Below are 72,089 nucleotides of genomic sequence, written 5' to 3' on the forward strand. Positions count from 1 at the left end.
TCTTACCATTAGAACACTGAAATTTATCAGAGATGTTGGGTGTAGATAATGAAACAGTTCCTAATTAGTGAGGAGCAAGGATTCATATCAGTGATCTAAACAGAAAACATGATAATATCCCAAAGATGGGAAAAGTTCCACATGGGCTGGTTTTACCAAAAAAATAATTACTAAAGTGGAACTAGACAGGATTTGGGTAGGAAAAGAATAAGGAAAAAGTCATTCTAGGATGATAAGCTCCAATAAAATTGATTATTTCCTGAGAAGTTTTCATTGAATTTTTGACACAAAGTTAAACAGTAGTGTATTCTTATAGTATTTGGTATATAACTTGGCTGTAGTACTTATTATATTGATATAAAATAAGATAGGTCAGTAACTCTGATCTACATAAGAAAATAAGATTACCAGAGAAGGAATAAAGGGGAAAATTAAAGCTTTATTGTTCTTATTCCTATCTGATCTAATATATGACTATTTATTCAAAATGATAGCAACAGTAATGTATTAAGGGATTATAGTTCATAGGAAAGTAAAATGAAAGCCAGCAATGTTATAAAGAATGTGAAGGAGCAAATAAGAATACTCTAAGTTACCTACTCAACTATGAAATGGTATTGTTTATATAAAGGCGAACTTGGATTAATTGTATATGTATAGTGCACATTGTAGGGAAACCACCTAAAAATTTAAAGATAGAGTGTAATTGATATACTAAGAGTGGAGAGAAAATGAACTCGTATGAAATGCTCAAGTAAAACCAGAAAAAGAGGGTAAAAATAATAATAACCAAGAAACAAAGAACAAATGTAATGAATAGAAAACACTTACAAATATAGTGTTTGTTAATTTAACTAACTCAATAACCAGTTTAAGAGTTATTGGTAAAAAATACACTAATTAAAAGACAGAGTGGACAAAGGAAACAAATAAGAACAAATTATATTTACTTAAAACACACCCACTTTAAATATTAAACTCATATAGATTAAAAGGAAAGGAATGAAAAAAAAATAAACTATGCTATCTCTAGTCAAAAAAAAAAAAAAAAGCTGAATTAGCTACATCAATTCCAGACAAAGCACACTTCAGAACAAGAAAGATTATGAGGGAAAAGGGGGAAATTACGTAATGATAGGAGTCATTTCTCCAAGAAAAATAAAGATGTTAAATGAGTATATACCTAGTCAGAATGTGTCAAAATATATGAGTTAAAACTGAAAGAATGACAAAAAGTAGACAAATCCACTATTATAGTTGAAGACCTCAAAGCCTGTCTGTCAGTTAAAATATAGACATGAGCAGCACAATCAATCAACTTGATCTAGTAACATTATAGATGATGTCATCGAACAACAGCATAATACACATTCTTCCGAAACTCACATGCAGTGTTCACCAAACTAAAACATATTATGGGCCATAATACACACCTTGGAAATTTTTATTGTTTTATGTTATGAATTTATAAATTAAGTATCAGTGAGCATAATGGTATTTTACACCTCTGTAAATTTTACACTCATGTATATGGATATATGTAAATTTATTTAGTCACAAAATATACTTAAGATATATTGTGTTCCCTAGATATATTACCATTTATCCTATATTTATAACATATCATTAGCTAGCGAAAAATTATTTTTAATTTTATCACAGAGTGATTACAAAAATCCCACAAAATATGCAGACATTTAAACTGTTGCTTATTTTTTATGATATGCCTTGTCTTTCAAGCTTATTTCCTGCTATTTGAGAATTTTTCTCAATTACTAATGAGAAAGAAGAAAAATGAAAGGATACACTGAAACTGCTGTAGCAGACCATTCAGTCTTTTAACTATTAATATTTTTTTGAAAAGTCTCATCAATTTACTGAGATGAATACATATTCTACATTCTTCACCTATTTATGTTGTGATAAAGAAAATTAATCTTTGAAAATAGATCAATCACTTCTTAGAAAATAACTTAAATGTTGAATTCATTTTAGGCATTAGCCCAATTTTTCTTAATTTCATTTAATTAATATCTTTAATTTTTTAATTATATTTGAATAATCAGATATAATCATTTCACATCTTACCCATGGACTATGAAAAAATTAACTAGGAGTCATTATTGTGACATGGTTCATTAAATATATTTAAACTCAACATTTTTCACTGAAATCCTTACTTATAGTCATAAAAGTTGACTTTGGAGTCATTTCACTTCCTGTGAAATGTTTTAGATAAGTAAGATGTTTTAGTATTTTTTACCATATTTTACCATAGTGTCTCATTTTTATAATGCGGAAAATATACTTAGTTATGATTGAATATACTATGGAATCCACATAATACTTTAATTTTTGAAATTTTGGGAAGTATCACTACAGTTTTTACTTCCAACTTAGAAGGTGTTTCATATAAAAACCACAAAATGTATTAAAAACAGCAAGAAAATCATGCTTGCAAGTGGACCCCACTGTAGAAATGAGTATCCAGAAAAATGTTAAGGATTACTGTTTTTTTCTTTCTTTGCTAGTAATTAGCCTTTTATATTCAGCAGGTCCAATCCTCAATCATCAATTTATTTAGGTCACTTGATTTGTTCTAAAAGTCATGTTAATTGAATCTGCATAGTATGTGGCTTTGCTATGCATGTTTGTGTTTGTGTAAAAAGCATATTGCTGTATGTACCTGCATATATCCAGAATGGGAGAGGATTCAAATTCGTCTCTAGTTTGGGCTTAAGTTCCCTTCGTCGATAGCATGTACAAATAGAGGGAAACCAGAAGTTTATTAGGCAAACAAGCCTGTACAACAGGGTCTGTGGCTCCCAGCACTGTTGACAGTGTGAGGCCATCATTTGTTGTTGTGGGGGCTGTCCTGTGCATTGTTAGGTGCTCAGCAGCATCCCCAAACTCTACCCACTAGAAAAGTGTGGCATCTGTCTCCCAGCTGTGGCAACCACTAGCGTTTCCAGATTATTTCAAACATCTGCTAGCCAAAAAGCATAGCTGCGTAGGTTTCAAAGAACAAGGGGGATTACTCAGTCAGCATGCTGTTTGTGTTCATGTTTACCCTGGAGTTCAATCTCTTTAAACCTTTCTGATTATAAAAACTTTAAAAAGATGTCTAGCAACGATATTGGGTAGGCTGCCAGAATATGAATAGCACTGCTGTAAAACCCAGGTGGAGGTATGAAAAGTCTGCATTGTTGGAAAGAGGACATGGGAAATCAACAAACAGTTTATCCCCAGTGGACCCAGTGAGATGTGAAAGGCCATAGGAGCGCACGGTGTCCCCTGAAGACAGGTGAAGATGCCCAGGTAAAGGTGACTGGTGGACATCCATCAGACATCACCAGGAGACAGCCATTGCTACATTTGAACCAGCAACTCCCTAGAGTGTGCAGTAGTGGCGAGAAACAGAGAAAAGAAGCAAGTCTTTAGGACACCAAAATGTATACTCTTAACTACCATTCTAAAGAGAGGTTTTATTCTCAGAAAGTCTAAAGGAGACTGAACCAAAGCATAAACAGCAGCTCAATCGCTTCTCAGTTTGCCTCAGTTTATTTGCATCCACAACCTGGGCCTGATCCTCTGAGACAGGCTCACTCTTGGTTATTTGACCCAGCTGTCTGCATCCTTCCTCTGACCCCAGGCGGCCGCAGCCAGGCACCTACACATCTCAGGCCAGTGAGGAATGGCATTCATCCATTGATTTAGTGCATCATATTCATTCAAAAATGTTTTATTAAAAGGTTGTAGTAAACACTGGGACATCCTTAGTAAAATCACCTGAAAACAGGGTTAAAACTAAGTCCATAATTAATCTGTTTGCTTATATGTCTTAGACACATGAAGCTTATTCTTATTCTATACCTGAACAAGATAATAGGGAAATTACTTTTTTTCCACTTTCTGATTGTTGATTATCATATTTTTTAAAGAAAAAAAACTCAAATGAAATATGATACCATATTAAAACCCTTTATAGTAAAAGGAACATTCCAAATGGTCCTTCTAAAATTTTTAGTTTTCTGTATTACCTCAGACTTTAAAACAGGCTAGTGAAACTCAAGAAACTGTTAAGTAACAGCTTGAAAATTCACAGGAGAAAGATAAAATAAAATGATGAAAATACATTTAAGTTTATCTCAAATTCTGGTTTGAATTGGCACTTACACTCCCTCTAAAATGGCTTTAATTTGTTTAGTGAATGAGCCAGAGGCTTCTCTCAATCTATGGTGAAGGCAAGAATAGAAAGAAAAAACATCAAAGAACCTTGGACAAGTCTTTCTACTAGTCTTTATTATGCTAACCCTAAAATAATAGTATTCACTCTACTTTTAATTGTGCATATCAACTCACTTTTATTAAAGACAAATAAGAAAAAAATAATTGAATCATATTTTTTCCAAAGAAAAAGCATCTTAAATTTCAATTTTATGTGAGACACTTGATATGTAGAATTTTATTTTTCCAAGGGAACGGTCTTTTAGTTTTACTAATTAGCCTCTGCTAGAATGCATTCTACTATGTGTTGGTCAAATAATTACTGAATCTGTGATTGACTAGATCTAGTAACAGAAATTTCTGATGTACTATCAGTAGAATAAACTTGAATTGTTAGTCTGAAATTGAAAAGACAGATATTTAGTAGGAACTTGTATGGGAATGTCTTTCCCTTCTATACAAAGTACACAAGTGGCCTGATCCTTAGATATGAATGTGGCTACAGCTTTAGGAATCTGACCAGGTTGAAGGTACTATACCTTTTGGCCGGGGGAGTCAGCACTATCAGGCATGAGGAGATGGACTGAGAAGGGGATATGCCAGCCCAGGACCCCTACCTTTTCCCCTCTTTTAATGGTGCATGTTCCCATTCCCCAGGTATAGTGTGTTTCAGCAGGAACTGGCTTGCATCAGGAAAACAGGATCCCAGTGGAGACTGAGTAGTTCCCCCTCACCCAGGGTTTCAAAGTAACTCGCCATCCCAGAGGGCCTTCCCATTGCAGATTCTGGTGCATAACTCCTCCCAGGCATGATGGGCTTGGTGTTCTCAGCAGCATAGCGCATTGACCCTCGGTGAGAGTCGGGGCAATGACGGTCTCCTGTGACTTCCATACCTTCACAGTGTTGGGTGTCTCAGCAGGAGTCCCCAGACTGGACTATGGGACAATATGCCCTACTGGTTGATCATTCAAATGTATTAAAGCCTGGGACAGAATTTTAGTCCACAGGCCAAGATAGTTTTACTTGTTAGTAAATTAATCTGCAGCTTTAATATTCCATTCTTTCTTTATACCAACCCTACTGCCTGTTGGTTTTAGAGGAGATGGAACCTCAATTCAGTCATGTTCTTCTGCCCAGTCTTGCATATCATTACCTATGAAATGTACCCCCATATCCATACAAGTACTCAGTGTCTCTAATTCCCTAATGGTGACAGCTTGTGGTTTGCACAGTGGCGGGAGAGCTTGGGTGAAGCCGAACATGGTATCTGCACAAACCGAGCATATTTGGAATCCTCACTTGCAGGGAGGGGCCAGTAATCAACTTGCCAGTCCCTCAACTGTTGGGAACTCTGGTCCCAAGCTCCTTTGGCAGTTGCCTTGGGCATTGTTCAGCACACACAGGACATGCTGTTCTGCATTAAAAAGTCACTGCATGCATATAAGCCTAACCAAGGGCCACAGACACCAGGGGGATGAGAGCAAGAGTGGGTTGGGGGGGCAAGGATACATATGTAATACCTTAATCAATAAAGGGAAAAAAGGCACTGTATTTCAAGGGCAATCCAGCATCTTTGGCAGCACGCAATTCCATCCAGGCACCATGGTGGCCACTCCTTTTGTGCACCCGACCTACTATATCTACTCAAGGGTCAGCTGCTAGATCGCATACAGGGGCTAGGGCACCAGCATCCTGATCATGAGGGGCTGTCAGTGCTTTATGAGCCCGGATGTAGAAAATGGTGAGAACTATCTTGAGTACTTGCACCTGGACCCACATTTCTTTCCACATATCCTGACCCCCATGCAAGGGCTTATTCATGGTCATTCATTTCTTGGCTTCCCATTGTTCAAACTATAGGGTCAATCCCTTTAGGACAGTCCAGCTGTCAGTGTAAAGAGTTCATGGTCAGGGCTCATTGAGTAGATCACTAGCCAAACTGCAGAATTCAGCCCACTGGCTGCTACGGTTCCTTCCTGTTTCCATCCAGATGGTGTCAGTGTTGGGCTGAATAGTGACTGTAGTCCATGTGGATGGATTGCAGGACTAGACCCATTTATATACCAGGCATCAGTAGGAATTTCCCCTGCTCCCTTTCTACAGGCCTCAGGGGCTACCACAGGATAAGGGGTGTAGGCATTTGGAGGATCCACATAGACTATAGGACCTGGTAGTGCCCCCATTTCTAGAGACAATGGGATGGTGGACAGAGTGCTCCTCTGCAGCTGATAGGCACGCCACTTGGTCACAATGGGAGACCGAGTCTGGTAGAAGTGATCGATGAACATATTCTCAATCCACCTGGTGATGCAGGCATATGCTGTTCCTTTGTGAGAGGCTCTACCTAGAGATGCTGTGTGCACTGCTAGGAGCTGTTGCTTTATGGGGGTATATAGAGTTTTTGCCCCCTTCCAAAGCTGGAACCAAAATCCTTGGGGTACTCTCTCCCTCGGTTATCTCTACCAAGTGCCCAGCTTATACCTTCCAGAGTCACAGACACATCTAACTCAAATGGCAGCTCTTCATGGGAGATGCCCAGAGCTTTAGTCTGCTTCATAGCACTTTTGCCTTTTCAAAGGTAGCTTCCTGCTCTGATCCCCAGTCCCACATACATATTTTTTTTTACCAGGTGGTTTAAGGGACAGAGGCACTGTGCCAGGAGGAAAATAAAAGTCTTCCCAAACCCTCACATCCCTATAAAGCAGTGGTTCTCAACCTTTTTAATGCCGTGACCCTTTAATACATTTCCCCATGTTGTGGTGACCCCCAACCATAAAATTATTTTCGTTGCTACTTCATAACTGTAATGTTGCTAGTTATGAATTATAATATAAATATCTGTGTTTTCCGATGGTCTTAGGCAACCCTGCTAGCGGTTCTCAACCTGTGGGTCGCGACCCACAGGTTGAGAACCGCTGCTGTAGAGCCTAAGACCATCAGAAAACACAGATATTTACGTTATGATTCATAACAGTAGCAAAATTACAGTTATGAAGTAGCAACGAAAATAATTTTATGGTTGTGGGTCACCACAACATGGGGAAATGTATTAAAGGGTCGCGGCATTAGAAAGGTTGAGAACCACTGCTATAAAGGCTTGTACATCCTTCATGTTCTTGCAGGTAAGATAGGCTTACACCTTATCAATCCCAGCTTCTGGGACAACATGCGTCTTACCCCACCAAAGGACTCCCCAAAACTTGACAGCAGTGCCTGGGCCTTGAATTTGCTGTGGGTTTAGCACCCATCCTCTCTCTTGCAGATCTTCAGCAAAGCCTGTATAGAGTGTCCTATAGCAGAGGCAAGTCTTCATATGTGAACATTATATCATCGATGTGGGGAAGAAAAGCAGGAGCAGGGCTACATCCCATGACATAGGGTGGGGCTGTGCAGGTAGCCTTGCGGAAGCACATGAGAGGTCTTTTGTTGCCCACCCCCAAGGTGAAGGCAACTTGATCTTGTGACTCAGTGGCCAGGAGTATACCGTTTTCTAAGTCCATTAATAAAATTAATCAATTCAGTTTGGGGCTTGTTCAATTTAAGGTGCCTATACGATACAGAGGTGAAGATATTTAGTTGCCACAGGTGTAGCTCAGGGTGGAAGTTCACAATTGGAAAATAAATGTAGAAGTCATTGACACACCAGCAGTGATGAGATTAGGAGGCCAAGATAAAAATGCAGAGGCAACATGTTTTAGAACAATAATTCATCATCTTTGAGTCACAGTCTGATTTGAAAACCCTGGATCTCCTCTCCAGAAGTAGGTAGTACATAGATACAATATTAAATATACAGCTTCAGAAATTGTATTGCTTCCTTAAAGCCCATTTCGGGACAATAGTTTAACATGTCTTATCTGTTGTGGCAGAATGCATGGGAGAATGATCAGCCAGCACTCTGAGGGAGGAAAGTTTAACCTTTACTTCGCAGATCTGCTAGTCCAGGGGAATTCTGGATCCAAAGCCTGAACTGAACTGGTGGGGAGGTTCTGACCTATATATCTCCTCCTGTGGCGGCCCCTGAGGGTCCCTGCAGCACCACCCGTCAGTCTTGGCGGGGCCTTGGGGGCATGCTCCCAAGTTCCGCCCAAGTCAGCTGTGGTGGGCCCTGGGGTTAGGCTCTGCAGCTCTGCCCAAGCCAGTCAGAGCGGGGAAGTAAGACTACAGTTTTAACCAGATACTGAACTAGGTTGCAAGGCCCCCCCTCCATTTTCCTTTTCAATTTAGAGCAAAAAGACTTGAGGCTTAAATTCAGATTCATGAGGAAGACATGAAGTTTTAGTCCTGAGGAGCTTCATCATTTGAGAAAAGGAAGCATTGACAAAAGAAGCTGAGAAGTGGCTGGAAAGACTAGAAAGGAATTTGGAAATAAAGGGATGGAAGCCTTTTTACAAGGTGGCTGAAGTTCACTGTGTCAAAAGTTGAACATACATACATATATGTATGCACATACGTGAATATGTAAAAATGTATTCATATATGTATATGTGTATGAATTTTTCAACTTTTTATATGTTTGTATGGATGTAGGTGTGCTTGAGTGGAATATGTGTGCTTAGCAAAACTTAAAAATAGAGCACAGAATGGGAGTAATTGATAGAGTGAGGTGGACAAGGAAGAAGGGCCGGAATAATTGCTGAGGGGAATGGGAACTAGGGCAGATAAGAAAAAGGTAACAGGATTGCCAAGCAGTTGCGGTTACCGCTGAGTTTGGCCGCTGTAAACTTACTGTGATTCCAATGTGTGAGATTACCTGGTTCCCTCTAGTGGAGCCCAACAACATGGGGGCAGGACCAGGAGCAGAGGAGCCAGGTGGTTGAATTAATCCAGTGCTTCTCAAAAGGTAAAGAGGCGGAAAATGTCAGAATCAAGGGGGACGTTATAAACGACCCTTGTCTGTAATTCAAGACTGGGAAAATATCTTTTGCAATCAGTACCAGTGAGTGTTGAGTGGATAGCGAAGGGAGAAAAGCTAAAAAAAGACTTGTACTTATCACCATGAGTCACAAAGTGGTTAAAATAGAAGAGGGAAAATGAGTGAAATCAGGGAACTGTGTATTACTGAGCTTGTAGTAATAAAATGATTACATTACATTAAACTATATCTTTAACATTATAAGATTGAAATCCAGATGCTTTTGGATGATAAAAATGGATGTGGAAGCCCTTCTGGCATGGCTCAGTGATTGAACATTGACCTATGAGCCAGGAGGTCATGGTTTGATTCCTGGTCAGGGCATATACCTGGGTTGCATGCTCCATTCCCAATGGGGAGAGTGCAGGAGGCAGCCGATCAATGATTCTTTCTCATCGTTGATGTTTCTGTCTCTCTCTCCTTCTCTCTTCCTCTCTGAAATTAATAAAAATAAGTGGATGTGGAAAATAAATTGGTTATTTACAAAAATGAGATTAATCAAATAGAAGCAACATCAGTCAATGTCTAACCATACACTGGGGCCATTCTGGCTACTCCATTCTCAACACTGGGTCTTTCTAATTGTGTGATTCAGGTGTGTTACTTTGTCTTGCTCTGTCTGGTTTCCTTATCCTAAAATGCATATGTTTGTCATGAGAATTAAATGAGTTAATACATTTAAAACACTTAGAACCATTCCTGGTACCTGGTGCACACTTGATAGATAGCAGCTATTATTTACCAAATCTTATTTTTACCTGAATTGGTACAGATGTGACTTCAACTAACTAAGAATCTTAACTGAATGTAAAATGTGTTTTAAAAGTAGTTAAAATCTACACCTTAGTACTTATAGAGACTATTGTTTCCTAAAATTTGAAAGTTCCAGTCAACTTGTAAAACAGATTATTAAGAGTTATCTCCTGGCCCCCACTTCCTTAGAAGTTGTTAACTGTACTTATTATTTAGTATTAAATAAGTCGGTTCCTGCAAACTTCATTCTGCATGACATTGTCATCTTTGTCTATTGTGACCTATGTCAACCATGGTTCTCCTTGACTGCATTTTCTCCTCCTACACATAAATCCCATGATAATTAGGGTCTAAAAACTCTTTTCTGAATGAAATAGAGGCCCAGTGCATGAAATTTGTGCACTCAGGGGGTCCCTCAGCCCAGCCTGTGCCCTCTCGCAGTCCAGGAGCCCGCGGGCCTAAGCCATCAGTTGGACATCCCTAGCACTGCGGCTGAGGTGGGAGAGGCTCCCTCCCACCACCACTGCTGTGCTCGCCAGCCGTGAACCCAGCTTCTGGCTGAGTGGCGCTCCCCCTGTGGAAGTGCACTGACCACCAGGACGCAGCTCCTGCATTGAGCATCTGCCCCCTGGTGGTCAGTGTGCATCATAGCGACCGGTCATTCTGCCATTCAGTTGATTTGCATATTAGCCTTTTATTATATACAATAGGTTTTCTATGTGGAGATTAAGAAGCAAAGAAATCACCACTAAAATCAGTTACAGAGAATAAGATACATGAAGGATAAATTTCTAACTTCATTTGGGTCTGACTTATTCCCTTACACCCTCTTCTTCTATAAAACCATAAATCTCAATTTCTTAGTCCTATATTCATCCATCTCATGAATTTGAATTTATCAACTAACTGGTTATTATCTGCAGTGTTTATTCTCCAATATTCTTGAGATGTTTCTGACTATTGCACCTTGCATGAGGGAAACAACACTGGAAGGAGGCAGCTATATTAAGGCACAAGCATACATGCAAAAAGACTGATATTTTTTATCTTTTTCATTTTATTTTCTTTGTTTTCACCTTGTACCATTGTTGCATATGCTCCTGAAAAGCAAAACAAAATTGGATGCCTCTGGAGCCTCTTGGATAAATGTAAATAAGGAAAACTTACCTTACTTTACTTTACACTTCTAGGACTTCATGAGGCCCATGATGAAAAAACCTGCCCCCCCCACCCCCACCCAACCACCCACCCCCCTTGGCAAAACAGTCTTTGTGATCTAGGCAAGTGGGAGAATGGCGCCTGCTTTGACTCACACTGCACTGATTGTGTCTCTCTGTGTCTCCTGTTCTCATCTTTACATTGATCTTTTCTCTTGTGTTCTGGAGAAGTAGTGCCCTATAATATTTTAAAAGTATATTTTACTTATCTTTTTTTCTGAAAGCTTTCACAATATGGTTTTTTTCTGAGTGTTTGCTTGTGTGTTTTCCCATCCCCTCCTCCTCCCCTTGGTTGAGGCCATGAAGTCCTCTCACCAAAGACCTGAGAGTCCCATGTTGACCTGAGACCAAATTTGCCTCATTCACCGCAGCCAATAACCCGAAGATCCCAGGAGGGTCTCCTGAATTGCCCCTTTTACCTCATCACTACTGAATTTCCTCAAATGAATTGAGAGTAGCAAGTAACTACTGCCTCTAAGAATGGTTTTATCTAATCAATCTTTTGCAAATAAATCTCCTATGAATAAATTTAGTCTGGGTGATGTAATGAAATTAAAACATGTCATTTAACCTGAAGAAATTCTCCTGGACCCTTTAAATTAGGCAATTTCTAAACAACAGTACATTTTCAAATATAATTTTAGACAAAGGATTTCCTGCTTTTTCTTTTATGTTTCAAGGCCTCAGAGTCAGCAATTAACTGATCCTGAGATACTATTCAATATTAATTAAATTCCGTCAAGTAGATATGTGCTATTAAGAAATGGTCTTTTCTAGATTAATGTGGTTTTTAAATTTAATTTGAAAATTATTTAGTCAATAAGTTTTAAAACCTTATAAAGATTAGCATTCCCTTATTTCTTTGTTTTTTAATGCACAGTTAACCTGAGGACAAATGCTAATTAAGAGATGACATTATAATGTGACTCCATTTATTATGTGAGCTATTTATTTCAGTTCAGAGGAGGTGAAGAGATGGATGGAGGAGTTTTCTGGTTTTGAAATTTAAAGACCCAAACAGTTGTGTTTTGTGTTTAGATTTCATTACCATTATACTTGACCTACTTTGTCCTTTATACTATTTAGTATCAGTTTTCCTTTTGATGAAGCAATAAAAAGTCATGTAATTGGGTAATAGTAATTTGATGCACTAACTAAAAGCTCTTAAAATCCCAGGAAATTTGTCTGACAGGTTTTAGTTGCTCCATTACTGGAGACTAAATTTCTTCCTGTGTGCAGTTCTGTAGTAACAAAAACAGGTTCCCTTCAACATCACCATTCCTAACAACCAAAGAAAATTAGTTACATATTTGTCTTTAGAATATATTTTATTATATTTTCTAATCACATCAACACAAACTTAAACACTTTTTTCCCCTTAAACCACATCTCATTCCCCCACACCACCCCCAGATGATGTCATTTCCCTCTTCTGGGGATATCCTGTGTAAACGCCTTTCTGCAGCATGTTGATTGGAGGGGATACTGAGGCACAGGAATGCCCCTGCACCAACCCTGGCAGAGAAGAATGGGAAACCCCAACAGCACCAGAGAAACCAAGCAGATCAACATAATATTGCAAAATTTCCAAAAATTTAGCTGTCATTTAAAACAGCCCACAAAAGAAGGCCAGGATCTGAAAATTAAATCTAAAGAGAATGATGGCCTGATAAAACAAAATATTTTAAAAGGACTTTCTGAGTGTTCATTCAGAATTGACAAAATGTCCAGGAAACAAAACTCTTACCAGGTTCTTACAAAACTAAACATACTCTTCCCTTATGATTCAGCAATTGCAATCCTTGCTCTTTACCCAAAGGGGTTGAAAACATGTCCAAACAAAAATCTGCACATTAAAGTTTATAGAAATTTTATTCACAATTGCATAAACTTAGAAGCAATTAAGATGTCCTTCAGTAAGTGAATGAATAAATAAATTGGGGCACATCAGAAGTGGGATATTATTCAGCGCTAAAAAGAAATAAGCTGTCAAGCCATGAAAAGACATGGAGGAACCTTAAATGCATATTGCTAAGTGAAAGGAGCCAATCTGAAAAGGCTACATCATGTAAGATTCCAACTATATGACATTCCTGAAAAGGAAAAATTATGAAGGTAGTAAAAAGATCAGGATTGCCAGGGGTTGGGAGTTAGAGGAGTTAGAGCACAGAGGATGTTTAGGGCAGTGAAAATACTCTGCATGATATCATAATGATGGATATATGTCATTATAAATGTTTCAAACACCGAATGAAACTTCATGTGTATTATTGACTTTGGGTGACAATGATGTGGCAATGTAGGTTCATCAGTTTTAACAAAAGTGCTCTGGTGGGGGATGTTGATAATGGGGACAGCTATATATGTTTGAGGGCAGGGCATATGTGAGAAATCTCTGTATCTTTTCTCAGTTTTGTTTTGAATTGTAAAATGTTTAAAAAATTAAGTCATTTAAAAAAATGAATTGCATTTATGTAGTGTGATTATGGTGGTTAGAAATGGCGTACACCTAACACATAATGAGCCCTGAATAAATAGGAATAAGTAGAGTTGTTATTGTCAGCATTAGTAATGATTAAATAAATGGTCAAAATGTTGTTAGGGCTCCTTTGGCAATGTTGTGCTCTACTCCTGACCCCACCAGGCAATATTTGCCTTTTTTTAGAGGCGTCTCTGACTGTTACAACTTGGAGAATGCTATTGACTTCTAGGGATGCCCCTAAATATCCTATATAGTATAACCACCCGCTACACCCCCAAATGTCACAAGTACCAAGTTTGTGAAACCCTGCTTTAAGCCATGTGTAAATGAAGTAGCAACCCCGCCCCCAATCTTGTCTCTTTCTGAGTGTGTGTGTGTGTGTGTGTGTGTGGTTCATTAGCCTTAGAAGGCATTTAGACATTTGAAGAAAAACTTTAATTTGTAATTTTTTAAGGCTTTAAGATGCATTAAATACTTATTCTAGAGCGGTTGCCTAATGCAAATTAAGCAATATATCTAAATTAAAAAAATATATAGCCAATTTTCTGTATATCTTTCTGAGTACAGTGGCTTCAGATTACAACAAAATGGATATAACTATTTCTTTTTGAGCATTAGCAAATAAACATAGCAGCTATATTTTTGTTTTTTATTTAAATATTCATAATTGCTTATGAACTCTGTCATCGATTTCAGAATCTTTGGCATCTGCATTTATAAACAACAATTCAATTCATATTTCCAAATGCCATAATCAATAAAAAAAATGGTCTGTGGATATGTAAAGAATATTTGAATGTAAAAGAGACTCCTATGGTTTGTAAGCAAATGACTTCTCTAGAAACCAACTTCTTAGTAAAAACCCCATCTGTACTTTACCAATCAATTATCCCTGTTACATCATAGTTAAAATGGTTGATAATTAAAATGCTTGTCATAGTGAAATATTCAGGCACTATATAAATCTTTCTATATAAAGGAATTTCATGATAGTCTCTTGGTGATGTAAAAATATAACCAACTCTCACTTGTTTTTCTGCTTTGAAAACAGTTTTCTTTTTTCTATTTACTTCTTTATTTTTTTGTTAATTCTCACCCAAGGACTTTTTTCCATTGATTTTTAAAGAGAGTGGAATGGAGAGAGGGAGGAGAAGAGAAAGAGAGAGAAACATTGATGTGAAAGAGCCACAAGGGTTGGTTGCCTCCCGAATGTGCCTCCATCAGGGCTGGGGATTGAACCTGCAACCCAGGTATTTGCCCTTCACCAGAATCTAACGAGACCCTTCTGTGTACAGGCTGATGCTCTCACCATTTAGCAACACTGGCCAGGCCCAAGTTTCTTTTTAAAATAACAGTGTGAATTTAAGTGATTGCATTTGAATTGCCCACATATTTTATGCATCCTGTATTTCTTAATTTATTAAACATTTTTAACTTTAATTTTTATTTTTTCTAAATTTTTTTTTGAGAATGAATGCCCAATTTAGCAAATAAAAATACAGAATGCCTAGTTAAATTTGTATTTCAGAAAAAAAGAAAACACAACAAAATGTTTTTCCAGTATAAGGGTGTCACAAATACTACACGGGACATTCTTATAATGAAAAGTATTTTTTGTTTATTTGAAATTCAAATAGAACTGGGCGTCTATTATTTTATCGGGCAGTTCTATTTTAAATTCTCCTGGAATATGCTCTCTTGTGTCTTCTTATTGTTCCCCCCCCCCTTTTTTTTTTTACCTTACATTTCCTCTACAGAGCTTTCTCCTTGTCATTCCTTGATAAGTACTACAATAATTTTTCCTGCTATATTTTAAATACTTAGCACAGAGATACACTTAATAGTTAAAATGCAAAATTTTTTTCTCGTATAAATTATATAACAACTATTTATTTGGATATATTTTATAATTTTAGTTACTCACTAGGAAATTATAGTTGTCTATATATGAGATCATAATAGATTGTGGGAGATAATATTGACCCTGAATTTAGACAGACTTTGACCAAGCATATATGAATGATTCTTTCACATCTTCCAACATTATATCTATGATTTGCACACTATGTCTTGATCCTTTGAGTTTACACTAGGATGGAAATAATCGGAGGGTTGTAATATATTCTTTTATGTTATAATTAAATCTAAATTTCTTTCAGTGGGTTATGCAACCTAATCAGCACATTGTCTTTTCCCCTAGAAGACACATGATCTGGACTTCCCCAGTCTCTTCTCCCTAATGCTCACCCTTTGAGATGCTGTAACCACTGCTCTGGGAGAAAGAGAAACTGGCAGCAATCAACATTCTATCAATTAATTCAACCTGACAATATATATATTTTTGGTCTTTTTGTTTTCCACGTGCTCACTAAAAAGAACAATTCTCCAATTAGTATGTATTTTCATTTTGCTTTGTTTTGGTTTGGGTTGGAATGTAAAGTGTGAAATCTTGCCATGAAAAACAGTTGAGGATGAGAGAAATCTTTGAGCCTCTTTGAAAACCCTCTAACCTTATTCCTACTTTCTTCACTTGACCCATACTTCACTTGACCCATACTTCACTTGACCCATACTTCACATTGACCATGTCTATAACAAAACTATAAGTTAATTTGTAAAACAAATGTTTCATCTTATATGTTTGTGTGTGTGTGTGTTTGTGTTTTACTATCTGATAGTATCGCCTCTGTCACTATCTGATAGTATTGCCTCTGTCTACCCACTGATAATCGACATGATTCAATATCATCAAAGCCTTTTGATGAATAGGAATTCCTTAAGTGGCTGACCTTGTTACACATAATCCATAAAATCTTTCTGCTGCTATTGGACACTACTAATCCTACAATTTAGTATACTGAAGCATCCAACTTGTAATATTTGAACAAATTAGAAATCAAATTTTTGGACCTTTGAATTACAACACATTTTGCTATATTTATGTTATCACATTGAATCTGTGCTCTTATAATACATGACATTAACTACAAAGTTGATAAAATAATATTCCTTATATTTGGGAACTTTAATAAGATTTCAGTCTCAATGTTTTTTAAGAATTGAAAATACATTAAAATCTTAGCATCACCCTAGTCTTTTTACTTATATAAGATATATATTTGACTTATATAAGACATATGCTTACTTATACATATAAGACATATATATTACATTTAATTCAAATAGGTAAGCTAATTGCTCACATTTTAAATGTGTTTTTAAGGACTTCACACTTCTGACAAAGGAATACTTTTACACATGTATGTTTAAAGACTATCCTCTTGAATTAAATTTCAGTGAGTAGGAGGTTGGAGGCAGACGGCTATAAAACTGCACTTGTCTGATTATCTTACTCTTTGTGCCAACTCGGTCAATCCCAAATGTGGTTATAACGTTTCTGAGCATTTGCTAACATGCCCCTTGAAACTACACGACATCAAGGAAAATTGGATGAGAGTTAAAAGTGCTCCTGGGAAGCAACATGAGGAATAACAGACAGGACATTATTTTAAACAGAGCAAGAATTATGAGTTTCAGGGCAAACCACTGACCTCGGCATTAGAAAATAGTTCTGAAAGTACTTTCCAAATTGACTGTTATTATTATTATTATTTTTAGCTTTAGTCACTTTCTGTGGGAGGGTCCATTCTTCCTGACACACACCACCACCCAGTCTGAAATCACAGGCTAAATGGGTGGTCCAGACCAATATGAATAGGACTCAGCACCTTTTACCTCCATACCACGCCATTTCCCCCTTTATACCTGATTTCATTGCCCCAAGAACATTGTGAACAAATATATGTGTGTGAGGACCCGTGGATAAAATAACTTGCCCGGTGCAACTTCTTGAAAAGTCTTGAATTTACATTTGTTTTATTTGCCACTGAATCTGTCTTTATAGTTGAGCTTAATGTCTGGCATCAAAAAGAATTAAGTAAATATTTTTCAGTGAATGCTGAATAAACTCTTGTTTCCTTGTATTTAAAAATACATCAAAGATCGTATTTCTGTATAATGGGAAATTAAATAGTTGACTGTAATTGCCATATTATTTAGGATATTCCGCTCTCTCATAATATTCTGAACAAAACAAGCAAATGATGCACATTTTGAAAAGTCACTGCTTGCTTTTATTGCTGTTTGTTTATAAGTAGACTAGGAAAAAAAGGAAGGAATTATATAATATTCACAGGTAAAATAATAATATTCACAGCTTCAGTACAGAATCAACTTTTTAAATTTCCATGTTAATGTGAGATGTAATAGAAATGTAGACTCTGACAACAGATGACAGAAATGATTTCTATCACTCTTCAGAAAGCAGGAATATACACAAAGGCGTATAAACAAGCAAATGTTTAGACAAAAAATTACTGTACTTCATGATTTACTAGCTTGATTCTACAGGCTTCCTCTTAATGTCTGAAAAGAAAAATATTTAAAGCACTGGAGCTAGTCCATTGGCAAAGAGTCAGAAGTAGATCGTATTTCATCGATTAAACAAACTGAACAAGCAGGGATGTCCCAGCAGCAGGGACCACCAATTACTTCCTCTCCTCCGCCCCACTGACACCGAGGTACCCCTCTTCTTGGCAGGTAGGTCATATGAAGGGGAGTGGTTGGATGCCATCCCTGGAAACAACTTTTGAAATATTGACAGGACTGGCTTGCCCAGTATGCTTCCTCTTTTTTTCCTTCCTCCTGCCCAGAATTGGGATGAGAAAGCTGGGGCACTGGAAGCCACTATAAAAGCCTGAGGTTGGGAATCAGAGACTGAGATGCTGAACCAAGGACTGGAGGAGGCAGGATGACTCAGCCTTTACCCTCTGCAGGCAGCCTGGGACTGCCAACTCCTGTGCCACTCCCACCTCTGCTTTTCAGGTCTGGGCAACTGCTTTCGGAATCCAATATCCAGTTGGTACACCCAGCTTAATCTTAAGTCCTCTACATCAAAAAATTAATGTTTTATTTTCTCCACTGTATCTCATCCAAATAAGCTCCTTACACATGGCGATAGTACATTGTTAGCCAAGCTGTCTTGTCTCACTCAAATTTGGCGTACCCCAAATTTGGTCAACTTTACCCCTTCTATTTCCTAGATGATTGTAAATATGTATGTTTTGTGATCAAATTTTGTCAATTATTTTACATTTTTTCTCAAATCAATTTTATGCCATTCTTATTTCTAATTTCATCATCATTATTGCTTTATATTTTATTGCTATTTGTTTGGGAAACTATTTCTTCATTTTATTGTCATTTATATCTTCCTTCCTTTCTCTCTCCTTCCCTTCATTTTTTTCACAATGCATCTGCTATTACTTAAATAATCCATTTTTAAAGTACGATCAGTTTCAAACATGTATATCTAAAACCATGATTTTATCATGACAACGCTCATTTGAAAACACTCAGGGGCTTCTTGTACCTATCTTATATTAGGGCTTCACAGTTCTAGTACCACTTTTTTTTTTTTACATTTCTATTTGGAAATAATTTATTTGGGAAAGAAAAGAGAAGGTAGGAGATGGCAGTCAGAACTATGGGAATTTTTTTAAGAATAATTTATTCACTTTCTGGGACTGCTATAACAAACTGGATGGCTTAAAACAACACATGTTTATTGTCTGTCTCAGTGGGGAATAGAGAGAGAGAGAGGAAGTGAACTCCTCATGACTCTTGTAAGGGCACTAATCCCATTCATGAGGGCTCCACTCTCATGATTTCAACCAACATTAATTACTTGCCAAAAGAAATAATACCATCACATTGGGTGCTAGGGTTTGAACATATGAATTTTGGGGTAGGGGGGGCGGGGAACACTGATCCATAACACCTGAATTATGGACTTCTATCCACCAAAACTGAAAGAATAAATTTCTGTTGTTTAAGGCACCTTTGTTCTGTTCTACCTTGTTCTGTTTTCCTAGTTTGTGGTACTTTGTTACAGCAGGCCTAGGGTACAAATATAGACTCCAACTACCTTTCCAGAATGGCTTAGAACTCCAGTGATTAGTGGATTAGTGGGTAAAAGAAGTCTTCTCAGGTCTCTTGAATAATATAAAGTTAACTGAAATGACAAGCATTACTGAAATTCTTATGTAATAGATATTAATTCAAATGCAAAGTAAGCTTCAACTACAAGTCATATAGATAGATAGATAGATAGATAGATAGATAGATAGATAGATAGATAGATAGATAGATATGTGTATAATGTGTGTATATATGCTGGAAGCCAAGATCAACAGTAATTAACATAAATGAGAGAAGTGCCATCAGAAGGCTGAATGGGGCTTTTGATATTCAGAAGGCTGAATGTCTGCATTGTTATCACCTGCTCCTGACTCAATAGCCAAAGGCAACTCCCCAAACCTGGTGATCTCTTTACTGTTTACTAAACATCACCTTTGATATGTCTGTTTGCATTCCTAAAAGGCAATTGTATATTCTAGTAAATAAAAGGCAGATGGGAACAGAGACTCAGTGGAACTTGGTCCCTTGTACCAAGCTCATAATAACTTTTCTTAATCTTTAGAAGCTGAAAGAATTGCTTATTATCTTTATAAATGAAAATTTCTCATCCAGACCCCACAATTTAACTGGCAGCTTGGGGCTGGTAGGGTAGAATCTGCATATTTTCAGCCACCTCAAGGAGTTGTGCGGTGGATAGGTGATCCTCAAATCATCAGAGACAAAGACCCTGAAGAGCCCCAAATAAGGTCAGTCATTTTATTTTTTTTAAACATTTTTATTGATTTCAGATAGGAAGGGAGAGAGAGAAACATCAATGATGAGAGAGAATCATCGATAGGCTGCCTCCTGCAGGCCACCTATTGGGGATCGAGCCCACAACCCGAGCATGTGCCCTTGACTGGAATTGAACCTGGGACCCTTCAGTCTGCAAGCAGACACTCTATCCATTGAGCCAAACCAGCTAGGGCAAGGTCAGTCATTTTAAAAATATGAATAAAATGTATTGCATATACCACAAATGAAAAAATGATGCAATTAATCAAATAGGAGTTCATTTTCTACAGATCTTACCACAAGGGAAAAATGGGTGAGAGGAAAAACTAGGAACTCAAGCTTAAGCTCCAGATAACTGAAAATTCCAATTCCTTTTTTGTTGGCTGGGAAAGTCCACATCATAGTATAAGTATTGTTGTTCTGACTAATTACTGCTGTCTGTGTCAGTGGGAATGCTCACTAGCCATAAAACAGCAGGAAAGAGCACCCCCCTCCCATTCCACTGGAGTATAACAAAACCATTTAAGGCAGAGACTTTAAAAAATCAACTGAAAACAGTGAACAAATGCGAAAATCAAGTGGTTTGTTTTTGGGGAAAATAAAGCAATAAAAAAAATCATTTTTGTTATTTGTTTGCTCTTATACATTTATTAAAGAACTAATGATGTCACAGTAATAAACCAACTCATGGACACAAATGCGATTGAAACAAACTCTAAATTTCTTTGAATTTCAGTCCATTCAAAGAGAACACGATTCTTAGCCACCTTATTTTATTTTTGAAAAAAGTCTTTTTGCATTTTTCCAATTGAGTTCTAATAAGCCAGCCAACATCTTACTGATATCTCATGTATATTTTGGAATTTAAAGCATAAAGTCAGCAGTGACTTGCCTGGGGTTAAGGGAAAAAAGTTATTTCAGATTAAGACTCTAATTAGATAAAAATCATTAAGAAAATAAGTAATGTCAGCTAAATTTACAAAAGCTCATATTCATCTTTAAGTCAAAGGTTGAGTGTACAATGGCAAGCTAAAATGAAAAATTGCGTCAATTATTTAGATAATTTAGGTCTAAAATTGCTGTTATTTAGGAAGAGAATATTTAGTTAATGGGGTCATGATTTATGAAAATAAACTATCAACATTGACCAATTAACAACCTTTGCTATTTCACTCCAAATATACAGCATTATCTTAATGATTTCTATGGGAATATGTAACCAGAAATCCTCCATGTTAAATGAAAATCACAAAAAAATTCATAAATCAAGCAAAGTAAAACTAAATAGCTCAGTATATACCTTCTCTTTGTCCCTAACAAGAATAAAAAACAAACAACAAAAACCAACAACAACAATGAAAACCCAGGACCCAACAAGAATTATGTTGAATTCTGAATATCTACCTCTCCCATACATTTTTTAATCTTGAAAGTACTTCTCCTTTTTCTACTAATTTCTTAAAGTAAATTGTAAAGCCTCAAACAAAGGGTAGTTTTTTCCACACAATTTCTTTTTAAAAGCCATCTTAACATAATAGAACTGAGCTTCTAAAATAAATAATACTATGTTTGCTCATTTGGTTTCTCTCAGTATTAGCCTCTTTTTTCACTGATCAGCTTTTTTCAAAATTGGAGCAGGACTAATAAACTGAATTATTGGAGCAGGACTAATACACTGAAATTTACTGAAGAGACTTTTATTGTAATGTTTTGAGACTGAAATCACCATAACCAGGTATTTGCCTTCATTAGTTTTAACATGTAGTAACCAGAATGGCTGATATGTTTCTAAAACCATGATAAGAAAATGTCCTTGACATATCTTCAAAACTGTGTAGCTTCAGTTAGCTTCATACCTAGCCTATGACATAAATACTTACTTCCACTTTTGGGATTAGATTACTGCAGTTTAGAAAGGTTAGACAAGTCTCTCATTGGACAGATAGGTAGTGATGCTAGAGCTTGGATTTCAATGCTCACATGCTTGTTCTTGTGTCTGTTATCTCTAATTGTTGAATGAACACTTTAAATAATCCTATCTAATAAAAGAGTAATATGCATAATTGACCATCACTCAAACACACAAGATGGTTTCCCCCATGTGGTCAAAGATGGCTGCCCCCATGTGGACACAAGATGGCCACCACAAGATGGCCAGCAGGGGAGGGCAGTTGAGAGGGACCAGGCCTGCAAGGGAGGGCAGTTGGGGGTGATCAAGCCTGCAGGGAAGGGCAGTTAGGGGTGACCAGGCTGGCAGAAGAGGGAAGTTGGGGGCAACTGAGCCTGCAAGGAAGGGCAATTGGGGGGGACCCAGGCCTGCAGGGGAGAGCAGTTGGGGGCAAGAACCAGGCCTGCAGGGGAAGGCAGTTGGGGGCAATCAGGCTGGCCGGGGAGCAGTTAGGCAGCAATCAGGCTGGCAGGGGAGTGGTTAGGGGGTGATCAGGTTGGCAGGCAGAAGCGGTTAGGGGCAATCAGGAAGGCAGGCAGGTGAGCAGTTGGGAGCCAGCAGTCCTGGATTGTGAGAGGAATGTCTGACTGCCTGTTTAGGCCCGATTCCAGTAGGTACTTTTGTTGGCTAAATGGGCAGTCAGACATCCCTCGAGGGGTCCCAGATTGGAGAGGGTGCAGGCTGGGCTGAGGGACACCTCCCCGCCCCATGCACAAATTTTGTGCACTGGGCCTCTAGTAAGGTAATAAGGAGCTATAGGGGAAAAGTATGTGTGTGTGTGTGTGTGAGAGAGAGAGAGAGAGAGAGAGAGAGAGAGAGAGAGAGAGATCAAGAACAGATATAAATTATCATTAATATTTTAGTTGCAAATTCTCTCCCTAGTCCTATTTGCACAGAAATACAGAAAGACACATCCCTTCCATGCATTACTGAGAATGGAGACTGTACAGAAAAGGAAAATTTACCTTTTAGCAAATATCACAGCATGCTTTGAGAGCTTTCCTCATTCTGTGCTGCCTGAAGTCTGGCATGATCTTAATTACCACAAAAGTGTTTTGATCATTGAAAGAATAAAAACATATGCATTAAATAAGCATAAAGGAAATTTATAAAAAGCAAATGCATAATGCAAAGCATTATGCTGCTCCGTTACTGCCTTAATAAGCACACACACACATATGTGAACATACTCAGAGCACAGGCTTAGTAGTTCTTAACAGTTTCCCAATAGAGAACAGATGGAAACAAATGTCATTTTCATATAAGTTTATATGTTTTCTCATTTTATTTGCCTGGTTTTTAAGTCTTCCACTTATTTCTTAATCATTGCCTTAACCATTGCATTGAAATGAATTAAGCAAACTCTTTTATAGCTAACATGAAATCTAAAATGTGACTTTCTTCCAAAAGTTAATTGTTGAGCTAGCTTTTCAAAGAGAACCAATCAAATCAGAATTCATCACTAATCCATCATTTGCTTCCACATCTAGCTCTTTTTCTGATTCTCTTAGTTCTGGTAACATTATACATGTCTTGTCAAGTTCAGCTTCTGAGGGTCAATATTCCCTGAATTATCAAATACTGCAATTTTTTCAAATGCTACACCTCTGACATCCATTTTGTCTCCATCTGCATTTCTGAACACTTGTTCATTTCTGTTCAAATATCACTCCAAATAATCAGATTCTACATTATTTAATTTATTCCAAAACATTCAATCTAACAAATATGTATTAAGTACCTATATTCTATGTAGTGTACTACTAGTATACACAAGGCAATTGCAGTCTTTGGAGTGAAACACATGTCAACAATGCCCCAGAGTTTATTACAATGAAACAGTAGAATCATGTGCATATGGAAGTGTGGGGAGTGATGCAGAGGAGGGAGACAAAGACAATTTCACAGGACAAGTGACAACTTCTTAAACATGTGAAGCATAGTTATAATTATTTTAATGTGCTTGTCTAACAATTCTATCAATTTTGTTATTTCTCAATTGATGGATTTTTATTCTTATTCAGTGCTGTATTTCCCTGCTTCTTTGTATGCCTGATAATGGCTTGTTGGGTATCTGACACTGTGAATTTTACTTTGGCAGATGCTGTCTTTTTTTGTATTCCCATAAACATTATTGCACATTGTACTTGGATGCAATTTGTTATTTGGAAACAGTCTGTACCTCATGGGTCTTGCTTTCAAGCTTTGTCGGGCAGTATCCGAGCAGGGTTTCATCTCAGGTAAATGTTTTCCTACCACTAAAGCCAAGCCCTTCTTAATAGACTACTTGATGCCTTGTAATTACAAAGTCTTCACTCTGACTCTTAGGAACAGTCACTCAAGGAATTTCCTCACATGTATATGCTTATCAGACTCAGCTGAATACTGAAGAGGATCCTCTATAGATCTCTAGAGTTTTCTCTGCTCGATTCTCTTCTGTCTGATAATCTGTATAGAGCCGCCCTGGCCTCCCCTGTTAATAATTTATTCCTTTGTATTGTTGACTACTATTGCAACATATGGCTATAACACAATTGTTATTTCCAGTTTAGGGCACAATGCTATTATGAGTAGTCAACATAGATCTTTGTATGATTATTTTATGTTGATATTACCCCTCCCAGTTATAGTGTTTGTTCAGGAACAAATTCCCCTCTGCTCTGAGTCTGACTTCGAACACTTTCTAATACCTTTCAATGTGTTTTCTCTTGGTACACATTTTACCATGATCCCTGGTAGGGTTTCTGTAAACATGTCACTCCATTGTCATTAATAGAAGCTCTTCAGGTATAATTCCTGCATGTAATTTAAACAGATTAAATTGTAACATCTAATTGCAACACTTTTCTTTCATTTTAGGCACTAGGGAGCAGTTTATTTAGTTGTGTATTTATTTATTTTCTGAATTATTAATCAAAACATAGAAAATAAGCAAACAAGATCTACAAACAAAGATTTTCTACAAATGCTACCTTTTCTTTTTTTTTCTCTTATGAAAAAAAAAATTGCATAGAATTTAGGGCAATTTATAGACAATAGTCATTGATCATGCCCTGTTAATTGCATCAACTTTCCCACTAATATATAGGGTGCCCCTCAAAAATGCATACACACTTTAACAGCTGATAACTCACTTAATTTTTACTCCTTATCAGCATTAGCTGATTTGAAATAATGGGTGAAGCCAGGCTAAGCTTTGAACAAAGAACATTTATCCTAAAGGGCCACTAGGCTTTTTTTATGGGGATACATAAAAGATAAAGTTTATGGTACAAAACCACAACAGTTGAAGAAATGAGAGCACACAAATATTAAATAAAATGATTCTTGATGCTTGTGATTCCATTGCTTCATGTTGTCAGCAGTGCCTGGACCAGAATGGTCATCAGTTTGAAAACAGGCATTGACAAAAAACTTTTTTAATTTCTGTAGATTCTTTTCAATTTTGAAAATAAACTGTATGTTAATAAGCACTGCCTTTATAATCATTCAAAGCCTGTACACATTTTAGGGGACATCTCTATATAATTACATAGTAATGTCAAGTCCTTTATCATCTGTTCTGGCATATGGTCTCTTAGCTTCTTGCACGTTTCCTTCCATACAGGTATCACAATTATAGTATGTCCTTAAGATGACTTCCTTTACAATGTATCTGTTTCTCACAGAAAGACTTTAAAGTTCACGCATTTTATTCACAACTACAGTCCTCATTGCCTAACACAAAGGCTAGCACATACAGCTCAATGTATAATTGGTGAATAGTTAAATGAAATAGAGAACTATCTAAATGCCTTGTTAAAAAATTTTAACTGCCATACCATGTTACATTTTATCTGCCAAACCATGTCTCCTTGGTAATATCCATGGCCTATTGAAGTAAACGTGTGTTGTCTATCCCTATACTAACTTAAATATTGTGTTTCACTAGTTAATATTGTATACCAATTCTCCCTCACCTTCCCAGGGTCCAGCACACTATAAATTTTCCCCAAAATCTTCCATAAGAGAGGTAGGATTGTATCTTGGTGTTGATGGGAAACATGGGGTATGTACCACCAACAGGGACATGGTCAAAAGAAAAATAAGAGAAAATATGGACAGGGCCAACATATTAGTGACTGTAACCTCCGCTGCTTTTTCTTATATGTCATCATTCCAGTCTTTGTAAAAGCAACACGACCTGACTGGCTTATAATACTCAAGGGCATGGTGGTGACTGCAGTTGAGTTTTCTTCTTTAAACTGTGGAACTGAAGATGGCCTTTTGCTGTACTTGTTGGTGAGCTTGGGAGAGGAGATTAGAAAGAGGAGACAGTCTGAGGAGGACTGCTGGTACCCTGCAACGTGCAGGTAAGAAATATCTACAAATAATTGATCATGCATTTTAAAGAAACACGCAATAAGTTGTTTAAGAGAACACATTTCTTGTAAAGATCATGCATGAATTCAGTAGGAATGGTGTGAGTCTTAGTTTGCTTTTATTACAAGTTGATATTAAATTATATGTTCTGGCTTTCAAAAATCCCTACAGTCAACCATTTATATGGGATTCTATCATATAATCCTATTTGTAAAGAACATAAATATATCACATTTCACATATTATGAAAATATTATGAAATAATCTTAGTCCTCCTCTTACCCCCAATTAACAGTGTAAATACATAAGAGGGAAGCCGTGTGTGCCTTACATTCTCCACCTAATTTATAACTACTTTACATTAGACTGAGTGTTTAATGTTCTCTTCATGTCATGGACTCCGGATGCAAATCTTGAAGTCTTTGATGTTTTAGGGCAGTTTGAAGTGAAATCAACTCCCACTGTGACTAACTTTAAAAACAAAACCAAAAGAAAGTGTTCACTTATTTTTTGTGAAAAATCACTTTGGCAATTCTATGAAGCAAGTTATAAGTGTTGTGTGTAATAACAAAATCCTGCCAAATGGGAGAGGTGCAAACAGTTACTTTCAGCTGAAGATGGCTGTAAGAATTACCACTGGTTCAGTCCAGATCCTTTCACAGTGTAGTGTTCAAAACAATGAGTGTGCAAGGAATACACTTATGGACATATTAATTATTAATTCAGAACTCAGGATCTAAGCGAAAGAAGGAAGCTGAAGATAATACAATGAAAATTAATTATTCTAATTTATAAGTAGGGCAACTGTGTTTCTATTCAATGGCTTCTTGACTACACAATGCTGGGTTTAATGACATGTGGAGGGGGCAATTTTAAGCTAAAATAATAAATTGTCATATGTTTATGGAGAACATTGGGGTTTTACAAGATTTTTAGAAGACATATGTTGTTGTGGGATACTTCTGAATTTCTTCAGGTTAATACCAGTGAAAAGTTTGCCCCTCTCCAAATATATTCCTTGGGTCATAGTCTATGCTTATTTATAGTAATCAATTAGCTGCCTAATCATGGAAGTTATGTTTATATCAAAGTTATTTTCAAAGTAAGTTAGGTTAAACTGTCATTTATTCACTTAATGCCTTTTGAAATAATGTATAAATGTTTTGTTATTTACGCTTACTTTACAAAGTATTTCAACTGAGCTTCCAAATAGGCCTGTGGGCTTTACAGGGAACATAATTATTCACAGTCTATGAAGGAGAAAACAGTGATAGAATAATTAAATGGCATTTAAAGTGAAACTCAGGGTAGTATTGTTAAATAGATATACAATGCAAATCAAAAGGTAAGTCACACATGCAATCTTAAATTTCTCGTGTGTGTGACATGAGTCAGCTCTGACTCCTGATGACCCTCTGAGTGAGGTCTCCCAATGTCCTGTACTCAACAGCTCTTCTCAGACCCTGTAGACTCATGCCCATGGCTTCTTTTATGGAGTCCATCCATCTCATATTAGGTCTTCCTCTTTCCCTGCTGCCTTCTATTTCTCTCAGCATTACTGTCTCCCCCAAAGAATCTTGCCTTCTCATGCTGTGCTCTAAGTAGGAGAGCTTCTATTTTGTCATTTTATTTATTTATTTATTTATCTATCTATCTATCTATCTATCTATCTATCTATCTATCTATCTATCTATCTATCTCCAGTGATGTTTTCAGGATTGATCTGATCTAGGACCAGCTGGTTCATCTTTCTGGCAATTGGTGCATCTGTAGAGCTCTCCTCCAACACCATATCCCAAATGATTCTATTTTTCTTTTGTTGTCACTCTTCTTTATTATCCAACTTAGTACATATCTGTAAGAAACAAGTGAAATTTCTTTTAATAGTATTATCCACACATGTCCAAAATTTTGTTGTTTAAATATATAATCATGCCCTGGCCGGTTTGGTTCAGTGGATAGAGCATCGGCCTGCGGACTGAAGGGTCCCTGGTTTGATTCCAGTTAAGGGCATGTACCTTGGTTACGGGTACATCCCCAGTAGGAGGTGTGCAGGAGGCAGCTGATTGATGTTTCTCTCTCATCGATGTTTCTAACTCTCTATCCCTCTAACTTCCTCTCTGTAAAAAAATCAATAAAATATATTAAAAAATAAACATATAATCATTACAAACCACTAATATTATATTTTCTATTCTTTTTTTCTTATGAAATCTTCAAAATCTACAGTGTACTTTACATATGAAATGCATCTCAGTTCAGACTAGTCGCATCTCATGTGCTCAGTTAACTACTTGTGACTAAATGGCTACCATATTGAACAGTACATGTCTAATGTTTCAGATTCTTAAACAATTTTTTCCTCACCATAGTGAAATCTTTCCCTTCTTTTTAGACTATATTTTCATGCAATCCTCTGAACTGTCTTTAATTCTTTCTTTTGATCTCTATATCCACAACCTTAATTCATGCTCCATCGTCCTCACCCAAATTCCTACGGGAATTTCCCCAATAGTATACTTTCTTCTTGTATCACCCATCCACTCACATCCTGATGCCCCATTGACCTTTTTTATTTCCTATATTTGATCATATCACTCTCTGATTTAGGGAACAGACTCCCCCCATTTTGTCTCAATATGAGGCAGGGCCAAGGCTTATGCAGTTTTTAAATGTTCCTTAGGTAATTTTCATATGTTGACAGCTATGGGAGGTCCTAGCCCTGAGTGTAGGCTTGGCTCATGGTGGTATATGTTTATTAACAAATAAAATATATATTTACAAATCTAATAATGTACTTTATCTACCAAAATTATTTAAGTCAGTTCAAGTGAAGGAGCTGTTAAATGCATTCATGTTAGTTTCTTAGTTGATTTTTAAAAAAATAAATATTTTTATTCATTGAAAGGGATATTATGATATTAGACTAAGAAAATTTGAATTGCCCAACTCTGACCTTGAATTCATAATTTCTGCTACATTTAGGTAAAATGAGTGAATGTACCTGTTTTTATATTAAAAATGAGATTGCTAGAAAAAGGCAATTATTTCTTAATAAATTTCTGTTTACATATTGTGAAATTCTTTATGATGCAGCTAACAACTTGTATTATAAAACAGAAATACATTCTATAGGACATATTTTTAGGTGATAAAGGGATTTCTAACTCTTATTGGAGGAAACATGCATTTATACAAGTAGCATCAAAATTAGATTATTCTTTGGTAAAAAAAAATTAAAAATGTATTACCTAAGGGGAAAATATGTTTTAAAAATACTATTAAGTTCTCAGCTATGATCAAAGTTAAAATAAATAAGCGTGTCTTTTCAGGCATTAAACTGTATCTTCAAACTGCATGCAAGATGAGAGCCACCTCGGGGATTTTTTTCCAATGAGAAAGACCCCAGTAATAGGATAAAAAATGGAAATGGGTTTATAACACTTCCCAAGGCTTATATTTGATAAGACTTTATAAAGAATTTAGTAAGATGAAATAAAATGGCAACATCAAAGTACAGATAAAGACAAAAAAGGATTTTCTGCTATGAAGCATGTAAATTGGGATGACGTAGCTAATGAAAATCTTATTTCTTAGGTTTCTTAAATCGTGCCAGAGGGGGGAAAAATTTGATTTGATTAATGCGATCGAATAATTCAAACCTTTTGTTTAAACAAGTCAGGCATTTATTTTAAGAGCTTTCCCAAATATTCGGTCTTTTGCAGAGAATGAATTGGAATTATATAGACATGTCACTGTGTATTAGAAACTGCAGACATTGGTTATACTGCCCTGTGACAAATTCTTTCTCTCTCTCAGGACACTATGTTAAGTTCTAGGTTTACCTTAAACATAAAACTAAACTAAGAGATGCTGGGACAGGGTTTGAGAGGAAGGAGTTTATGAGGAATCCTTTAGGTCTCAGTGTTATGGAGTAAAGGAACAAACTGAAAAGACAAAGCTTGTGAATACATCATCAAAATAGATATATTACAGTGGGATTATTTTTAGATGTTGCATAGTATACACCGTTTTTGCCATATAAGAAATATATTTCAAGCAATCTTACATGGCTTGTTAACATTTCATTAGTCTATCATTTGTGAATGAGGAGGAGATAGATAATCTGCTGTCATAAAGATGAAAATGCTCCAGAATTTCTTGTGAAATAAATAAGTAAATAAATAGCAATCCAAAGTAGGAAAATAGTCCCCAAATAAATAAAAGCACATATGTTATTTTTGATCCATGAGATTAGAGGAAGAAAATGCAAGTAGACACAGAAATCATGCTTGAAAGACAAATATTGCCTAAGATTTCATGAGGATTAAAAATAAAAACAAAAAAAAAATTAAAAAAAGGCCAGACAGGAAAGGGAGTGGGTTGTCTGAAATGACATAGCTGTCTGCAAAGAAGGTGCAAGTTTTTCATTATCACAGACTCTTCAGCAGCCAAAATATGCATCTCAACACGAAAATCGCACAGCCCTCTGCATACAGGATGGGAAACAATTTCTCACTCCAACCTGTGCCTTTGAAAAGATACCTCTCAAACTGTTTGAGTTCTGGAACCTAGAGAATGTGTGTTTATTGTTGATTAAGGCTCTGCTTTATTCTGCCATGGTGAGACGATTTAAAAAAAAAAGACATAAAACATCAACATTGGAAATCATGGAACTTGATCATTTGTAACTTTGAGGAAATCAGTGCATGAAAGAGAATCCTCCTGTATAAATGGATAGCAATTCTATTAAAATGTGTATTGAGCAAGTATATATTATATAATTTTAGAATCTATTTTATTTCTTTTTCTGGTAATTAATTCCTCGGAAGAACTATAGCCTGGGTTTTCCCTCAGAAAATAAAGGTTTATAGGTACATACCCACTACTTTTCCCTTCTGATGGCCCCAGTTCTGTGACTATAAAAATCATATTTTGCTACTAATATAGGATTAGAGATAAAGAGGTAGATAAAATTTGCTCAGCTGTATCATTAATGAAAAAGTCTTTCTGAAATTGAAATTATACTACCCTTCCCCCAATCTTAAAGTATTTGTGCATTCAGTTCATGTAACTGGTTGTCAGCCACTAAAAGCCTGCCTCAGTATGCCCTGATGATGTGGACAGACAGGACTGGAGGCAAACAGGAGTGGAAGAGTGAGGAGATTTGAAGAGAAAGGATAAAGGAAACAGGAGAAGTAAAAAAAGGAAGGGGACTAATCGCCTGCATCTAGCAAACTGCACTGACAGGAGACTCTTTCCCTCTAGGATGACCAACAACTCATCTTTTTGTTTTAGATGCTGGTTATCTGGGTAACCCAGTAATCCTGAAACTTCAAGAAATATTCTTAAAAATGCTGAGTGGGTCTTGAATTACTGAGTCAAACCAAATGCTATGAGTGGATAGTTCATTATCATATAATCAGGATAATATTGAAGATCAAATTTGATGGCATTTGTCCACATAGCATTAAAATCTCATGAATAGCCTAAATATTGCTAGTTTTAGTCTCATTTCATGACCATAGGACTATAGAGATGACCCTACCACATATATATACTCCATTCATTCTTTTAATGATTTAATTATAATAATATAAACCACCCAAACTCCATAAATTTACATCGGGTAATAAGAGAGAACATTGGAAACTCTCAGGCAATACCAGTGTGTCTTATAACATTTTATTGAGATACTAGAGGCCCGGTGCACGAAATTCGTGCACGGGGAGGGGTGTCCCTCAGCCCAGCCTGCATCCTCTCCAATCTGGGACCTCTCAAGGGATGTCCAACTGCTGGTTTAGGCCCGATCCCACACCGGCAGTCGGACATCCCTCTCACAATCCAGGACTGCTGGCTCCCAACTGCTCGCCTGCCTGCCTTCCTGATTGCCCCTAATTGCTTCTGCCTGCCAGCCTGATCACCCCCTAACCACTCCCCTGCCAGCCTGATTGATGCCTAACTGCTCCTCTGTCAGCCTGATTGCCCCTAACTGCCTTCCCCTGCAGGCCTGGTCACCCCTAACTGCCCTCCCCTGCAGGCCTGGTCACCCCTAACTGCCCTCCCCTGCAGGCCTGGTCCTCCCCAACTGCCCTCCCCTGAAGGCCTGGTCCCCCCCAACTGCTCTCCCCTGCAGGCCTGGGTCTCCCCCAACTGCCCTTCCCTGCAGGCCCGGTCACCCCCAACTTCCCTCCTCTGCAGGCCTGGTCACCCCTAACTGCCCTCCCCTGCAGGCCTGGTCACCCCTAACTGCCCTCCCCTGCAGGCCTGGTCCTCCCCAACTGCCCTCCCCTGAAGGCCTGGTCCCCCCAATTGCTCTCCCCTGCAGGCCTGGGTCTCCCCCAACTGCCCTTCCCTGCAGGCCTGGTCACCCCTAACTTCCCTCCTCTGCAGGCCTGGTCACCCCTAACTGCCCTCCCCTGCAGGATTGATTGCCCACAACTGCCCTCCCTTGCAGGCCTGGTCCCTCCCAACTGCCCTCCCCTGCTGGCCTGATTTCCCGCAACTGCCCTCCCTTGTAGGCCTGGTCCCTCCCAACTGCCCTCTCCTACTGGCCATCTTGTGGTGGCCATTTTGTGTCTACATGGGGGCAGCCATCTTATGTGTTGGAGTGATGGTAAATTTGCATATTACTCTTTTATTAGATAGGATAATTGACATACCATAATATTCACCATTTAGCTGCACAATGGCTCTTAGTATATTTACTGAAGTATACAACCATAATCTAACATTAGAACATTGTCTTTACCACACAAAGAAGCCTCAGACCTATTAGCTATCACTTCCATTCCTATCCCGCTGGCACCCCCAGCAAGCACTGATCTACTTTCTGTCTGTATATATGTCTGTTCTGGACATTTCTCATAAATGGGATCTTCTACTAATAAGCAGTCTTCTGTTACTTGGTTCTTTCAATTAGCATAGATTGGTTGGGTTTTTTTTGAGATTTAATTCATGTTGTAGAATGTACCTTCAATACATTTCTTATTATTACTAAATAATATTCCACACATTTGGTATATTTATTTAGAGTAGTGCTCCTTTGGGGCTCTCATGCATAATGCTGCACAGCAGTGTATTCTGAAGAATGAAACAATGGCCCACAGACAAACTGGCCGTGCGCTGCTTCCCCTCGGGCGGAGCCTCGCTTCCCCCTGTGAAGCTGCTGCAAACATATAAATCATGGCTTTATTAAGATATGGTTTCACTTCTACTTGATATGATCCATCTGGTTTCTCTTGGTGTAGCGTATGGGACCTAATGCCATTCTTCAAAGAATTTTTATTTTTGACTAAGTATTTTATGATATACTAGGTGTCTGACATTTTTAGGCTAGTATCTAATATTTTTCTATAAGAGAAATCTTAGATTTGTTGATAGTGTCGAGCCGTAATTTTCCAAAAGTTAAAAACAATAATCTCACACAGATGTAAAACCAGCATGGGCCAAAATTAGGCTTAACTCATGAACGAGGGAACAGGGTAGAAGGAGCTTCCAGGGCATTTTAGAAACAAAGTTCATGGGGGTTTTAAAAAGAGAAAATGTTAGAATAAGATTCCAAGTGCATGATAGAATGTGAGAGTTTATAGACATGAAATAAAAGAGAATGTTGGAATAAGATTCTGTCAGATACTAAACCAGTTATGCACAATAAAAGTGTCATCTTTGGAATTATCTTTTGTTCTAAACAAAAGTCTTCAGGTGAATATATGACTATATAATATCTTGACTAATTAACATATGGATACAGAGTCAAACACATGTAAATGTTCCTAGAGAATAAAATAATTCAGAGAATGCCCTTTGCAAGCCACTGAAAAACATCCTGACACTTTCCTCTTATTTTTTTTTCTGACTTGTGGGTAATTTTCCTTAATAATATAATGCTGCAGGAAGTAGACATATGTAACAAATGTTAAAAGCTTTGTTATTATTGATTTTTTTTCATTTTTATGTTGTACGTTTATGTGTTTAGGTAATCATTGAAACAGAGATATCATATTGCCTTGAGGAAAGCTACTTTATTTTAGTTGCTAAGTTTGCATGACTTTTTCTATATTCTCATTGTGTCTGCTTGAAAGTTTTTGTTTTAACCTTCAAATTTACTTAATATGAATAAAGGTTTGTCTTGTATATAGCTAAGCTTAACATATAAAAAAATGCATGAGACCATTATGAGTAAATTGGACCATGACCTGGGGAAACCTCAATATATGTATTTTAATTGATTTCTCCATTATCTGGGTTATTATTAAAGGTCTATCCTACCATGTCTAATAAGTAGGAAAATGAGACAAAAAAATTAATAATAACCTGTAAAGGGTAAAACCCGGTGGCTTAGTAAAACAATGTGTTATGTGGGGTTACTTTATATTCTTGCCCTAAAGAATTACTTGGAGGAGATTTTTGAAATGTAAATCTATAGAATGATTGATTTGGGAAATTTACAGAGACAAACTTGTCTATGCAGGCCGTGCTCTAAAACTGATAGGAAATCCAAATACTGGCCTGATGTGTTCTTCTCATACCCTCAAAGGAACAAGAACACAGTGGGAGCACTGATAACCATCGATTTAGCTAGTCTTCTTTTTCTTTTTTTTCAAATTGACAAAGAAATACCCAACTACATTTGGAAGAGGAAGTAAACTTAATTGAGCCTCCTTAAACCCATCAGCTATTTTGACAATGAGTTATGGGACCTCATTAATTTGTCTACAACCTGGCTATAAGTAAACCTGGAGAAAAAGTCAAATTCATCCATGAACAAGACTGCAAAAGAAGGGCTTTGAGCAAAGCATGTAACCTATGTTCCCAGCAGCCAGACAAGTAGACACAACCCAATTGGTCCCCAAGGAAATAAGACATTATTTATATAGGGGCTGCTGAAGTACCATTAGGAATAGACAGGAGGAGCCTGTGCCTACATTTACATGGTATTTCATGAAAAGTCATATATTTCACAGGGAGACACACTGTGTCTGAGAATTAAATAGAAGCTATAATTTTATTACTCCACTTGTTTCCCCTTTTACAGTGGATTTTGGGAATTATAATTTCCTCAACTCCTTTTTTTTTTCTTCTCAAAAAGTAATCCATCTATATTAAAAATGAAAAAAAAGGGTGTGAAAGGTTACATTTTTCTCCCGTTCGTGCCACCACTTTGTGGCTGCTGAGGGACTATAGACGACGTGGCTACTACTGTTTCATTAAAGCAGATCTGTGAGGCTCAGCTGCAGAACACGTGTTCTTTTTGAAAACGTACTCCATTAAATCCCCCTTCGTCTGCCAGCCCAGGTCCAGGAGGGTCTACATGTCCCTGCTCGAACGATCTGAATTCTGCCTCTGAGGCCAGGGACATAAAGCAAAAAATAATGAAGCTGCAGCACAGCAATCTTAAAGGATGCCAATTGCCTCATGACTGATAGGATTCAGTAGTTGACACTGATAGTGACAAGACCGAGCCGAGGAGAATGCTCAGAACCCAGCTGCATTGGCGACAGCTCTGATAGGCTAGTTCCTGTGAAAGGCTGGAAAGAGTATATATATTTTAGTAACAAAAATTGGAAGTGGCATCTTTTATTTCTCAATTTATTCAGGGACTGAGGTCTGATTAAAGGATTACGAAAAACAGTTTAAATTATCTATAGATAATCTGTATAATTTCCCAGAATGAATGGGAAGAGAAAAACCTCTCACCTCAAATCAGAAATCATTTACAATTTAGAAGAATATGTATGATTCCAAGATACTGGAAACTCATAGAGGATGGATTAAAGGGCATCTGGGCTACTTTCTGAGAGAGGTTACACAGGAAGAATGAAATCGAAAATTTTTTTTCAATTATGTAAAATATGTTTGGTAGGGAGTGTGTGGTGGTGGTGGTGGTGGAAATATCTGACAGGAAATGAAAGAGAAAAGACTGATTGCTGCCAGATCACAGCCTATCTTTTTGCTTTCCTGAAAATTTTGGAATTATTTCTGGGAATTCAGAAGAGGAGAAATTACATTATCTAAATTATATTTCAGAAGCATAACTGTTTGTTGTCAAGAAAGAATAAAACCCTAGCAATACTTTAGTCAAATGGGGTACTCATTCTTAGGAGGAGGATTATAAATTGCTAAGAAGACCCAGCTGCTAAACCTTTGCATTACTGAAAATAATGAAAAAGTTAGGTGTAGATGCCATTTGAAGAAAGGATTAGACTATCAAAGGAAAAAAACAAGGTTCTCAAAGCTCTAATCTAAAAAAAAAAATGATTTTTGCATTTGTCACCTCACAATGAACCAGAAATTAAGGCAATCTTTGAAGAGCTCTAGGCTTTCACTCTTTTGGATGGAATGCATCCTATGAAGACTGGTCAGGTTAGAATCTATATGATCCTATTAACCAATGTCACCCCAATAAATTTAATTTAAAAAAATAATCTATAGCCATACATAGGGCATGAGTGATACCAAATTCACACAATCAGCTTAACCATAGATTTTCACATTCTACAAGCTTAGCAACTAGTACAAATACAAAGCTTAAAGACAATGCCTCCTCGAAGTCACACTGAACTGTTAGACATTTCTGTAAGCTGGGAATTGAATAAGGCCACCTGGCAATTTTACAAGGTGAAAAAATGCTTTACTCAAGATGACAGTTTTTGCTTCTATTTCCCTGGTGTGAAATTTCACTAATTATTTGCTGCTGTAAGAGAATTTCACAGCATTAAGAAACTGAACTTAGATGATTATTGTCATGTTAGGACTTTCAGATTTATCCCTGCAGTGTTCTTAATTTCAAACACATTGATTATACCAGAAAGAAATATTAAATTCATTCATGGGACTCTATTTTTAAATAGTGGATTAGAAATATCTTATAATTGGGGGCCCAAGTCCTTATGATCAAGGACCCCCATAAAACGAAATATCATTGTTATATTATGTCTAATTCTAAGATACATCTCCCATAACCACACTTACGAATGACTTATTTTATCCCAAGCATTGTTCTATGCATTTTACAAATACTATCTTTATTAATCCTCATACTTCCTAGGAGATAATTACTATTTCCTTATTTTCAGAAAAGCGAAGGCACAAAGAGTTACTTGCTGATAGCATGACACATAATCAATGAAAAAGTCACAATTTGATCGTTGGCAGCCTGGCTCCAGAAATAGATATTATGTAGCTTTGCTCGTTTTACTTTCAAAGCAGATAGCATTAGATACCATATGGTAATGACTGATTCCATGTCTCTGTATGGTTATGAATGAGCTGTTTTCCTTTTTCGTTTTTTTCCTCTCCAAATGGCCTTTCTTCATTATCAAATGCTTAGCTATGCAATTGATTTATAGACCTTTGAAGATTGCTGCTTTTGTATCTGATGTGGTATATTTAATGATATATATCATTAAACATACTGGTTACAGATGACTATGTTAATATGTACATAATGCATGATGTATTTTAATTCCTGATATATTTTGGAGAATAATGTCAATGCATGAAAAGCCACCAATCTGTTTCTAGTATAATTTTGAGTGCAGATTGCTGTAAATAAACAGATCCGAAATGGTGACAAAGATGACATAAATCCACTGAGGGTTTCAAAACTAAAATGAAATTATTACCAGCATTATCTCTAACATTCAAAAAAGGAAGAAATAACAAAACCAATTTAGCCTCCAGAGCCCAGCAAACTTGGGCCAGTATAAGTCATTTTAGCTCTGCTATAGCAAAGAAAAAATTTAATAACAAGACCTTAGTATTTTACCAGATGGTTCAAATATTGCATTCATGTTCACTGTCCTCCTTAATGACTATGAGGAGGATATTCAAGATCTCATTTCACTTTCAGAGCCTTTGCTTCCTTTGTTCTTAATGAACTTTAGTTAGGCCATGCTATATAAATAACTCAGTAACCAATCCATTTATTACCTATAGAAGTTGAGTGTTAAACTATATAGTAGCAATTCTTGTTTAGGAAAGGGAAGTTATGTTTGTAAATTGCAACAAAGGACTTCTAATTCAGAAGAAACAAAATAAGATGTGTGTGTGTGTGTATGTGTGTGTGTGTGTGTTTGGGTGTGTGTGCATATATATGAGACAAGGTCATAACTTTAGAACATGTGATATTGAAAAAAATCAGTTTTTCCTTAAAACAATATTAGATTTCTAGATGAGCCTAATACATACCTCCTGGGTTGTAGAAATATGTAATCTAGGTAAGTGAATCTAGGATTTTAGAAACAAGTGGAAGGAAGAAGAGGAAAGAGTCAAGTACATACTAGTTAAAATATTTGGACAGGTGTAATTTTCCTATAGGCTGACATCTTTGTTTTCTGTATCCTTTTCAACCTTCTGGTGTACATCTCTTCCCATGCATAGAAATGGTCCTTTGAGTGTGGGAAAACCCTTTGGATAGAATAAAGTATGAATATGTAAACATCCTTTCCTTTTATGCAAATGATCAGAATTCTAAAGCCCAAAACTTGGTTCTGCCACTAATGAGTTTTGTGACCTTAAGCAATTTGCTAAATCACACTATGTCTTCGTATACTTAGCTTCAAAATGAAGACAATACTAGTAACTCATAACATTTTTTATGCAGGTAGATTGAATGGTGTATGTCAAGCTCTTAGGAAAATGATTGACAAAATATAAGCAGTATGAAAATTTAGCTGTTATTATTGTTGTGTTCTCATTACTATTAATTAAGAAACAGGTATTGGAGCATCAATTTTGTGCCAAACTCTATACCAGAGGCAGGACACACACTGTAACAAGAACAGTTCCTATATCAAAGAGTTTCAGGCTAGAGAAAAATGGAGATTGTCTGTTTTAAAGATTATCAAATGAGATACCAGGAGAAAAATCCATAGATAAAGAATAAAAGAATGTGAGAATGCTTTGAACCAAAAGTATCTGTGTTCAAGATGAACATGACTATCCAGGCATTGAAGTAGTGGGCATTTAACAGCAATCAAAAGGGCAAGAAATCAATTCAAATATTGAGAGATAAACAAGGGAATATGGCAAGATTGTTAATATTAAGCAACAGGTATTAGAATCCAAATTTGAGTGACAGGAGTCCAGGCACCAGAAGACTTGAGGTAAATAGCAGAAACAAGTCATTAAGAAACCAGAGAACTCAACTTTGGAGGAACTAGAATCCGAGATCTCAAGACCAACACAATGCAATTATTGAGCTGTTTTCCCTAGAAGTTCATTATTCCATATGCCTAGTGACAGGACTCAGCTCAGAATCTGAGGGCATAGTTATAATTGGAATAACCCAGAGAAAAAACATAACAATTGACATGAGAAAACCTGGCTTCCAAACATATCAGCTATACAATCTTCCTGAGCATAGAGTGCCCACTTATCCAAAAACACACTATATCTTTTTGTTTTAATAGCATCAGAAATATTTCTGAACTCCTGCTCTTCCACTGAAAGTAATTAGAAAATTAAAGAATGTGCTTCCAGTTTTTTCTAGCTCTACCCAGATACAAATAATCTAGTATAAACCTCAGTAGTAACATAAAGAATCTCTTTGCTTCACTGAAATAAAGTTATGAAGTATTCATAACATTTTTTGTACCCAGAGAGGTATTATTTCTGAAGATTTGCATGGCACTTTTATTGTTAAAGTGATTTATAATTGCTTACTTTAATTATTCTATGCCATTAGCTACAGTCTGTGGTGTCACAAACAAAAACAAAAGTGAGACATATTTGCAAAAGTATATGTACTTTTCCAATGTTTTCTTTATAAGCGTCTGTAAAGCAAGTCATCATATGATTTATTATTTGCATATTAGAAAGAATTTTAAATATAGAGTTGATAATTTTACTCTAGATATTTACAATATAGATATTATTGCACTAATATAAGGTAACTAGAGATATGAACATGGAAAATATACAAGTATTTGTCTTATGTGTAAAAGTAAGCCATATAACTTTATGATATAATAAGCAACTTCATGTTGAGACTCCTCTCATTAGTAATTGGGGTCAACTTCTTGAGGCATCAAACAATTTCAAGAGATGTATAATTAGTGGAAAGAACACAGTTAACTCAAAGGAGAGGGAATCCAGAAGGTGGGTTGTTTAGAATAAGTGTCTAAATCTAAGGCAGCTTTAAATGACTGCTTGCAAAATAGAAGGTCACCGTGAGTGTGGTTAGCCTGGTCAAAGTGGGAGACAGAAGAGACAGATGACAAAGGAGCAAAGATGTCAGATTTGAACTGATGCTATTTTTGTAGATTGAACAGTATATTACTTTCCTTATCATAAACTTGGTGGCGTATACAAACAGAAATGTATTCTCTCACACTTCTGGGGTTCAGAAGTCCAAAATGGAGGGGTGGGTAGGGCTGCACTCCCTCTTACTATGCTGAGGGAGGATCTGCTCTTGCCTTTCTCAGCTCCCTGTGGCTCCGCCCTGCTTCCTCAGTTCGTGGCAGCATAATTCCAACCTCTGACTCAGTCTGCACTTGTTCTTCTTCCTAAGTCTTCTGTGTGCCTTTTTGTCTCTTTTAAGGATACTCTCTATGGACTCAGGACCCACCCTAATCCAGTATGCTCTCATCTTTATCCTTACCTTAAGTACATTTGCAAAGATCCTATTTCTAAATGAAGTCACAATCTGAGATTCCAGTGGACATGAATTAAAGGGGGGTGACTCACTATAGAAAATAATAAAAGATTTTTTTAAAAAAACTTGTGAAAAAGAATGGAGGGAGAGTAGAAGTGTGGAACACAGAATAGTCATAAATATGCCTTGTTGACACCAATGTACAAAATACCATTTTTAATGTCCTGAAACATATATACCATTAACTATCTGTGGAAATAAGAATGTTAATATTAGGAAAGGATGATGAATAGAGGTATTCTTAATTAAATTCTGGTGGAATTGAATACATTGTTTCCTGTCCCTCATGATCGAAATAAAATGACAGTAAAGAATCCTATATAATAAAAGGCTAATATGCAAATTGTCCCCTCGGGAGTTCGACCAACCAGGAGTTTGACCGCTTGCTGTGAGATGCGCTGACCACCAGGGGTTGGCACGGAATGAAGGAAGGCCCCAACTGGCAGCTGTCAGCCAGGGGAAGCAAGGCCCCAATCGGCCCTGATGGTCGGCCAGGCCTAGGGACCCTACCCGTGCACAAATTTCGTGCACTGGGCCTCTAGTAGATAATAATGGAATAACGTTATGATATATGCAACAAAAGATACCAATGAGAAGCAAGCCAAGTCATTCCACAAAACCCTAGAAATCATGGCATAGGGGAACTAGAAACTACAGATCCTAAGGTAAGTTATGGGACTGAAAACAGGCTCTGTCTAAAACTAACAAATCAAGAAATAGAAATATAAGCACATTGTATTAGAAGTCAGATGTTGAATATGAAATAAAAAAAGCAAAAGTATAAGGGAGGGTGACAAGGATGAGGAAGGGATAAGCAGTTTTTCATTTTCTGCTTATTAGTATGATTTAATGTTTTTACATTATGTTTTAAATTTATTTTTCAATTATAGGTGACATAGTAAACTAGAATGGAGAATAATATTGACAGCGATTTTAAAATGCCATTAAAACATACAAAATAGCAATTAATAACTGTATTCATTGAACATTAACTTGGAGACTGGCACAATGCTAAGCATTTTGCTTGTTCTAATTCATTGGACACAACACTTCTCAGACTAGGTGACATTATTATCAACTCTATTTTAGAGATGAGAAACCATAATAATTTGCATAGATCACACGGCTCTTAACTAGCAAAGATGAGATTCACACCTAAGGCTTTCTGCTTCCAAATCCTGTTTATTGGTGGACTGTACCATACTGTGGAGACAAAACCTTTGTCTGAGGCCACCGAACCCAGTGATTCTGATTGGGTTATATGACAAAACATGCCTCTGCCAGCATCCTATTACAACTAGGTTAAAGGGGAAGGAGTCTACTTTGAAATATCCAGTAGGATATTCCCAGTTAACAGGCAATACAGAAGGACCATTTTAAAGCCCCAGATGGTTATCCTCTGAAATATAAGTATGTATTATATATTGAATATGATATTCTAGAATACCTAATTACCATTCTTTGTTTTAGAAAAGAGAAAACACAACTAATAAATATTCTTTCTGTTCATTCCTAAGTGTAACCTAATAGGGTAACTTTATTATGTCCCCATTTTCACTGGGTAGTTCCAGGCTATGCCTCTTATTCTGTCATAATTGTTACTAGGCATAATGATTTTGATGTCCAGCATAAGGATCGATGGAACCCCATTTATTCTCATAAAGTTCCAATACAGGTGGTAAGTTATATAGTTCTCGCTATAATTTATGGAAGCCACAGTCATCACGCTTAGATATTAACACTTTTTTTCATTGTGGAAGTAAGGCACTGATTTAGAACTTCCACCTACTCTGGGATTCGTCTGGCTCTTTAACTGAAATGCTTGCTATGAAATGGGACTTGGGCAGTTCCATCAAAGTCCCCTTCTTTTGGCAGAGGGCTGGAATTTGGGGATCAGTAAGGCCAGGCATCTTCCTACTCCTCCCTCTAGCTCCCAGTCTAATTAGGTTGCAAACAAGAGGAACACCTAGGTGTCCCTTACCTTTAAATACACTCTTGGGTTTCCCAGCAATTTACACCCCAAACTTCACCACAGACTTGTAAATCTCTGAACTGTGTGATATGCCACCCCCTTTCCTTCCTGTGAGCTCAGTGGCTCCTGTGGGGAGAGAGACACTTGTAAGTCCCAAGATTTACAAGAGCACTGTGCTTTCTAAGGTGTAAATTGCAGGGAAACTCCAGAGTGCAGTTAAACACTGAAATGTGGTAAGCATCATGCCCCTCTGTGCTCTGGGGCAGCAGTTACTGAAAAAGGGAAGAGAAACAGGAGAAACACTTGGGCCCCAAGTCCTTCACCAAAGTGTGCCGCCAACATTGGAGGCATCCAGGATTCAGCAGAGACATACAAGCGTATCCTTAATAATGTGTGATTTTGGTTGTCCTGTTAAGAATTTAGCATAATCAATTTAACATTTAACTGCCATGAGCCTAGTTATGAAATGGTTGTAGCACACCTATTCTTTAAGCAGGACAGTTATTAAAATTGTATTTCATGTGTGTTTCCTCGCCATTCATCTCAGCTGCGCTATCACAGGTAAATGTAATAGCCAGGACTGAAAGCAAATGTATGAATTATCTTTCCCTAGATGCTACGTCTACAGATTGAAAATAGGGAGGCCCATGGAAAGAGGCCCGCACCAAAGTCACAAGGTGGCGAGCACCAGTTGCATCAAATAAATGAAGTTCATAAGGGGAGGCCTTTCTGCTCTGTTTTGTTCTGGAATGGAATACCTTCTCTGCACAAGATTTCGCGTCTGTCCAAGACAGTGTTGAAAAGGCTGTGGCCCAAAATACTGTTCCCTTGACCGAAAGATATTCATATACAGAGCGACATGCAGGTGTGATTGTCCCAGTGCCCATTGGTGCCGTGAAGGAGGGCCCCAGGATTTTCTCTAGAAGTCATAGTTCTCCTTGCCAAATGTATCACCTCCGACTCCCAGGTGCAAATATACACACGGAGAAAAGAGCCCGTTCCAGCTTACAGGTTTCTTGCTTTCAAGTCAACGTTGTTGCCTTTGGCTCCTGAATCTCCATGTCTCCTTCACCTGCTTTGAGAAAGAGGTGACACCCTGTTCTCTTCCAAATGATGAAATGCTAACAACACAGTTTCTCCATTTTGGAGAACTGGGTAGAACGACTTCATTTCCAAATAATCGTACCCTCACTTTTCCATGTTTTATGCAGGAATCCTAAGACATAGGATAGAATTTACTGGCGTTTTAGAGTTTCCAATCCAGCCGCACTAGGAGTAAAGGGAAATGGAAAAACAGATGTAATTCTGAAGCTTCTTGTTGCCAAGAGAAACAAGAACCCACTGGCACATTCTCTCCCTTTTCTTCCTTTGTGTCTTGGGTTGCGCCAGGCTGTCCTCCCGGCAGCCTCGGGGTCTCCCAGGGTCTCTGTTACCTTCATGCGGAAAACTTGTGTGTTCCTATGAAACGCTCTGCTCTTTTTGTTCCCATGTTGCCCCATCCTGTGCCTTCATCTGCAAACTGTTCATACTCCTCTTAAGAGATTTGAATATTTTAGTTTTGACTCCCTTATTTTCTCCTTTTAGCTTACTTGCTTATATAACTTTATATTTTTCATTGTCATATTATTTTAAAGTTCTTCTTTGTTCTATCCTATTTATGGACTTTAGGAGCTATTTTAAAAATATATTTTAAATGTATTTTACTCCTCCTAGTTTCATTCACTTATCTAGATACTACCATCCCATGTTTTTTCCTTATGCATCTTTTTTTCCCATTTTTATTTTTCCAGATGTTTAACAGAATGTTTGAGAACATGGAATTTGGAGTTGACTAATGTGGTTCAAATCTCTTACTATTCACCAATTCTGCAATTTACTTAACCACCATAAGCCATATTTTCTCCATCTATTGAATTGAGATATTAATACTTGACAGTTCTGTTGCAAAGATTGAGTATAATAATGTTTGAAGCAGTCAATCATAATACTTGGCTTGTAGTATACCCTCAATAAATATCATTACTATATTAATCTATAAGCCAAAGGGAAATATGGAATACATTTTTTATTTATTTAATAAAATGAAATACAGGGAAATTTGAACATTTAACTGGAGGTAAAAAAAAATCTTACAGTACCCAGTGTAATTTTAGCAACACAACTTGAGGACATACGTTGAATGTAATTTGCAAAAGGTAGCTTAATGTTAAAAATAAGAACTTGACCTGTAGAGCCAGACAAGTTTTTTGTTCAAGTTACTATTCCTCTTAATTTGTTATGTAGATGTCATCAAACCACTCACCTTTTTGATCCTCAATGTTAGCATCTATTAAAGGTAATAACACATATGATACGGTTGTTGTAAGGATCACAAAGCTGCTCTCCTTTCGTCTGATCTATGATGTTATGGGGTCAGTAATTTGGGAGTGAGTCTGAAAAGTTTTCACTTGTACTAGGAAAAACATACATATGCAAATGATTTCCATTGAGCCAAATGACACATTTTTTTCAATATGCATTGATAATAGTAGTTCACACACTCTGTGTAGAGGCAACAAATGAATAAGTTATTTTCGAACTTGGAAGAGCAGTTTGATATCTTTTGTAAACCACATTATGCATTAAGTGCTCAAATCGGACATAATTTAAGCATATGTATGTGGACAGCCAAAAAGTTAGGTTCAATGACCTCTAGTGGTTCCTTCCAATGGGTTTCTGATTTATTTTCAAGAGAAATCTCTATGGAACTGACCTACAGGCCTGCTGAGCTTTCTGGATTTGATAAGAGCTCACTGAGTCTATAAAGCCATAGGCAAAGTCTTAGGTTACACATTTTAAAGCTACTCGACTCCTAAAGGATAAGCTGTTGTCTTGGAGACATTTAAACCAATAGACACTAAATTTAGAATTTTTAGTCTAATATATTTCCCTCTTTTTTAAGTAAAAACTTGGCCTCTTCATTCACACTGATAATGAATGTCACACATGCTTTTTCATATACCAAAATTTTACTACATAAGAAAATATAAATGTTTCTAAAATGTGTGGATTGGTATTTAAGGTTTTAAAAGGTCATTCTATATCAATTATGTCAATTTTGTATTAAATTTATCACTAAAATTATAAAATTGACTTCATAATTACAAATAGTATATATCAATCTTTTCTCTTTTTCTATGTGTTGGGAATTCAAAGATGACATAAAGGTTGTTTTACTTTTAAACAGAAAATGAAGTGAGAAATACTATTACACTATGTCTGTGAAATAAAATAACCATAATAGAAAATTAAAACAATGTGTTTCCCCAGAATTGATAATATAATAAAGATCTTGGGGTCTGTCAACCCCCAGAGGTGTTTAGTGAGAGGTTATCAATATCATTTATCTAGCATTAACCTAACTAATAAGCTGCTAAAGAAGCTTATTAGTGAATAAGGCAATCCAAGGTCAGGAAGAAAATGACTCAACTTACCTGTGTGGTGGGGGCATGAGGCCTGCGGGGTGGGGGGGGAGGACAAAGAGTTTTTAAAAACCTGAAGAAGCCCTAGTTGGTCTGGATCAGTGAATACAGTGTTGACCTGTGGACTGAAGGGTCCCAGGTTTGATTCCAGTCAAGGGCATGTACCTCAGTTGCAGGCTGGATCCCTGGCCCTGGTTGGGGTGCATTTGGGAGGCGACCAATTGATGTGTCTTTCTCTCTGTCTCTCCCACTCCTTTCCACTCTCTAAAAATCAACAGAAAAATATCCTCAGGTGAGGATTAACAAAATAAAATAAAATAAAATAAAATAAAATAAAATAAAATAAAATAAAATAAAAACCCGAAGAAAAAATACAGGATTAGGTCAGGCAGCTCTGCTGTTGTTATTTTAACATATATATTTTGTATTAAAATTGTACTTCTTTCTCACATTTGTGACGAGCTTAATGTAATATTAACCATGGATAATGCTTTACTGGGAGAAGTAGTAACTGCCATAAAATATTTAAAGTGTTAAAAAATGCTGGTATTTCGCCTGGCCAGCATGGCTTAGTGGTTGAGCATTGACCTATGAACCAGGAGGTCATGGTCTGGGTTGCTTGCGGGCTCAATCCCCAGTGGGGGGCATACAGGAGGCAACTGATCGATGATTCTCTCTCATCATTGATGTTTCTATTTCTCTCTCCCTCTCCTTTCCTCTCTGAAATCAATTTAAAAAAATAGTGGTATTTGTTCAAGCACAATAGATAAAACTACTGCACTTTGGAAAATCATTTGAAAATGTACAGGTATAAATATAGGTGTAATATCAGAGATATTAATGCTTCTTGAAATTAAACTAAACATGTAAGTGACAAAATTTTTACCTTCTTTATATGCCTGTTCACTTTAGCCCCCATGATAATAATTTAATTAATTCAATGTTCTTAGCCTCATGTAAATCAGCAGTTTTCCTTATTGCTTGCTTAAAATTAAGTCCACTTTCAATGTATCTTTCTAGTCCTAAAAGTAATAAGTACATATTAGTTGATAGGAAATAAGTCAACATATCTATCATTAATGCAGCAAGGTAATTAGTCCTCTTGGTTAGAGAAATCTACTCTCCCAGAAAATTATTATTGATGTTTCAACCAATAGATGACTTAATGTCTCATTAGGCCACAGGCTCGAATAGCAGCATATCTAGGAATAGTAGATGTGCTACTGAAATTATGAAATATAGACATTTAAAAAATAATAGCAGAACTGTACCTTTTCCAGGTGCACACACTATGTCAGCAGACTTCTGACACTCAAGAGAGCCAAGTACCTTTACTGTTTTTACACTTAAGTTAGGATTTGTGAGCTATTTTCTAAAATTTTTAAACACTTCTACCTTGACTATTTATCTTTGTAGATATATATATATATATATATATATATATATATATATATATATATAACTATATCTAGAGATATACAGATAAATAATTGTGAGCATATTGAGATTCTACTATAATTTATGAACTTATTCTCATTGCTCCTAATTTTCCCATCCCGTTAATGATTAATAATGAAAATGTCCTATTATTTAGCAAGGAAATTACTTTCCTTAATGGCCATAAAGTCTGATGTAGATGAAAGTTGATTGATGATAGAAAAGAGGCATAGAGAAAATTTCCTGACACAGATCAGTTCCCACCACACTTTCCTGATGACCACACCCTCTCCCTGCTTTCTCCACCCTCCTTATTCCATGGGAGGCAGGGTCATCCATTGTCCTCTTCATTAGGGCTCTTCAATTCACCCACCTTTGTGTGTATATGATGTCTGCAGATTAGAAGCACATTCTGTATAATAGATCTCTCCCTGGAATATGAAAAGAGGTTATCATTCATTGTTGTTGTTTTTTTTATCCTAAGGAAATATAGAGGATATTTATCATGGAAAAGAGCAAAAAGAATTATGACTTATGTTTCACAAATAAGTGTCTAGTTTCACCTGCCATCATGTTATATTTTCTGCCCTCTGGGACATCAGGATTTTATATTGCATTCATAGTTCAAGAGGGTTGGCACATTGCACTACAGAAGGAGGTATGGGTCTTTAAATTTTGTCAGGCCTGTATGACTGGATAATGAATACATGGGCTATAGATGGGGAATATGTAGAAACCCAGGAACACCTTTTGCTCTAAGGATACTCATTCCTTTCATGTTTTGTTAACATTCAATATTATTTTGTATTGATTTTAGATTTACAGCTTAGTGGTTAGACAAGCATATATCTTATATACTTTACATAGTGTTCCCCTTACTATTTCCATTACCCCACCTGGCACCATAAATAGTTACCACAATATTATTAACTATATTCCCTATGCTTCACTTACATCCTGAGACTATTTTATAAATACTGATTTGTACTTCTTAATCCCTTCACCTCTTTCACCCAATCCTCCAACCCCCTTCCCCTCTGACAAACATCAGTCTTTTCTCTGTATCTATGAGTTTGTTTCTATTTTGTTTGTTAATTTATCTTATTAATTAGATTCCAAGTTTAAGTAAAATCATATGGTCTTTCTCTTACTGATTTATTTCACTGAGATAATACCCTCTGGTTCCATCTGGTTGCAAATGGTAAAAATTTCATTCTTTTTTATGGCTGAGTAATATTCCATTATAAATATGTACCACAACTTTTTAAAAATAGGATACTTATTCAAGGATACTTATTCTTGAAATAAAATATTTTCTTGACTTCCTTGGCAGCTGGTGCAACACTGAGATAAAAATGTTCCCACTCTTTTCTCCCCGAAAAACTAATCCCTCAAATAACATCTAGCTCAACTAGGTAAAGACAGGTTTTTGTTTATACAAACTTGTATTTACACAAAATAATTTATATAAAACTAGAGGCCCGGTGCACGAAATTCGGGGGGGGGTCCCTAAGCCCAGCCTGTGCCCACAGGGAGTGGGCCTAAGCCGTCAGTCGGACATCCTTAGTACTGCCATGGAGGCAAGAGAGGCTCCCGCCACTGCCGCTGCGCTCACCAGCCGTGAGCCCGACTTCTGGCTGAGCAGCGCTTCCCCTGTGGGAGTGCACTGACCACCAGGGGGCAGCTTCTGTGTTGAGCATCTACCCCCTGGTGGTCATTGCATGTCATAGTGACCAGTCATTCTGCCATCGAGCTAAAACCAGCTCTCCGACATCCCCTGGATTGCGAGAGGGCGCAGGCCAGGCTGAGGGACCCCACTGGTGTACAATCAGGGCCGGGGAGGGATATGGGAGGTTGGCCAGCCGGGGAGGAACTGTGAGAGGGCTCCAGGGCATGCCTGGCCCATCTCACTCAGTCCTGATCAGCCAGACCTCAGCAGCAAGTTAACCTACTAGTCAGAGTGTCTGCCCCCTGGTGGTCAGTGAACATCATAGCGAGCAATTGAGCGGCCTTAGCATATCATTAGCATACTATGCTTTGATTGGTTGAATGGCCAACTGGATGACCGGACACTTAGCATATTAAGCTTTTATTATATAGGATTGCTCATAATTATATTTACATCTCAAATACAGTTTCAGACATAAGATAGGCATAATAAATTTTTTTCAGTAAATAATTCCTAGGAAAAAACCTAACAATAATATTTGCCCTAAAATATCTTCCCATTAGCATAACATAATACTAAGAAGTTTGGACAAGTAGAGCATCTTCTTTAAGTTAAGCTTTTTTTTTTATGCTATGGACACATCAATCAAAATGCAGATATATTATTGCAAAAATAATTATCCCACTGTGAGAACACACTGACCACCAGGGGGAAGCTCCTGTGTTGAGCATCTGCCCTCTGGTGGTCAGTGTGCATCATAGTGACTGGTTGACCGGTCATTCTGGTCATTCCACCATTTGGTCGCTGGGCTTTTATTATATAGGGTTACCATCTGTGCCATACATGGTCCACTCTATGCAGTTCTTCCATTAGCTGTAAGCACCAGGCACCTCAAATTTCCCGAAAGGTGGAGCATCTCAAATTTATTCAAAATATCTCTCTACATCAAGATTTGTTGGGTTAGTTGTTAATAAGTGTGCATATTGCTCTGTCCTACCCTAGAAATATTGAATCAGAACCTTTGAAGGTGGACTGAAGAAATCTCTATTTTTATAATTTCTCAGATAATTCTTACACACTTTGAAATCTTGTCCCAAGAAAGGTCAAAAGATATTACATTGAATGGTAGCAAAATGTATACTTTCAGAATGTATGTCTGCAAATATATATGAAATTATCCTATTAAATGCCAACCTAGAAACAAACTGAAATCAAATTTCTTATTTTACAAATGTCCAAAATTGGAAATAAGTCGAGATTTTAAATAATTTTTTTTCTGTTTCACTTAAGAATTACCACAGTTCATGGCTATTACTCTTAGTTGTGAAAGTAAACACTTGTAGAATTCGTAGGCTGTGTCTTTTTTTCCAATTGAATCCATTGGAACCCATGAGGTTATGTGGCTTCCACCTTGAATAATCAATCAGCCACAGGTCTTCTCAAAATTGACCCAGTCATGTCCAGAAAGTTTGTTAAGCATTCAGTAAACCTAATTCAATTTTAAATTTTGTAACCAGACCTTTCATTGGGTGTGTCTCACTTAAATTGATTATATTTTTAGAGAAAAGTGTTATATATCCCAATGATTCTTCTAATAGCATAGAAGCCAAAACCTAGGGTATGGTGGGGGGGGGGTGTTTATTCTCTGCTATTTCCCAAGTACATAAATTTTTTGTCTCCAATTTTACATACTTTCTTAGTAATAAGAAACTGATCTATATCACATTCAGAGGCGGGGGGTGGGGGGTGGGGGGGACGGGTAGAATACCTCCAAATTATGATTATATTCCACAGTCTATAGAGGCGCTCTCTCCCGCTACAGATAAGCCTACAAAATAATGTTTTCTTATTAAAATTTCAATGAAAGATACTTGAAAAAATACATACAATTAATGTATAAGTAACAGACAAAATTGAATATTAAGATAATATTGAAAGCTTCCCTTCTGCATTTTGCATATTTGATGTTACTGAATTCCTTCAATAACACTCATGATATGAATCTGATCATGAAGAACATAGAATAACACACACCAGATCGTATAGGTACCTTATCTTAAAAACTGTCCAATTTTCAATAAGGGGAGGGCGGCTCATGGTACAAATTTCATACTAAAGACATGTCAAAATCACCAATAGTCCAACTGTATTGAAAAAAGTGTCTACAACACACTTACTATTTTTTGTACTAATAATTCAAAGTACATAAAGAAAAACAAGAGAGAATCTTCTTGGCTGGTCTACATACACAGAACATGAAAGCTTTAGAAGGTCATGAGTTTAAAACATTTGAGAAACAGGGTTTCACAGGGTCAAGCTAATTAAGGGCATGGCTCCAAGTCCACCTCATTAACCACAGACATTGGCAGCTCTTGGAGTGTGAAGCTGGGAGATGACTGGGGTTAGCCTCGCCTCCTAAATCATCCCTCATTAGAGCTAAGAAAATCAGACTATAAAACTTTTCCCTTAACATCCAGAAACCATCTATGACTGTTTAAAGCACCGTGTCTACTCTCTTACATGAGGAATATGCCTCTCTCTTCTTCCATTATCTTGTCAGCATGATCTTTTTCATTTTAACATATTTTTGCTTCTAGCATTTAGGGATAGAAATTAAACTTTACTTTTTCTCTTTTACATATACATTTATTTCTAATCCCTTAAAATTGATAATTCAACTGTAATCTAAATTATACAAACCTTTACCTCTGCTAGTCATTTGAGCTCATCAATTTAGACCAGTAAACCCCCTCTCTTTTTTATTATTATAACAGCAGGCATTTTTTTTCAGGAAATGAGGAGGAATTGTAACCCACATATTCAAGAAGAGTTTAGAGGAGAAACTGCCTAAATTCTCTGATTTGTCTGCTCAGAATCACATGATTTTCAATAATGTGAATGAAGCCAGTCCTGCCAGCAATTTCCAGGAGTAGCAGACCTCTCCTAACACTTTTTTCCCAACATTAAAAATGTCAGGTTGCCTAACAGACCACCAAACAAATGTCCCACTATTACCTGGGGTAGTCATTCATACCTTGTAATCACCTACACAATGCCACAGTTTTATATTGCATTTCAGTCCAAAGGTGGACAACACAATATTTATGTGCCTCTATGGGATAAAATATTCAGTGCCTTTTATGAAAGCTGTTTCACTGAAACTACAAAAAATATAGATGCTTTCTTTAGTGTAGCGTGATGACTATATCTGTGACTCTTTTTCTCACGGAGCTTTAAAATACTCAGACTTGAGCCAATACAATGGCTTCGGAATAATCATTAGGCAATAGACAATACAGTTTGTATTAGTTCATGCAGCCATTTGTTTATCAACATTGAACACCGATCTAATGCCAAGCATATGCAAGCTTTAAAAGTTTCAAGAAAAATACTATTCCCTTTTCCTTACGAAGTGTATGGTTTATTGAGGGACAGATAATAAATAATTATATCACCTCAGTCAGTGCCGCAATACAGACAATAGAAAGTTTTACCAAGTCCAGCAGACAAGGTCACACATTTAGCCTGAGGAAGGAAGGAGAGCTTAGAGAGTGAAGAGAAGTCCCATGGTAGAGAACATGGCTGTGAGTGTGGGAAAGGGAAAAGGCAGTGGTAGGCACAGAAGTAGAAAGGTGTCTATGAAGAAGACAGGACTTCTGAAAGTGTGTTGAATATTTTAGCATGGGTGGGAGGTGAAGAGAAAGCTTGTAGGGGTGACATTGGTAAAGAAAAGTTAAATGGAGCATACTTTTTTTTTACTTTAACAAATCTATTTCATTAAGACAAGAGTAAGAGGTTCCAGGCAATACAGTACCAATGACCATCGAGGCTTTCACTAGATTGAAATGGTGGACCAAAAGACCAATCTTGGATTAGAAAATCTCTACTTGAAAAGTTCTGTTGTTATGATTTCCTTGGGGGTGGTTGGACATTTCCTGGCTTTTGATACACACATATTAATACCTGTCTTGGGCTAGCAACTTGCATCTCCCTGGAGCTCATTCTGCAGCACATGCAATCAGCCAGCTGTCAACGACTTTCCTATTAGGAAGATAAATCTGGGTTCATAAGATCTTTGTTTTCTGTACTTTATCCTCCCCTTCTTGAACTTTCTGCTTGTGGAATTTTACCTACTCTATAGTTGATATTTTTGTTCTCTCTCATCCCATTCTTTTATATATATATATATATATATATATATATATATATATATATATATATATATTTGTTTATTTCAGAGAGAAAGGGCGAGGGAGAGAGAGATAGAAACATCAATGATGAGAAAGAATCATTGAAAGGCTGCCTGCTGCACACCCCCTACTGGGGAACGAGCCTGTAACCTGGGCATGTGTCCTCTCCCGGAATCGAACCCAGGACCCTTCAGTCCACATGCCAACACTCTATCCACTAAGCCAAAGCAGCAAGGGCTCATCCTGTTCTTACTCTTCTTAGAAGAGTCTACTAATGCACCAAGATCACAGACCAGAAAAGGAATATGAGACAAGAAAGCATTCATCCTTTTGCCATCAATTTAAGTTCTGACTTACATTCCTAACCTTTGTACCTAAGAAAATCTACTCTGGGAGCTTGAGTGTTCATGAAATCTTGACCTTAAAATGTCTGAAAATTTAGTGAGAAAATTAGAAGTGAAAATACTTCTTTTTGAAATGAATAGGAGGTTTTGGTTTGGTTTTATTTCTTGAAAGAGGAGACTCATCTCCACCCTTAGAGCATACCATTCCTTTGTGGTGAAATCAATTAATCGGGCCATTAGTTCTGCAAATGAAAAGCAAAGACCGCAAACTGAAATGCAGTTGTTTAATACTACATAGATCAAAGGATCATTTCACTGGAAAATGGTCTGTTTACATGGAAGGCAGAGGTTATTCATGAGACACTTTTTCTAAGTATCGATTGAGGTTCACCTGTTGCTTTTTTAAGAAGTGTGAATCTCAGTCCAAAGCTTTCTTTTAATTTTTGTGACTTACATTCACTTCAGACTTTTAGCACTGGGATATCAGAATGCTACATATTGGTTTTCTTGGTGAGTTTCCTCCCACAATACTGTTTTTCTGGGATCTTCAATGCTGATATCCGTGGTTCACCTGTGGAGTGGGAGGGATATGGGCCACCCACAGCATAAGAGAGGATTGCAGATAGGACAGTGTCTCTAGATACTGGATTGGGAGCTGGCTTCCTGAACATGATGGTCATCGTTAGGAAGTAGACGGGGGGGGGGGGCACTATATACCCAGTTATACCCTCAAGGTGGGGTCTCCATGCCTTTTATCCTACTCAAATTAACCTCAGCTGTCTGTTGGAGAGAGAAAATGGGCTCCAATGGGGTTTAGATATGTACAAGACCAGAGAGCCCATGAATGAAACAAAGGAGACCCATTTTTCCTCTTCTATTTGGAATCTCTTAGAAATGTTCCCCTTCTGAAGGCAGGCACAGCCTCCTCTAGCTTCCTTGTGTAGTCGTTTCTTCTCCTCCAGACCAGCTTTCCTAGGAACGGGATGCTGAAGAGGAACCCGCCATTTGTCAGAGAACTGTGGTCCCTTTGCCCTGGTGCTTGAAACATAGCAAGAGTGACCGCCTAATTTGCAAAATATCTCCATTGGAAGGGTTAACACTTTCAGTCATACTAGTTGGAAGGAGCTAAGCTGAGTCTACTGAAATTCGATTTCCTGCTTTAAGAAGAGGCCAGTGCTATTAAACATTCAGGGTAGAGAAAGGGTCTCTGAGAGTCCGCTTTGATGTCTTTTTTCAAAACATTCTACAGAGAATCCGAACACTGAATGTTGTGAGTAAACTCCAACACCCTGACATTTGCCCTTGCTTCCTGCTGCAGTTTCTATGCCAGAGGTTAAAAGTTATTCTGTGTATGTTCTCTCAGCTGTCTCGTCATTGACCTCTGGTAGCCTTGGAACCAACAGTGACTACTGAGAGTCCGTATTTCTCAATATGTCCTGATTCTCCAAAAGCTTTCATTACGTTTTCTAAGTTAATACGTTCCATTTCTGGGGTTTTTATCAATTCCCCATTCAGAAATGTCTTTCTTTAAGAGACTTAACCATCTTTAGTGAGCCTCTACATGTTATTAAATAGGATTCAAGGGTCAAAACTCAGACACAGCATAAGTGTTTGTTTTCTATTATTTAGTTTACTCTTAGACCCCAAGACCACATCCTGTCATAATGACAGAAAGTTTAACCCCCATCTCTCCAATGTCCCACTGGCTTGTGCCTCTGCTCCTAGGCATCAAGGGCTTATACTATAATCATTAATCTTGGTGGGTCAGAGGCTTCCCTTGAGATATGACTAATCCTTCAGCTCCCACTGCTTGGAATTGAATTCATCCCACCATTAGAGCAAGGCAGTGTTTCCTCGCAGGGCCCAGGAATCTACACAGCTGCTTCCTCCAGCATGGCTCTGCCCCCCTGCCAACGGCTAACAGGTCTGACCAGGGTCTCCTTTTTTGTAAAACTTCAAGCATCTTTCTCATGTTTCTCTATAGACTGAGGAGATTTTCTTTTCTTTTTTTTTTTTTTCTATCTAGAATAAAGCCCTACTCTCTACCTCCACAACTATTGAGTTTCTCCAAGTATCACTTCCCAAACTGACACATCCTCCTCTCTTGATATTTCTTTCAGGAGCACTTCACCTAATCTCATGAGTGGGCTTAAGATTTAAAATAATAACCCATTATCCCAGGAACATAACACACAGAAAGAAAATTCAGGACCTGCTATCTTGTTAAACAGGAGGAAGGTGAAATCAAACAAAACAGAGAAAATCATAAAGCAATTTAAAAATAAAATTTAGTCCAGCCTGTGTGGTTCACTGGTTGAACGTTGACCCGTGAACCAGGAGGTCATGGTTTGATTCCTGGTCAGGGAACAGGCCCAGGTTGTGGGCTCGATCCCCAGTAAGGGATGTGCAGCGGGAAGCTAATCAATGATTCTCATCATTGATGTTTCTCTCTCTCTCTCTCTCTCTCTCTCTCTCTCTCTCTCTCTCTCTCTCTCTCCCCCCCTTTCTCTCTCTGAAATAAATAAAAAACATATTTTTTAAAAAAGAAAAGAAGATCTCAATGTTATGTTGCAGAGAGAAAATGAGAAGTGAGAAAGTATTTTTTGATTGTGGTTAAATCGGTATGAGTGACTTTACTAGAGTTATAGGATATCAATTATATTGTAAGACATTGTATAGGCAGTAAAGATCAGACTATAGACCACCAGAAATACTAGGAGTATCTTGAAAAAAAGAGGAAATGGTATTACTTTTGGAAATAGAAACTGGAAATTTACCCAATCCAGATGAAATATAGTGAAAATAAATCTTAAAATAGAAATTCATTTTATGGATTTATTTGATTGTCATAAGAGCTGAATCACTTTTCAGAGAATCAGAAACTTTGCAAGAATACATTAACTCTATAGTGACCAACATATTTCCTTGTCTTTATAGCTCTTCTTCCATTCCTCTGAGTTTATATAATCTTAAACTTGAGACTCTGTTTCACTCATGGTATCAGAATTTATCCTCCCCCAGAGAGAAGCCTATCCTAGGGACAATGTTAAAATGTTCAATTTAAGAGGTTAAATGACCCAGTTTAAACAACCATGTTGATATTCTTCCTACATTGTGTTTAGATCATAAAAGTATATTCCAAAATTGTTGAAACCACAATTCTTATTTTACTCACAAGTTCTAATAACCGAGTCTCTTTCTGCAGTACCTGAATTTCTAGAGTCTCTATAACTTCTTGCTGTCTCTCCCTGAGTATTTATTTAGTTTGAATTATTACCATGACTCTCTTTGCCTGCAATGGGAACACCCATACTTCCTGCATCTTTTCAAGGGGCTGGTGTAATTTCTAAATCACAACCTTTCCAATTCAAATCTTACTCTCCAGGGGTTCTGATCCTGGAACTTGACTTGAAACTCTTCTTTGTTTCTTTTTCCCCACTTCTTATTCTATGAGTTTTTAGACTGATAGGTTTAGAGATGAATTGGTGGGGTGGGGTATTAGATTTCTAGATGGGGAAGGGATCAAGTTCCCCATTATATGATCATTCATGAAGATCAGTTACTTTGCAGGGCACCACATTCACTTTTTCTACCACTCTTTAAGCATTACAAGGAAAGAGTAAAAGGTGAAACTTCCAAAAACATAGAGAGTCAAGAAAAGTTGCACTTCCCTTGAATGTACAAATGGGAAAATTTTAGTATAAGGCAAAGAAAATAGTAGAAGGCATTATACGGATAGACTGGAGATAGTAGAAATAATGCTTCCAGCATTAGAAATGTGCTATAGCTGTTGTACTCACTGTATGTTGTCACTACTTTAATTGGTATGTCATGTTTGGAAAATTATCACTGAACATTGCTAGACTTTTATAAAATGCAAAGGAAACAATATTTACCTTCTTTTTGGAGCCTTTGCATGAAGGGCCCTATTATACTCTCACTTCATCACTAATGCACAGGAGAACATACCCTATTATTTAAGGTATTTAAGTTGCCAACATGTACATTTAATATGGGTTTGTTTAAATCAATGTCCATGGGCACTGTTAGCAAAAAACATTCCCACTAGTTCGGTCTAGAATAATTGAGTCCATTTATACGCAACAGTCTACTGGCAAGCAACTGGTATAGCATGCTGGGAGTACTCAGTTTGATGTGGCCTTCTCCCAATGCCTGTAGTTATTGGCAATACTTCTCTGTTGTTATATCTCTGACCTTTACATCCCATGGAGATGTTATTCTCTCTTGCCTCTGCATGGGCTAGATGAACTTTGGAAATAGTTAGATAATCTGACTGTCTTTTGGTGGATAGTCATCATATAATTTTTTCCTGATTTGGTCATTTTTAATCATCAGTTGTCATATATTAAGATCTCCTCTCTCTTCATGAATGATTAAAACTATAATCTTCTCTGAAAACTGCATGCTCAATTTAGATCACATTAATAATCACGGGTAATAATTATGTAAAGCAATTACTGTATCTTAAAACATAAAATATTCTCTTCCATAGGAGACTGATAATTAGGCAAAATGTTATTTAAGAAAAATAATGATAAAGTAATAACTTAATACTTTAATAATTTAATCAATAAGCTCAAACCAAGTAATTAGAACTAATAAAAAATTTTAGAGCTCAACTTACATGATTGAATAAAGAAATATACTAATATTTAATAAGTAACAGATTTTCAATTGTCTTACCCAAAAAAATATATGGTAGTCCATAACTAAGTGAGTAGATCATGTTTTTACAAGATGCCTGCAACTCACACTGGGGAAACTGTTTTGAAAGGATTACCTAATAAAAATGGAGAAAAAACAAGCGGGTACTAATGTATATCAATACCAAACATAACTTAGTTACCCTGTCTGGGAGTCAAAATCTATTACATCCTAGTAAAACAGATGGATTTTCTATTTTCCAATTACAGTCTAGATTTTTACTGAGGCCAATAAACATAGATGTTATGGGTCTTGCATAGCATTTTTTCCAGAGAAATATATGTACTTTAAGTGCTATAAAGTATATCCTGGTATATAAAAACAGTAGCAAAAACAAAAATTTATGAGAATGAGAAGGAACAATCACACAGAAGATAATATTATGCATGGAATTACATCTTTCTATATTTAATTATTTCTTAGGCATCCTAATTAAATCAGTAGCTCCCTTCCATAATTTATGTCCACTTTCTAAAAATGTTTTATTCAGCATTATTAAAAAAAGAACTATTGCTTTCACCTTATCTTTAAGGTTGATCTTAGGCTTGTTTCTTTTCCTTTTGCTTTGAAGGTAAACAGAATACTGTGCAATTTCTTACAAATGTATCATAACCTAAAAATTTAGTTTTTAGTTTTTTATTTTGATAAATATTACTAAGCCCTACTAAACTTGGAAAAAAGTTCTAAGAATATCTTTTAGCCGAAACCGGTTTGGCTCAGTGGATAGAGCGTCGGCCTGCGAACTCAAGGTCCCAGGTTCGATTCCGGTCAAGGGCACGTACCTTGGTTGCGGGCACATCCCCAGTAGGGGGTGTGCAAGAGGCAGCTGATTGATGTTTCTCTCTCATCGATGTTTCTAACTCTCTATCCCTCTCTCTTCCTCTCTGTAAAAAATCAATAAAATATATTAAAAAAAAAAGAATATCTTTTAGAATAAGTTGCCAACTTTATACTCATCACCTCAAATATTTTAGTGTATATTTGATACAAAGAGGGCCATTATACTAATAACAAGACACTACCAAAATCATGACATTAACATTTACACACTAATATCATTTAATCCTCAGATCTAATGACTTGTATAATAAAAAACATCATTTACAACCAATTTACAAACCAATTACAAACCAAAAAAAAACATTTACAAACCAATTTACAACCACATGCTGCATTTAATTGCTATGTCTCTTTATATTCCTTTGGTCTGGAATATTTCCTTAGTTTTTCCTTGACTTTCATAACCTTGGTATTTTTAAGATCATAAGCTTATCATTTTGCTTAGTGTATTCTAATTTGTGCTAGACTTGATTAGATTCGTGTTATAGATTTGGGGCAATAATGTCTTAGAAGTGACATCGTCTTTTTCTCATTGTCTCTTATAAAGCACAATTTCCATCTCTTCCAGTACTGATGGTGTTTACTCTAATCATTACATTAAGGCAATGTCAGCCAAGCTTTCCTACTGTCCAGTTATGCTCTAACCCCTTGTCATTAATCTGTACTTGAAGATCATTTGAAATGATAAATATCCCACTCTTCATCAAACTTTTGCTATATCCATTAGCTGTTCTATATGTATTTGTAATGATTTACCACTTGCTATTTTATTCAATGAATTAAGTTCATTATTATTACTATTTATTTTAATGATACAATTATTCCTTTTTTGGTCATTAGGATCCCATTCAAGCAGGCTTCTGGGGTGAGGGGGGGAAGGTCATCATTTTTGAGCACTTATTAACACTACAAGCATTCCATCTTATACTTTCTTTGCTAAACACAGATTTAAAATCTAGATGCTTCTTCTCACTGTACCATTCTATTTGTAAATGATTTATAAAAGTAAAAGAAAAAATGTTTTTCTATCATGACACCAAACCTCCAGAGTGGATTTACATCTTTGATATAATTTATTTCCATTCATAACACATAAAGTGTGTTAGGCACTTAAATACAAATCACTTTTATCTATTTGGAATAGAGGTGAAAGCAAACTGATGAACAACAACAACAACAAAATACAAAAAAATAAAAAAAAGGGACAGATCAAGTTCTAATGCCAAATGACTTCTGAAAATTCAGTTTTAGAACAGTGGATAAAAGCCCTGGCCTGTGTGCTCAATGGTTAGAGCATTGGCTGGGGCACCAAAGAGTCTTGGGTTTGATTCCTAGCCAAAGGCATGTGTGTACCTGGGTTGCAGGTTCATTCCCCCTCTGGGCGGGTGCATGTGGAAGGCAACCAAATGATGTGTCTCTCTCACATCTTTGTTTCTCTCTCGCCCACTCTCTCCCTCCCTTCCACTCTCTAAAGATCAATGGGAAAAAATATCCTCGGGTGAGGATTAACAAACAAACAAAAAAGAATTAAAAGAACAGTGGACAAACTATGGGAAACATAAATGCATGTTCAATATTGAATATTTTTTTACCCTGACGCCAAAATATATGTATGTAAAGATTGTAGAAAGGATTACGTTCGTACTTCAGAGCACTGATAATTCAAGGAACTGATTCACATGCAATTATTACCCTCAAAGAGTTAGCAAGAAGAACAAATTTGAAGAAGGAAGATATAATGAGGGCAAAAAAATGTCTGCAAGTATTTTAGCTGACACTAATTTTTTTTTTACCCAAGTGGCCACTAAGCCTTTTATTTAACTTACACTTGCTATGTTAGAACACCCTTCTCAAGAATTGGCAAACCTGATCTAAAATAAATCCAATACGGTCATCTCTGAAAGGAACGGGTTTACTGAGAGATGAGTAAACCCGTGATAACTGGAGTCTGAGAGACTGCAAGGATGGAGGGAGCCCGAGACCAGGGCGATGCGGGGTCAGCAGCCAGGCCTGCCGCGAACAGAAGTAACCATTATGTACTTGTCAGACTTTATGAGACAGTGTAGATACAAACAGCATGAGTAGCAGCCAGATCCAGCCTTTCATTCCTCTCCTCTCTGTAGCTGTGTCTGAAGCCTGGGCCAATGACCATTGGGATTTGTAACACCCTTTGCCAGTAACAGAGGCCAGACGGTCATTAAATTGGATATAAACAAGGCAGGAATTAAGAATGGTGAATGGACGGTCCGTACCTCCTATGAAACCATCTGGAGCAAACCCAGATTTCCCAGATGTAATCATGGGCCTTAGTGTTCAAATCAGCACTGCTGCTCTGAAATAAATGGAGGTAAGCTCATGTTGTGTGAGGGTGGGGGAAAACATAAAAAATGTTTGCCACCAAGCAAATATGATACCTAGAAACATTTGGAGTCTTCTGGGCTCACACTAACTCAACGTACATTCATGCATTTGTCTTTCTCATTTTATTCAGTATATTCATAAAGTTGATCCTCAGATTAATTTGAACAACCTGTATGTCTTCCTTAAAAATAATTAAGTGAATTTTAATTTTATATAAGAAAACTGAAGGAGTCTACCTAGAAATGACAATAGTTCCCACAAAATTACTCTTCATATTAAGTCCTGTTGCATGTAATGGGAGCAGAACTCCTTTGAGGCACATCTGCTCCCCGGAACCCTGTGCCCTCCTCTCTCTGGAGTTAGACAAGCCCGAGGAGAGTTATTCAGATAACAGTGACCTGGAACAGATTTCCAATCCAGCCCCAGAGAAGACTCCAGTGTTGCCCCATTTGTTACTGTACATCGTTAAAGTACTACACGCAGAGGCAAAGCTCTCACACAGTTAATGAAGCTGAGACTTCAGAGACCCTCACTTGTGCGAACCACTTCCGCAGCAGAGAGAGGCCCCAGCAATTCCATATTAATTATGGTGCGTTATACATCTTAATGAGTCCCCCTGCCCCAATTGTATGTTGCAAGCCATACAAAGAAGATATGAGTAAAAAAAAAAAAAAATCTCCTATTATCTCCTAACTAAATTTATTTCCAGGCAGGGTATACAATTATTTATTAATGCTCATTCAAGTAATGTTATTTGAATATTGGCCTTGTATAAGGGACTAGGCTAAAACTTGTGAAGAGAAAAAAAAAATTCACAGAATTTGCCAAAGAGTTTATATTCTAGTAGGAGAGAGAGGCAGAGATAAAAATGTAAAGAGTAGGAAGCTAAATTTATTGCACACAAGGTTCTCTATAGCCAACACATATGGGTTTGCAGAAAATTAGACAGAGGCTTTAATGCAAAAATGGAGTAAGCCTTTGAAACACACATTGAACTTTTGAGTGTTCTTTGACTATATTTATGTGGTTGTTAGGTAGTCTTTTTTGGATAGTGCTGTCTAAATTTACTGGAGGTCTTTAGGGATATAGCATAATGGGCATAAAGACAGGAAACATTTGGAAAACTAACATCATTTAAACAAGAAAAAAAAGTTGTTATTTATACTTCAATGCCCCATTGTGTTTTGAAAGCATAATGACCCTTTTTAATCAGGCTGTGGGAAGTCATAAAATACCACAAAATTTAGCATTGCTTTATAGCTAAGGAGGACATGTTTTATGTCATCACTAGGTATCTAGACTTTTTTTCTGGTATCTGAAGTCTCAGTTCATTCTAGTATGTACATTTTTCTGCTAACTTATATTAAGTTCTAAAAAGTGATTTAACAATAGAACAACCTAAAAGTAGGTTTTCTAAATTTCCATGCAGTTAAATTCACCAACATTTCATTAACTTCACAAATTTGTCTGATCAGTATCCCATTCAAACACCATGTAAACTCTAAATATCTTCTAAAACAACTTGTGTGTGCTACCTACACAGTATGAGGTCCTCTGCCGACATCAAGAGCAAATTTAAATGAAAAGAAAGTTCAATCAAAGTTGACAATTCCTCAAACAATATATATAACCAAACCGACCTTAAAACAAATTGCTTACAATCACCTCATTTATTCACAGAAAATATGGCATTAGTGAACCCCAACTATAGGAAGAGTATGTTTATCTCACTCACAACAGGCATATTCTCATAGCAGAGGTATGATCTCGGCTAATTATTCATTCAAGAATGATAAATTCAATGCTTAAAATGTGCCAAGTAAACAGGCTAGGCTTTGTTCAGAATAGACTGGAAATCCAGTGGAGATAGACATAGAAACACAAAGAAATTATAGCAGAGCGAAGACAGTGCCATAAAGGAAGTAAGAACACATTGTGTTCGCAGCAACCTGGAACCCATCGCCCTGCCTTAGGCGGCGAGGTGACCCACCAAGAGGAAGTGACGATTTCTGTCTTTTGGGAAAAAGAGTTGGCACCTTGAAGTAAAGAAGGACATAGGTTGTTGGGGTAGGGAAACAGATTGCAGAATGACATGAAGCGTGGCAAAACCTGCTATTTTCAGGGAATGGCAGATTCTGTGACTGGATTTGAGAAATGGCTTGGGCAGTGCAGAGAGGAGGCTGGGGGAGCAGCCCACAGTCAGACTGCGGAGGGCAGGATTCATTCGTGTGGACAGCAGGATGGCTAGCGAGGATTGAAGCTGGGAAAGGACATGATCAGGTTAATTGTGTGAACAGGCAGTACTTTGGGTAATGTGGAAATGAAATGTAGGTGGGGAAAAGTGTGAGCAGATGAGAAGCATTTGGAATGGGCCTTATAAGGGGTGATATGTTTCGGACCTAAAGGCAGTGGAAATAGGACAGGAAAAAAGAGCAGATTTTAGCATGACAACAACGCTGAGGCAGATTCCCTAGCACTTGACGACAAACTGACCAAGACATATGGACGAAAGGGGCCACATGCTGACCTGACAAGCTCAGGGGAGGCCTGCATGGCAGTCTTGCAAACTAAGACCTAAAGTAACCACAAAGGATGGTCTGAAATTAAACTTTAACTAAAAGCAGTTACGGTGGGTAGTCACCTCCTAGACCAGTATCTTCACTGACAAGGTCAACCTTTACCTTAGCTGAGCCTACCTATCTTTTTGCACCTATGATAACATATCCTTGAAATGTCTGGATAACTTGTAACTTCCCTTTTTCTGGACCCCTTGGGGCACAGCCTAATGTGTCTAGGTGCCAGGACAGATACCACAAATTCCTTCATTGTTATCATGTTAATTGTTCCTGCACCCACCTAAGTATGTGTCTATCATTTTACTTTTTATCCAATCCCAGGGGTTCCCCCCCCCCCCCAGCCCCCCAGCTTTGCTTTCTCCCGCCTCTCTAGTCTATCACCAATGGATTTCATGTAACCCACTTCCGTCCCTTCCTTTGATTGCAATGTATAAATATAGATGTAACCCATCATTCTAAGGAGCATTATCTCAATCCGTTGAGGTTCTGATTCCCTGCAATTGTCGATAGTTTGGCTCAAATAAACTCACAAAAATTCTTTACAGGTTTGAATGTTTTTATTTTAACAGCATGAAAGTTGTGGAAACAATCTTTTAATGTACAACAACTTGCTTGAAAGGTTTGAGGAATTCTCCTAACTGAGATACAGAGTGTGCGAAGAGTACCAGGTAGAAAGAAAATCTCCCTTTTGGACACATTGATAGGAACTTCTTTTAAATAGAAATTTTTCTGCAAACTGATACCATAACCGCCAGTCGCTACCCATATTCCCTCAAATCCATCTTCTGCATTGCCGTCAAAATGGCTACAAAAACTCAATTATGACCATATTATTCATTTCACTTAAATCTTTTACTGGCTCCATAGTACTTAGAAAAAAAAGGGGTTTGGGGTTCTCTTTTGGACACCACAATGCGGACCCTCCTGCCTCTCTGTTGCACTCCTTTTTGAGAACATTGGCTTCAGGTAAATCGACTTATTGCTATTTCTCTTCCCCCAGGTAGGCAAGGTTCTGGTAATTCTCCATTAGCTTATGCTCTGGTACAACAGTTTCTCTTGAGAGAAAGTCTTATTAAGAATAGAATGCCATGACTTATTCGAAAATGTTTTCTTTTCACCTGTTTTGCTAGAAGGGATCTTTTTCTCAAATAATTACTGTGAGGACCTGGTCAAGTTCCTGGAGTTAAAATTCACAAAACTATGACCACCACCACCACCACTCCAACCCCCACTCCCACCCCCCCGCCCTCCCCCCACCGCCTCTCCTCCCCAGACTCATCCACACTGAGCCCCTCGCAATTGGTCCATCACAGTTGAGAACTGGCTCCTGTGGAGATTTCTCCTGGGCTTGGGGACAGTGATTGTCCTTTTTTACCTCACTTACCTGATGAGTCTGCAAAGAGCTGTTGCTTTTCCCCTTTGTTCAGCTTTTTATTTGTTGTTAGGACTGAGTGGCAACTTTCAAGCTCCTTCCATGACAATTGGAAAAACAAAGTCTGTGGTATTTTTAGTTTAAACTTTGATTCCCTTCAGGATCTAGTCTTATGCTTATTTGTTTTTAAACTGTCACTAAAGTAAGGCTTTGAATGGCATAAGGAATGTTCCTCTTATGAAAAAAAAGGATATGAATACACAATTCCAGGGCTGTTTTTAATTGAGAACACTGCACTAATTGGCTGGGTACAGGCCACATGCTTACCTGTGAACCAGAGAATGCAGTTCTCTGGCCAGCGTGGCCATGTGCCCAGTACTATTGTTGTGGACACAGAGACAGTAGGGCTATAGAATTAACAACTCCATCAGGTGAGCAGAATAATCTTAAAATACCATCACTGCATTTACAATGTACAAATTCGTGAAAAGCTCATTACCAGTGTAAACATCCAACAGACCCTTTGATTTAAAAAATATAGGCAATGTTTTCTTCTTATCAACAAAATAGATATAGAAACTGAATAATAAACTTTTTTTTTCCTTTAAAAAAAAAAAGGAAAAGAAGCTCTGAGATTTAGGAAGAATCTGTTATTTTGTTTTTATTTTACTCCAGGATCTTAAATTAGCAGCTTACATTTTCACAGAAAGCTGTTCAGTTTTTCCCAGTCCTAAGGACATCTAAGAATGGAAAGGGAATATGGAAGAACAGAGTCAAAGGAATAGATTAGGATACTGAAGTGCTTGTTGTAAGCACACGCACCCATACATTACTCTATTGCCCTTCCAGGCCTTCTGCCCATCCTCCTTCCCTCTGGGGTCACTGTTATGGACATTCTCATTCAACTTGCAACAGCTGCTCTGTGCAGCTGTAATCATTTCATATCTTGGGGGTAAGGAAGGCTTGGTCTTTTAAACTCAAGGAATTATTATTTCAAGCAGCTCTTCTTTATCAATGAGATCCCTTTGGGGTCAGTCTGGCTTCTAGCCTTTATGTGGATGAGAATAACAGTGTGTGTATGGGTGCTGAAATTCTGTAAGCTGCTGAGAGACTGCCGATCCCATTTCTCCCCTCTTCCCTCCCTCTTTCCACCTTTCCACATAGAGCTCTTTCTTTCCACGTTAACTTGAGTACATAGCAGTAAGATACTATGTATGATAATGAAACTGCATCTAATGTGACCTGATTTTTATTCCACATGAGCTGGAAAATATGACTTTTTAAAAAGTAAACTATGGCTTTCAAGTAGCACTGATCCAATTTCCTAAAGCTTATTTATTTTTAAAGAATATTTATATTCTTAACACATAATTCCGCATTGTTAAGATATTTGGCTGAGTTTATGGAAATTCTGAAGATTTTTTTATGACTCCTCCAATTTTTATCAATAATACGTATACTTATTTAAGATTTTTTTCAAGATCCTTTGCATATATGAAAATACAACTAGTGAAAAAGCAGATAAGCACAATAGCTCAAGATTATTTCTCCATTAAAAATCTTAATTTCAGAGAAAAACATATTTTAACTCTTTTTAGCAGTTGTAATTATTCCTGGTAAACAAATATTATGTAATTAAATATTTTAAATTCTTTTTTATTTTGTTAATCCTCACTGGAGGATATTTTTTTCCCCCCATTGATTTTTAGGGAGAGTGGAAGGCAAGGAAGGGGGAGAAAGAGAGAAAGAGAAACATCAATGTGAGAGACGCATCAATTGATTACCTCCTGCACACACCCTGACCCAGGCTGGGATCAGGCCTGAAACCTTAGGTACATACCCTAGACTGGGAATTGAACCTGGACCCTTCAGTCCATGAAACAATGCTCAAACCACTGAGCAAACTGGCCAGGGCATAAATATTTTAAATTCTTTACACACCTGGTGTTTTCAGTATTATAAAATTTTTGCTATGTCCTTCATGCCAGCTTAACTGAGGGACATTTCCTAATTAGCTGTGAATTCTCTGAAATCGCTATACCATATATACTAGGTTTTCTAAAATTGTGAGACTGTCACTAGTTAGTGGGAGAGATGGCAGGAAGAGAAAAGGGAAAAATATGTTCTACCCATTGGTAGGATATCCCAAAATTAATTGAAAAAAACTTTTTATTTTCAAACTACAGATGTGTCCTTTAAGCCCAGTTTCATATCTCTGATTTAAAGCTCCCATACCTTGAGAGTCACTATCTCAAGGAACCACTTTAATGCTGAAAAAATATATGTCAGTCTTCAAGTTGTTGAGATGGCTAAAAATTAAGAACTACCCATAAAATCAGGAAAAGGTGTTAAATCAAACTTATCTGTTGAACTATCCTATCTAATAAAAGAGTAATATGCAAATTAACCATCACTCCGCTACACCCACAAGCCATGCCCACCAGCCAAAACCCCAACCAAGATTGAACAGGAGGCTTGGGTTTCCCCGGCAATGGAGGAAGCCAAGCTTTCTGCACACCCTGGCAGGCCCAGGCCTCCACTCAAGGCTACAAAGTTTCAATTATAGAAGATAAATAAATCCCAACAAAAATGGCTGCAGCCATGGAGCAAACAGGAGGCTTGGCTCCACTCAAGGCTACACAGTTTCAATTATAGAAGATAAATAAATCCCAGATACCAGGACCTTAGCTTGGGTCGCTGGGGGACATGGCTGGCCTGCAAACCACCACAGGCCCCTCACCCAGGCCACCCCACACCCCAAGGGAACCCCCACCCTAATCCGGGATACCCTTCAGGGCAAACCGGCTGGCCCCCATCCATGCACCACGCCTCTATTCTATCTAATAAAGGAGTAATATGCAAATTGACCATCACTCCAACACAAGATGGCTGCCCCCATGTGGTCAAAGATGGCTGCGCCCATGTGGACACAAGATGGCCGCCACAAGATGGCCAGCAGGGGAGGGCAGTTGGGAGGGACCAGGCCTGCAAGGGAAGGCAGTTGTGGGCGATCAGGCCAGCAGGGGAGGGACGTTGGGAGGGACCAGGCCTGCAAGGGAGGGCAGTTGGGGGTGACCAGGCCAGCAGAGGAGGGAAGTTAGGGGCGACTGGGCCTGCAGGGAAGGGCAGTTGGGGGGGACCCAGGCCTGCAGGGGAGAGCAGTTGGGGGGGACCAGACCTTCAGGGGAAGGCAGTTAGGGGTGACCAGGCCTGCAGGGGAGGGCAGTTAGGGGTGACCAGGCCTGCAGGGGAGGGCAGTTAGGGGCAAACAGGCTGGCAGGGGAACAGTTAAGCATCAATCAGGCTGTCAGGGGAGTGGTTAGGGGGTGATCAGGCTGGCAGGCAGAAGCGGTTAGGGGCAATCAGGAAGGCAGGCAGGCGAGCAGTTGGGAGCTAGCAGTCCTGGATTGTGAGAGGGACGTCCGACTGCCCGTTTAGGCCCGATCCCCATAAGATTGGGCCTAAACGGGCAGTCGGACATTCCTCGAGGGGTCCCAGATTGGAGAAGGTGCAGGCTGGGCTGATGGACACACCCCCCCATGCACGAATTTCATGCACTGGGCCTCTAGTTAATAAATAAAATATTCAGGTAAGTTTTTTTTTTTTTTTTTTTCTGTATTCACTACACATTTTCTTGTGGTATACAGTAGTTTTTGTCAAACTTGGTATTCATATCAAATCATGTCCATGGAAATTTTCAAACAATATTTAGTAGTGAATCATCTTTGTTAGAATTTGAAACATTTTAAATTATCTTCTCAACAGAGTATGCCATCCTCATATTATAGAATGACCTGTTTGCTCAAAATCAGTCTTCACCATAGATTGTGCATTTCAGGAGTCAGGATTGTGTGTGTTTTGTGCTCATCTTCAGTACAGTGCTTGGTACATTATAAACAGTCAATGAAATTTTCAAATGAAAGATGTTTATTAGGTGAAAGAGAGATCTTGACTATTTTGCAGTGTGTGTGTGTGTGTGTGTGTGTGTGTGTGTGTGTGTACATTACAAAAGAAACACTTATTATGCAGAAATCCTGGCAACTTTCCCAGGAGAACTACTTAACCTAACTATACATTATAAAAACAAAACCAATAAGAGATACCTAGATAATGGGAATAGTAGGAAGATAATACCCAAAAGATCTTCTAACACTGATAAGAAATAAAATACATATAAAACATCTTTAAACTATATATTAGGTCGCTAACCTGGTAAGATAATAAACCTATTCTTCAGAAGTACTTACTACTAGATTGTAGAACCATATCATTTTTCTTAAATTTAAGTTGTTTTTATACAAAACTAAACAGTAAAGTAATAATACTTACCTGATAGAGTTAACCTGTCAATACTTTAAAATAGTCAAAGGTCATTCTTTCTTAAAAGTATCAGATTCTATGGAACAGTTTCATTAAACATTATCATGTGTGTTATCACAAACTATTTTGGGGGGCAGGTGATCAGAAGCCTACTGTTAAGTCAAGGCCTCACTGTTTCTGCCATCAGAGTGGCAGTAAACATGCAATGCAAAATTACAGTTGTATAAACACGCTTGAGATTAATGGCTCACACACTGTTTTCCTTTCACTGGCCCCTTTCAAGGTCAAATGGCCCTGTAGACCACCTACTCTCAATCTCACCACACAGCACACAGAGTTCTTAGGGCTTCCTTAGGTTTCCCATTGATTTTTCTCATTTAATGTGACAGGGAAAAGAATAGAGGAACTAATTAATATAAAGGAGGAAAGGAAAACCCCAGCATCCTCCTGTATGTTCTTCTGCAAGGCATTAATTATATACCTAACTAGTGCGATGCTTCATATCTAGGCCTAAATCAGTGGTAGGTGAGACCTTAGAAAGAAACACCAACACTGATTATACTGCTTCTCCAAATGCCATTTAATTCTTCTTTGAAAATCAATAAAATTGATTCATTCCCCCAAAAATGCTACAACAGTAATTGACATCTCTGATTTGATTTGAAATTTCTCAGCCACTTAGCACTTTGAACAAGAGCACAGTTAAGTGTAACCCCATGCTTTCAACCTCACTACTCTCCTCATCTTTAGTGCTGTTTACTGAAAAGCTAATGGAATCTTTGAGCAGAAAATGGTTGGTTCTTTAATTATACCCTTTATTTCCTAGATTTATTCTCTTCCCTTAAAATCCCTCTTCCTTTTTTATAAAGAAAAGTTACTTACCTTTTGCCTTAATTTGTACCTCTGACACTCAAGTTTAAACACCAAGTGGAACTATTTTACTTAAAGAAAATGTAGTTGAAAGTTAAGTAAATATACATTTATTAGCACACTGTATTGATTTAATAATTGGAAAGATTACATTTCCTTATTCTATCAACTTTTGTCCAAGCTTCCTGTACTATTGTCACATTTGACCTGCCATTTTATTTAGAACACACATATATGTTCTTTATGAAAAGTATTTTAAAATACTATTTTTATACCAATTAGGTAATCTTACTAAGCAAATTTTAAATTAATATTTCCAAAATGCATTTTCCCTTAAAGGTGGAAAATCAGTAGCGATTTAGATTATTGTTGCAAAGCTCTGTCAGTCCTCCAAAGGGTACTCTGCAAAGGCAGCCAACGACAGCTGCCAGTGAGCACATCCACACGGAAAAGAGATGTTGAAAGAAAAAAAATCATAAAATAAAAATATGCCTAGACCAAAAGATGTTTCCTGTTTCGGATCTTAGATGTGTTACAGTTTAACAGATCACTTTCTTGTACCTGGTATTTTTCCAGGTTATATCTTGCAAAAGAAAAGAGTCAGACTCTATCCACAAACATCAAATAGAAATAGTC

This window comes from Cnephaeus nilssonii (genome assembly GCF_951640355.1).
Source record: "Cnephaeus nilssonii genome assembly, chromosome: 5".
Classification (NCBI taxonomy): Eukaryota; Metazoa; Chordata; class Mammalia; order Chiroptera; family Vespertilionidae; genus Cnephaeus; species Cnephaeus nilssonii.